Here is a 72089-nt window from a genome sequence, read left to right on the forward strand (position 1 = left end):
GGGAAGGCGGCTCACCCCTCTTTATTGGAGTGACCGGGGCATCTCCCATGTCTACCGCCAGGTAATTAACCACCATGAGGGCAACCTCTGGGAAGGACGCTGGGTGGTGTTGTTCCTCCCACTATTCCCACCTCTCCCCATCTCGATGCCACAGCGTGTTGATAACTATGGGGAGATTGTGGACGAGGTCTGCCTCAGGGTGCATCAACCAGTCCCAGATCTCCTGGGATGGCGGTGAAGGTGGTGTTGCTGGAGGTAGTGGGGTCGCCCCTGATGCTCGGGGTGAACTCGACACCTCTTCCTGGGCCTGGTTGTAGGGGCATCCTGCCCAGTTGTGGCCGTCCTCCTCACACCGGCCACACCAGATTGCCAGTGGCACGTCTGGGCAGGACCGCCAACGATGGTCCTCCTTCCCGTACCAGGAACACCAGGGGAAGAGGCTGGCCGGGTCCTCCAGCAGTGGCTGCAGCAGCTTACATTTCTTCAGCTGCTGCTGCTTTTCCTGCCTTTGCTGCTGTCTGCTCTTCTTTCCCATTTTTTTTTTCCCCCCCAAAAAAAATTATCCCAAAAATTCCACAAAAAAAAAAAAAAAAAAAAACTGCTCTGAGCCTCTAGGTGGCGCTATCCCACGTCTAACACCAAATGTGGCAGGCTGGTGAGTGGATAGAGGCCCCGAGACAGACTGCAGTTCAAAAAAATATACTTTTATTATAAATAGATACAAAAATAAAAAGGCACAAGGGCCAAAACAAAGGGATTGAAACACAAAAAGAAAGACAAAAAGCAAAATGTACAAAATAAAAGTTTCCAGGCTGAGCAATGCCTTCACTGGATTTATAAAATTGAAAAATCACAACCAACAAAACACCAACCTGCTTCCTCAGGTCCCTCTTCCCAAATGAGAAGCAGAGACCTCCTTTTATGTCAGGTGGCTGGGCGCTGATTGATCGTTAATTAACCTAATCAACTAATCAACCCCAGCCACCTGAACATAATAAACCCAGGCAGGTAGGGGAAATTAACCCTATCCCTGCCAATTTAAAAAGGGCAGAGCTTTGCTCTGCCACAAACACATACACATGAAACAACAACCCGGCACACCAAAGATTAAACGTGTAGCTCAATTAATCAGGGATAAGTATTTGCTATCTTGTCTATTCAATAAATGGAGTACTGTCTCAGGTCTTGTTGGACACAAGGGCTCAGGCGTGCATTGTAGGAAATAAATGGATAAAGAAGAACTTGCTGTCGGTATGCACTCAACCAATGGAAAGTTTGTTAGGAGCTAAGAATCGGCTTAATGTGACTGCAGCCAATGGTTCACCTATACCATTTGAGGGGTGGATAGAAATTGTTGTGGAAATCCACAGTGTTATCCACAGTTGGTTATCTATTCAGGTGCCTACGCTAGTGAGCTGTAGTTGTATGGACTGTCCGCTGTTAGGGTTCAACGTCATTGAAGAAATCATTAGGGTGCATTGTGAGCAATCTCATCCTGATGGTATTGATTTGAGTGTATTGCTAAGTGAGGTCATGAATGTAAGGAAGGACACCATTGAAACTATTGTATCCACTGTAAACTCATTGGTCAGAGAAGTTTGTTGTGTTGTTAAAACAGGCAAGAAAGGTGTGACAATCTCAAGAGGTCGAATTAGTGAGGTAAAGTGTCGTATTCAATGTTGGCCTTAAGGGGACAATGCTATTTGAGCCAGCCATTGAGGGTCATTGTCCAGATGGCCTTGAATTGTTTCCAGCTCTTGTAATGGTACCACCTGGGTCAGCAAAGGTCATTCGAATTCAGTACAAAACTCTTCCCAACATGATATTTACAGTCACCTCCAAAATTATTGGCATCCTTGATAAAGATGAGCAAAAAAGGCTGTATAAAATAAACACCACAGGTAATGAGCTATATTTTATGCTCAAAAATATGCAAAAACTATATTCTTTTATACAAATACAATTGTTTGAGAAAAAGTTTATTTTTAACAAGTAATCATTTTTTTTTTCTCAAAGATAGGTGTCAAAATTATTGGCACCCTGAAAGATTCTTATAAATAAAATCAAACAAAATTAAATCTAAATTAACATTCTATTTTTTTTAAGTACATCTCAGTCTTAAGGAACTGTATTGTGGCCTTCCATGGCTTCTTGTTTCACTGGGGTATAAAAATGAGGTAACATGCATGTAAAATCCATTTGTCATCTATCACCATAGGAAAAGGCAAAGAACTCACAAATGAAAGCAAATGTTTGTTGACCTTCATAAATAAGGCAATGGGTACAAAAAATAGGTAAAAACCTAAATATACCACTTACCACTATTAGGGCAATAATTAAGAAGTTCAAAACCAGTGGAACAGTGGTAAATCTGCCTGGTAGAGGACACAAGTGCATCTTGTCCCCACGGACAGTGAGGAAAATGGTTTGGGAAGCAAAGAAGAATCCAAGGGCCACAGCTGGAGAATTACAGTTGTATCTTGGGGTCACCAAGTCTCCAAATCTACAATTATACGCCACCTCCATGCCAATAGCCTATTTGGAAGAGTTGCCAGAAAAAAGTATTTATTGAGAGCAACCAACAAATGTAAACACCTGGAGTGTGCTAAACAGCATTGGCACTTGGATTGGAACAGGGCGCTATAGTCAGATGAGACGAAAATAGAGCTCTTTGGCCACACACACCAGCGGTGGGTTTGGTGTCGAAAGAAGGATGTGTATGCAGAAAAGAACCTCATACCTACTGTAAAATATGGTGATGGATCTTTGATATTATGGTGCTGTTTTGCTTCCACTGGTCCTGGGGCCCTTGTTAAGGTCAATGGCATTATCTACCATGTACCAGGACATTTTAGCCAAAAACCTGGTTGCCTCTGCTAGGAAGCTGAAACTTGGCTACAAGTGAATCTTCCAGCAAGACAATGACCCCAAGCACACATCAAAATCCACAAAGAAATGGTTAATTGATCACAAAATCAACATTTTGCAATGGCTAGCTCAGTCTCCGGACTTGAATCCCATCAAAAACATGTGGTTTGAATTGAAGAGGGCAGTCCATAAATGCAGACCGAAGGATATCAAGGATCTGGAATGGAGGAATGCTCTAAGATCCCTTCTAATACAAAATGATAGAAAAAGGCTCAGTGTTGTTATCTTTGCAAGGGGAGGGTGCACAAAGTACTGAAAACAAGGGTGCCAATAACTGTGACACTTAATTTTTTTTGGAAATTAATTTATAATTTAAAAAATGTGTAATTTTGGTTGATTCCCTTGAATCATCAATAAAGTATAATACATTCCACATGTTGGAAAATTACAATATAGCTTATTACCCGTGTTGTTTATTTTATAGAGCCTTTTTTGCTCATCTTTATCAAGGGTGCCAATAATTTTGGAGGTGACTGTATCTTCTACAAAGAACAGTTTTGGAAAGTATTGAGCAAATAGCTGGAGTATCTCCTCTGGTTACTAATACTGCAGGGAAAACAAATGACCACAGTGGGGAAGGTGTTACACTATATGCAAATCCATTGACAGAAAATGAGAATAAGCAGACTAGGGTGAAGGGTAATACTGCTATCGAAGCAAATGAAAAGTGGAATCCTCTTGTGGAGTTGCAGAACCTTAATGTAAAAGAACATAAGAACATAAGAACTTAAGAAAGTTTACAAACGAGAGGAAGCCAATAGGCCCATCTTGCTCGTTTGGTTGTTAGTAGCTTATTGATCCCAAAATCTCATCAAGCAGCTTCTTGAAGGATCCCAGGGTGTCAGCTTCAACAACATTACTGGGGAGTTGATTCCAGACCCTCACAATTCTCTGTGTAAAAAAGTGCCTCCTATTTTCTGTTCTGAATGACCCTTTGTCTAATCTCCATTTGTGAACCCTGGTCCTTGTTTCTTTTTTCAGGCTGAAAAAGTCCCTTGGGTCGACATTATCAATACCTTTTAGAATTTTGAATGCTTGAATTAGGTCACCGCGTAGTCTTCTTTGTTCAAGACTGAACAGATTCAATTCTTTTAGCCTGTCTGCATATGACATGCCTTTTAAGCCTGGAATAATTCTGGTCACTCTTCTTTGTACTCTTTCTAGAGCAGCAATATCTTTTTTATAGCGAGGTGACCAGAACTGAACACAATATTCAAGATGAGGTCTTACTAGTGCATTGTACAGTTTTAACATTACTTCCCTTGATTTAAATTCAACACTTTTCACAATGTATCCGAGCATCTTGTTAGCCTTTTTTATAGCTTCCCCATATTGTCTAGATGAAGACATTTCTGAGTCAACAAAAACTCCTAGGTCTTTTTCATAGATTCCTTCTTCAATTTCAGTATCTCCCATATGATATTTATAATGTACATTTTTATTTCCTGCATGCAGTACCTTACACTTTTCTCTATTAAATGTCATTTGCCATGTGTCTGCCCAGTTTTGAATCTTGTCTAGATCATTTTGAATGACCTTTGCTGCTGCAACAGTGTTTGCCACTCCTCCTATTTTTGTGTCATCTGCAAATTTAACAAGTTTGCTTACTATACCAGAATCTAAATCATTAATGTAGATTAGGAATAGCAGAGGACCTAATACTGATCCCTGTGGTGCACCACTGGTTACCACACTCCATTCTGAGGTTTTTCCTCTAATCAGTACTTTCTGTTTTCTACATGTTAACCACTCCCTAATCCATGTACATACGTTTCCTTGAATCTCAACTGCGTTCAGTTTGAGAATTAACCTTTTGTGCGGGACTTTGTCAAAAGCTTTCTGGAAATCTAAATAAACCATGTCATATGCTTTGCAATTATCCATTATCGATGTTGCATCCTCAAAAGAATAATTAGTTAGACACGATCTCCCTTTCCTAAAACCATGTTGACAGTCTCCCAGGACCCTGTTACCATATAGGTAATTTTCCATTTCAGATCTTATTATAGTTTCCATAAGTTTGCATATAATAGAAGTCAGGCTTACTGGTCTGTAGTTACCTGGTTCAGTTTTGTTTCCCTTTTTGTGGATCGGTATTACGTTTGCAATTTTCCAGTCTGTCACACATTTCTAATGTCATTGTATAACAGATTATTTTGCTCACCGTCTCAATCTGGCGGTCTATAGCATGCTCCTATTATTATGCCCTTTGAATTTTTGTCCGTTATTCTGACCCATATTGATTCGGCTTTATTTTCTTTGTCCAGGTTTAACCCCTGGGCTTCAAGACTGTTTCTTATGTATAGCACTACCCCTCCTCCTCTTCTGTCCTGCCTGTCTTTCCTATACAGTGTATACCCACAAATATTATTTTCGTCCCCATCACTCTCAGACAACCAAGTTTCAGTAACACCTATCAAATCATATTTACTTGTTAGTGCAGTAGCTTCAAGTTCTAGAATTTTGTTTCTGATACTTCTACAGGAGGTAGTTAGGCGTATGCTTTATGAAGATTCTAATGTCTTTGCAATCTTTGCAAGAGAAGGGGATATAGGTTTACATTCCAACTTTAAGTTTGAGAATCAATTTGAAAGATGACACACCTGTTCAGAAGTCTAATAACTCCATTCCAAAACCTCTCTATAGGGAAGTAAAGGAATATGTACAAAACTTACTGGAACGAGGCTGGATAAAGCAGTCCAAATCCTCCTATTCATCCCTGGTGGTTTGTGTTCGTAAGAAAGACGGTAGTCTCCGGTTGTGTGTTAACTTTAGAGAGTTGGATAGGAAGACTATTCCAGACCGGCATCCACTTCCTCTGATCCAAGACTTGCTGGATCATTTAGGGGGCTAGAGATGGTTTTCTATCTTGACCAAGGCTGTGTGTACCATGAAGGTTTTATGGCAGAAGAATCGAGACACCTTACTGCATTTAGCATACCATGGGGGCTATATGAGTGGGTACATATTCCATTTGGCTTGATGAATGCCCCAGCTGTCTTTCAGAGGTGCATAGAGGGTGTTTTAGAGGGAATGCGAGATTGAATGCTGTTCTCCCTACTTAGATGATGTACTTTGTTACTCTAAAACCTTTCAGGAATATATTGATCTCAATAGAGTCCTGTGTCAAACACAAGAGCATGGCATAAAGTTAAGACCAAAGACCAAGTGGGATATGTGGGCTGTTTAGTGTCTGTAATGGAATACGGATTGACCCAAAGGACCTAGAGGCAGTGCTGTTGTGAAAAGAGAAGGAGCTGCATACTGTAGGGGAAGTCAGGAAACTGTTAGGCTTTCTGAGTTATTACTGGTCATTTATACAGGATTTTTCCAGACTTGCAAAACCCCTGTATGACCAGAGTGGAAGCAAGTGAAACAATTGTAGTAACAAATCCATCTAAGTCTAGAGGTCAGGGCCACCAGTAACGTGAACATCTGACCATAAAGCAGTTGTGGTCAAGCTGGTAGACCTGTTAAACCAACCACCTGTGCTTGCATACCCTGATTTCATCGTACCATTTGTACTGCACACAGATGCATCCAATGAAGGACTGGGGGCAGTGCTTTATCAGAGCCAGGAGGGAAAACTGCGAGTACTAAGCTATGGATCTAGAATGTTATCCCCAGCTGAAAAAAACTATCACTTGCACTCTGGCAAGCTTGAATTTTTGGTGCTGGAGTGGGCAATTTGTGATAAATTTGTGCACCCACTTTCACCTTGTATCTGGATAACAATCCACTTACATATGTATTGAGCATAGCAAGATTGAATGCCATTGGACATCATTGGGTTGGCTTGCTGATTTTCATTTTGAGATAAAGTACTGGCCCAGTAAATCTAATATGGATGTCGATACCTTGTCCAGAATTCCTTTGAATCTTCAACATCATGTTCCAGGCTACACTGAAACATTATCACCAGATGTTATATCTGCTGTGTGGCAAGGGAACAGAGCAGTGGTAGCTCAAAATTATCAGTTTCTCTGATTTTACTATTTATAGGTATGTGTTTGGGTAAAATGAACATTTTTGTTTTATTCTATAAACTACGGACAACATTTCTCCCAAATTCCAAATAAAAATATTGTCATTTGAGCATTTATTTGCAGAAAATGACAACTGGTCAAAATAACAAAAAAAGATGCATTGTTGTCAGACCTCGAATAATGCAAAGAAAATAAGTTCAGATTCATTTTTAAACAACACAATACTAATGTTTTAACTTAGGAAGAGTTCAGAAATCAATATTTGGTGGAATAACCCTGATTTTCAATCACAGCTTTCATGCGTCTTGGCATGCTCTCCACCAGTCTTTCACATTGATGTTGGGTGACTTTATACCACTCCTGGCGCAAAAATTCAAGCAGCTCGGCTTTGTTTGATGGCTTGTGACCATCCATCTTCCTCTTGATTACATTCCAGAGGTTTTCAATGGGGTTCAGGTCTGGAGATTGGGCTGGCCATGACAGGGTCTTGATCTGGTGGTCCTCCATCCACACCTTGATTGATGTGGCTGTGTGGCATGGAGCATTGTCCTGCTGGAAAAACCAATCCTCAGAGTTGGGGAACACTGTCAGAGCAGAAGGAAGCAAGTTTTCTTCCAGGACAATCTTGTACTTGGCTTGATTCATGCGTCCTTCACAAAGACAAATCTGCCCGATTCCAGCCTTGCTGAAGCACCCCCAGATCATCACCAATCCTCCACCACATTTCACAGTGGGTGCGAGACACTGTGGCTTGTAGGCCTCCGTCTAACCATTAGACAACCAGGTGTTGGGCAAAGCTGAAAATTGGGCTCATCAGAGAAGATGACCTTACTCCAGTCCTCTACGGTCCAATCCTTATGGTCTTTTGCAAACCTCAGCCTGGCTCTTCTTTGTTTCTCATTGATGAAGGACTTCAGCCTGTTTCGAACCGTCCTCACTGTGCACTTCACCCCAGCTGCCGTTTGCCATTCTTTTTGTAGGTCACTTGATGTCATCCTACAGTTGCTGAGTGACATTCGAATGAGTTGGCGGTCATCCCGGTCAGTGGAGAGTCATTTTCGCCCTCTGCCGGTCTGTAGCTTTGTTGTCCCCAATGTGTGCTGCTTGACCTTGTTCTTATGAACCGCCGTCTTTGAAATTTTAAGGATGGAAGCAACCCGACGCTCACTGTATCCCTCTGCCAGTAAAGCCAGAATTGAACCCTTCTTTTCCTCACTCAAAACTTTCCTTTTCAACTCTTTGGGCATGGTCAATAGTTATTTTTTTATTCCAATTACTTTTGAGGTACTACTAGCACTGTTTTGCCATCCAGCTGGTCCTATTACAAGAGGATAGTGATGACCGCAGGAGTGGTTTTTATACTTTTTCTCGTTAAATAAGATTTGGTTCAGGTGATCCCCTAATCAGTACCTCATTCAATAGAATGAGGTGTTCCTGTGTTGGAATTCAACAGACACTGGAATGGAATGGCTGTCATACGTGTAGAGAGTCTCTTAATTTTTTCCAGAGCTGTGTAATATATATATATATATATATATATATATAATATATATATATATATACTATATATATATATATATATATATATATTATGTTTTTGGTTTGTTTGTTAAATTTTTTTATATATATTAAAGTAACACACACTGTGTGTGTGAAAACTGAACATCTGACTTGTAGCTGGAGAGATTTCAGAACTCTTGAGTAAGTTTTTTTTTATTTTATTTTATTTTATTTATTTATTTATAATGATTAATGTATTTGTTATCCATAAATTTTATTAAGTAAAGCGATTTGTCATAGTTAAATAATTGAGGTATTTGAGGTCAATTTGGTCTCACTCAAAGGGAACAAACATTTAATTAAGGTTCACAATTACCGTATATGAATTTCTAATTTAGCTAAAAGCAAATAGACTACGCGCTTTGACTGCCATTCGTAGCTAGCTACGAATGTACAGTAGCAATGCTACCTAGCTATAACTGTACTGAATGTCAGTGTGACTATGCTAGTTAAATTAAGTTATTTGTCATTCATTTACTGTTGTAATATAATCTCGTATTTTTGTAATAATGTCTCTCCTCAGCACACTAACTTAATTTAGCTATCGGTGTGTGAGAAGGATTTAGATAATGAGATATTAAAACTGTTTTTTTTTTTTTTTTTTTTTTTTTTTACCTAACTTTTATCTATCTTAAGAGAAATTATGGTCCTTCAACACGAATGAGGTATTACTGATAAATGACATATCGTTATTTTCGTTATTATTTTGAATACTGAATCGTGTCTGGGTAATATGAAAAAAAAATAACAAAAAAAAACAACAACAAAAAAAACTCTGTTGGCTGTTACTTCAGAAACTTTGGAAGTCCATCAGACCTGCTGAGACTTGTGAAAAATAAAGTCTCAATTTTAATTTAAATAATTTCATAACTTTAAAAGTACTTGCTGAAAAGCAAAGCATATTTTCATGAAAAACTGAAAGCAACTATTATTAATTTATTTTTAAACTAAATTTAATCTGGATACAGATATTAGCTACAAATGTATTTTAAAACATTTAAGTTGACATTTTTTTACCAATCAGAATAAACTAACACAGGAGAGGATCACTCAGTATGAAGCGTAGGTCTCTGACATTTGTGAACCATCGTTTAGTCTGTCACAATGGAAAAGTTTACAAAAGTTTGAATAAATAAACAAATATAATAGAAAATATGTGAGGAGACTAAGCAGGACAGTTCAGAAATATAATAGATGATGTGGCAAAGTGCCCTTCCCTGTGTGTATTGTGTGTTATATGTTGGTGTATAACCATTGGTACACAGGATAAACGGGTCTGTGTAACATGAGTGTTTAAAATGTATATTTGTATTTAGGCACTTGGATTGCACAGCACTTCACGTGCAAGTAAAAAGTAATAATATGTGAGCACGGGGAATTGCACTTTATTAATTCATGTGCAGTTGTACCGCGACTCCAATTGAATGATTGATTAGCAATCGAGTCTCGGTACAGCAGCATAAAAGCTTCATGTTTTCACTCACTCGGGGTTGTGTGTTCGGTGAGTGGAGAATGGGATTGAAGAAGACGAAGAAGAAGATGACGATCTGCTCACCATACTTTGTTTAGTGTTAGTCTGGTTATTTTGGCCTGCTCAGCTCCAAACTCCACCTCTCTTTGTTTATTTCCTGGTTCCTGTTTCTGGTCTGATGTCACCCGCTCCAGCCATCTTTGAAAATGAAAACTGCACATTAGGACAACTTTGTATGCTTTTTGATCCAATGCAAAATTTGCAGAAAGCAAATGAACAGCAGCAAATGACAAACATTTGTAACACAACCTAAATTGTTTATCTTTCAGGAATATATTACCAGCTAAATAAAAGATTATGTATGTACACAGCAACCAATACTTATGTCACATGTATAACCTTCAAAACTAAGTTAGTATAGTCAAAGACTTGTAATCCAATAATTTACACATAGACTTGATATTTGTTTTTAGATGAATATTACCCCAAAAGGAAAGAAGCCAACCTACCCTGAATACACTATAGAGGGGTTGTGGCAAAGTGGTTGGTAAGGGGAACAGATGTCGCGGTGATGCGGTGCAGGAGTGATGAACAGACAACAGTGATTCAGTGAATAAGTGTGGTTTATTGCTCTTTTCCAGGTCTGGCGACCGTCAAAAATAATAAATCCCCGGCAATACACAACAATGTGTAAAGCACGGGGATAATGAAAACAAGGGCACAGTCCCGAACAAAAAACAATGGTACGGTCACCAGTCCTGGGTGATCGAAAACGTGCAGGTGCTCAGTGCAGTGGTGCTCCGGATAGTGTTCTCCTTTCGACAGCTCCGGAGATGTGCGTTAACTGTCTAGTGCTGACTACAAAAACAGACAGTTACACGGACAGACACAACAATACAAAACACGAACACAATCCACTCTGAGAGCTCCTCTCTCAGTCCTTCTTTCCTAACGTTAACCCAAACGAAGGAGAAGATCAGCATTACCCTGGCCCCTATATGTAATCCCGCATGATATCGAGATAAACGGTTGCAGCTGCCTTATTACTTGCAGCTACCACTCGTTTACCTTTCAAATCAATACGGTCTAACAACAGAGTCGCGCTTCCCTCCAGGCTGACCCACTTCCCTGACCCGGAAACGAACTGTCAGGCCAGCCCTTCCAGATACTTCTCCTCCCGTTCTTTAGCGCCCTCACAGGTCGGGAGGAAGATTCATCACCAGAACTCATCTTTCCGTCACAGGGGTGTAAATGAAAGTAAGCATTTTACTTATCATTACAACATAAGCAGATCTAGCTGGCAGGCCTTACAGCTGCGAAAAATTGTTAGTACTTAATAGGCAACATCCACACTCTCTTCCCTGGCCTCACTGGGACTGCTCTTTTCTTGATATTATTAATATCGAATATTCTACTGCATGGATCCTTGTGATCAGGGAGGAGACTAAGCAGGCCTCGAAGACAGCTACAGATTCTATGAAAGTATTGATCTGATTCGTTTGTTTTGCTTTGTAATATTGTTTGGATTTGTTCTCATGGTCCTTCTTCGGGCAGGGGGAGGGGTGTTTACCATCGGAGAGGGAGGGAGAAGCCTTTGTATTGTTAATTTATGTGTACTAATAAATATGTATATGGCTTATGTATTTCATTACCTTATGTAAGTATTGTAATTTATGAAGTTATGCATTTAGATAATTAATAAATCAGTCTTTTCAATTATTTATGTTGTACGTTTTGCCTGCAGCACCTGGACGCATAAGTCTCGCATTTTGTTTGGTCCATGTCTGTCACATGAATGTGTCATCATGAGTGGAAAAGCTTGCAGGCATTTTTAACATTGCTATCAGAGAGAGAAAGAGAGCGAGAGATCTGCTTTCCACAACCTTTCCATTAAAATATAACATGGTATTTTGCTGTACTAACATAAACTATGGGTTATTACTTTACATGAATTATCATGTTATACACAAATGTAAGAATTGTTTTTTCTGTAGTGGTGTACGTTTTTCTTTCAAATAGCATATATCTATAATAGTTTGCGCAATGTATTTTAAAATAAAATATTTTGCAGTTTTGTTATAGGCTACATTAGTTTATCTCATATGTAATTACAGTTTTAAATATAGACTGCCCATGTTTTCATTTATGTCCCAAATTCTGGGCCACTTTGCTTAATGTCCCAAATTCTGGGCCGCTTTGGTTTTTAGATTTATGTCCCAAATTGTAACATGAAAGAATTTGTAGCAATTCTTTTCAAAAAATATTTTCAGGGTGTTCAACCTCATTCATGTCTATGGCAGGGTTGAAAAACACATTTTCAACATTTTCATATCTCTTGAACCCGAGCACGTAGAACCACCATTGAAAGTGATATAGACGCAATAGTTCACCCAAAAACTCGAGTCGTGATGAAAAAAAACATTTGCCGAGCCGTCCTAGCACTTAAAACCGTGAAAACTGTGACTCCTTGTGCGGGGGCCTAACCTCCACAGAACCAGATACAACCTGTCAAAAATGTCCTAAAACGACCCTTCTTGGGGTCATATCTCAATGAAACTCACATCTCAAAAACTCATTTTCTGAGACCAAGATAGAGCTTTTTAGCCAAAACTCAAAGCGCTATGTGTGTCGCAAATCTAACACTGCCCATGCCTCAAGACACACCATCCCTACAGTGAAGTATGGTGGTGGCAGCATCATGCTGTGGGGATGCTTCTCATCAGCAGGGACTGGGCATCTTGTTACAATTGAAGGAAGAATGGATGGAGCAAAATACAGGAAAATACTGCAAGAGAATCTGCTTCAGTCTGCTAAAAAACTAAAGCTTGGGAGGAAATTTACACACTTTCAACATTTTCATATCTCTTGAACCCGAGCACGTAGAACCACCATTGAAAGTGATATAGACGCAATAGTTCACCCAAAAACTCGAGTCGTGATGAAAAAAAACATTTGCCGAGCCGTCCTAGCACTTAAAACCGTGAAAACTGTGACTCCTTGTGCGGGGGCCTAACCTCCACAGAACCAGATACAACCTGTCAAAAATGTCCTAAAACGACCCTTCTTGGGGTCATATCTCAATGAAACTCACATCTCAAAAACTCATTTTCTGAGACCAAGATAGAGCTTTTTAGCCAAAACTCAAAGCGCTATGTGTGTCGCAAATCTAACACTGCCCATGCCTCAAGACACACCATCCCTACAGTGAAGTATGGTGGTGGCAGCATCATGCTGTGGGGATGCTTCTCATCAGCAGGGACTGGGCATCTTGTTACAATTGAAGGAAGAATGGATGGAGCAAAATACAGGAAAATACTGCAAGAGAATCTGCTTCAGTCTGCTAAAAAACTAAAGCTTGGGAGGAAATTTACACATTTTCAACATTTTCATATCTCTTGAACCCGAGCACGTAGAACCACCATTGAAAGTGATATAGACGCAATAGTTCACCCAAAAACTCGAGTCGTGATGAAAAAAAACATTTGCCGAGCCGTCCTAGCACTTAAAACCGTGAAAACTGTGACTCCTTGTGCGGGGGCCTAACCTCCACAGAACCAGATACAACCTGTCAAAAATGTCCTAAAACGACCCTTCTTGGGGTCATATCTCAATGACCCCAGAGCCTAGAACCCGGGTTGAACTTCCTAGGGTCATGTCTGAGGCCCCTTTTTAACAGGGAGCCACCCATTTTCAAATGCGACATTTTCAACAAATTTTCACATTTTCAGCATGATGGCATGTCAAGGTTGGATTTCCAATAGATTTTGAGTTCCAGGTTGGCAAAAGTCTAAATTGGGGTCCTTTCCAGCTGGGGACACGTTGCTTGGAGAGATTGACAGGGGCCCCGAGGTGGACTCACGTATCAATTTTCAAGTCTTGGGGGACCCCCGAAACCCAAGATATAGCACTCTGAAAAATGTCTATGGGAAATCATTATGAAACACCTTTGGGGCAACGCCCACCATCTGGCGGCATGGTGGCGTACGAACCTGTGGCTGGCGATTTTCTTTGAGTCATGTGCACATTAAGAGAGTGCTCCCTAGTTCCTTGCCCCAGGGGTCATGGAGATATGAGGTACGATGAGACCACCCCCTCCCTATGGCAAATCCCATTATATAAAAAGAAAATAAAAATAGGCCCAGAATTTGGTAAATTATCTACAAACCAAATCGGCCCAGAACTTGGGACGTAAATAAAAACGGGCAGCCTATATGTAAAGATAACCTAATGTATACAAAACTGCAATAGTGTATATACAGTGCCTTGCAAAAGTATTCAGACCCCTGACCAATTCTCTCATATTACTGAATTACAAATGGTACATTGAAATTTCGTTCTGTTTGATATTTTGTTTTTAAACACTGAAACTCAGAATCAATAATTGTAAGGTGACACTGGTTTTATGTTGGGAAATATTTTTAAGAAAAATAAAAAAACTGAAATATCTTGCTTGCATAAGTATTCAACCCCTGTGCTGTGGAAGCTCCCAGTTTGCACCGATGAAAAAAATTGCCCTAACGAGTACACATTTACCTTACCATTGGCCTCCACCTGTGAACCATTAAAGTTGCTGTCACATTTTCTGGATAAAGACCCCACTGTTGAAGGCTGTGAATGAATGAAGACCAAAGAGCATTCTACAGAACTAAGAGATAAAGTAATACAAATGCATAGATTAGGGAAAGGGTACAAAATAATATCCAAGTGTTTGGATATCCCAGTGAGCACAGTTGGATCAATAATCAGGAAGTGGAAGCTGCATCACACCACACAGGCACTGCCAAGAAAAGGCTGTCCCTCAAAACTCAGCGCTCAAACAAAAAGGAGACTTGTGAGAGAAGCTACAGAGAGGCCAACAATCACTTTGAAGGAGCTACAGAGTTCAATGACTGGGAGTGAAGTAATGGTGCCCCAGTCAACCATAGCCAGAGCCTGTATGGGAGGGTGGCAAGAAAGAAGCTGTTACTCAAATAGTACCATCTGAAAGCACGTCTGGAGTTTGCCAGAAAGCATGAGAGTGACCCAGCTGCGATGTGGGAAAAGGTTTTGTGGTCAGATGAGACCAAGATAGAGCTTTTTAGCCAAAACTCAAAGCGCTATGTGTGTCGCAAATCTAACACTGCCCATGCCTCAAGACACACCATCCCTACAGTGAAGTATGGTGGTGGCAGCATCATGCTGTGGGGATGCTTCTCATCAGCAAGGACTGGGCATCTTGTTACAATTGAAGGAAGAATGGATGGAGCAAAATACAGGAAAATACTGCAAGAGAATCTGCTTCAGTCTGCTAAAAAACTGAAGCTTGGGAGGAAATTATCTTTCAGCAGGACAATGATCCCAAGCACAAGGCCACAGCAACATTGGAGTGGCTCAAGAACAAAAAAGATTCATAAACATTTCATACTGCACATTTCTTCTGTTCCATTGTTATTTTGATGGTTAGGACTGCTGCCATCATTAAATCAAAGTTAATGTGCCATCTAAGTATACAATTAAATATAAAAAAGTGCAAGCTGAAAAGTTTAAGCCAAGTTTATAGTTTGTCGTTTAACTTCAATCTCTGTTTTTAGTAGATGTCATGTGGCCATTGCTACACTGAGTAGACCCATGTGAGTAAAGCTGACTCCATTTCCTGTTGTACAACCAGGGAAAAGATCCATTTAATTGGTTTGTGGCCAATAAACATGCAACCAGCATATAGCACAATTGTATTAAGAGAATAAAACAGAACCACACAAAATATTTATGATGAACCTTTTAATCTTAATGAATATCAACAAATAGTGTAAAACTAACATGGAACTCCTAGCAGCATCTTTTGATTGGAATAAACCGATTAAAGGTAAAGATGCTGATCGACTGAAAAGTATTTTCTTAATATGTAATTTAATAAGTAATTGGTTACCAAACATGTGATCACTGTTAAGTGGACTTCACTGTAGACTGTCATACCAGTGTATAATATATGAAATCTTCCAATAATACAGGTACTTAGGGTATCAGTTTGTACTTATAATAAGGATACATGAATGTTATATGTCTGCCTTATAATAAGGATACATATACAGACTGTAACTTAGGGAGACACTTTGATTATGTCTTTACCCTTTTAAAATTTAATGTATCTTAATTCAAAAACTGAAAACAGGCATTTTATAAACTTCGAAAATTCTATTAACATTATATTAGACATGTTATTTTGAAGTATACACAACTGTCTCCTTTAGGTCTATATTTCACTCTCTGTCTCCATAATGAAGGTTACAGCATCTATAAGGTTACAGCATCTATCTATCTATCTATCTATCTATCTATCTATCTATCTATCTATCTATCTATCTATCTATCTATCTATCTATCTATCTATCTATCTATCAACAAACAGCTTTGTCTGTTATATGATTATAACATTCTTTATTTTCACACGGCTGGTGAAAACAGCATTTATTTTTCAATCTACATGAATCAACATTGTACGATATACTTTGCGTCTAAAAAAAAAAAAAATAATGGGATTCCGGTTTAAAAGGCATTTTATTGCACTGTAATGGTATGTGGAGTTACATAGACATTACATTATGTGAATGCACTGGAATTACAATAAACAACCAATATTACCCTTCCTGTACCATGCATTGTAACTGCTTAAATCAATAATTACTGTTATTCCAGTGCAATTCCAGTGCAGTTGGAGACACACAGTGTAAAGTTCTCCCTAACAGATATACGCCATAAATCATTGTTGAGCGTGTTTATTATTCCCAGTTCCAATTTGCAGCACTGAGTTAATGTTCCGGTCCCTGAGTAATTCTACTTCCATCTGTTCACTCTCCACAGCTGTATGTAGGAAAACACCATGCAGAAACATGATATAGAGATGAGGGCCACTTCGTTCTGCCAGAAAGCCCAGGGGCTGTAGTCGATGCCTTGCTGATCCATGTATGCCTCTCCCGTAATCCTGGACCAGCAAGGGCAACCACAAGAAAAACAGATATCAGTAACACTTTCAAATAATGGCATCAAATTTCCAGGAATTACACAGGATGGCATAGGAGGAACATCAGAATAACAAACTCTTTGTTCATAATTTGTAAGGATTTTCCTAGTCCTGAATTATTTATTTATTTATTTATTTATTTATTTATTTTTTAATAGCCACAAATGTAGAATGAATTTAAGTGGAACACCACAGGAATAGCATCTAATGTATTGGAGTTTGTAGGAATTTCCAGTGTAAATTTTAATATATAACCCAGATTTCAGTGGCTTGCTTTACTAATGCTGATGAGGGAAAGAAATCTCAGCCATGCAGCAATTCTTGGCAGACACCCAATGAATCGTGGAAAGATCCTAGGCCTCCCGCCACAGGTCATCAAGGGCAGCACCAAGTTCAGTCGTTGTTTCCACCGGCACCCTAAAACCAGTCTGAAAAAACTAAATCTCTCAACCCCAATAGCAAACAGCCTACTGCCAATTCCATCTAAAAAAGAGCCAAGCCTGGGTGTCGGTTGCTGTGATGTTGGAACATAACTAAAAATTCAAAATTTGAGGGAAAACAGGTAAAGAAATTAAAGAAGATGACTGTCCTCAAAGATGACCCTGTAATAATAATAAGTATTCTCAGTTAAAAACCTCAATCACACTGCAGTGTCCTCAGTTAAGAACCTCAATCATACTGCTGTGTTCAGTTAAGAAGTCCCTCAATCACACTGCTGTGTTCTCAGTAATCAAACTTCAATGTTACAAAAAAAGAGAAGATAGAGGAAACTTTGCATGGTGCAAACGGAACGGAAATGGGACCTACAACATTATGATTTGAAATACAAGAAAAGGACTTACGTTGAGGTATTGCTGTAGAACAACTGTCCTTTCATCTCGTTGATGGTGAGTGCCTGATGGATAATACAGAGATACAGCAGGTACACTATCAGGAGAGCTACTGGTAATGTAACAAACTTGGCACAGTATCTACAACTCATCAATAAGATATTACTATTAACACAATCAACACACAGGTACTACTGAATCTGCTAAAATATATTAACATGTTTAATGATGCTGGTGGATCTGAATAATAAGGACATGGAAAATAAAAATGTCAAGATGCCAGTAGAAATGATTGTGTTTCAAAACATACAGTGTCTCAAAAGTATTCACCCCCTCTTGGACTTTTCCACATTTTACTGTGTTACAACATGGAATCAAAATGGATTTAATTAGGTAAATCGACAAATTGTTCTAAATTAATTACAAATATAAAACAGAAAATAACTGATTGCATAAGTATTCACCCCCTTTGCTATGACAAACCTAAATAAGCTCTGGTGCAACCAACTGTCTTTAGAAGTCACATAATTAGTTGACTGGAGTCCACCTGGGTGCAATTAAGGTGTTTCACATGATTTCAGGTTAAATACACCTGTCTCTGGGAGGTCCCACAGTTGGTTACTACATTTCCTAACAAAAACTACATCATGAAGATGAAGGAACATTCAAAGCAAATCCGGAATAAGGTTCTTCAAAAGCACTAATCAGGGGTAGGATATAAGGACATTTCCAAGGCATTGAATATCCCCCGGAGCACAGTAAATTCCATTATTAAGAAATGGAGAGAATATGGCACAACTGTGAATCTGTCTAGAACAGGCCGTCCTCAAAAACTGGGCGAGAAGGGCACCAGTCAGGGAGGCCACCAAGAGGCCTATGGCAACTCTAAAGGAGTTACAGTCTTCCACGGCTGAGCTGGGAGACACTGCACACGGCAACAATAGCCCGGGTGCTTCACAAAACTCACCTTTATAGGACTGTGGCAAAAATAAAGTTTTGTTGAAAAAAACTCACATCAAATCTTGGCTAGAGTTTGCCAGAAGGCATGTGCGAGACCAAGTGGAAGAAGATTCTATGGTCTGATGAGAACAAAATAGAGCTTTTTGGCCTCAATGCTAAGTGCTATGTTTGGCGTAAGCCTAAGACCGCACATGATCCTGAGAACCCTGTCCCTACCATAAAGCATGGTGGTAGCAGCATCATGCTATGGAGATGCTTCTCTGCGTCAGAGTCTGGAAAGCTCGTGAAGATAGAGGGCAAAATGGATGCAGCAAAGTACAGAGAAATCCTGGAGGAAAACCTGCTGAAGTCTACAAGAGACCTGGGACTTGGGAGAAGATTCATCTTCCAGCAGGACAATGACCCCAAACATACAGCCAAAGCCACACTGGAGTGGCTTAAAAACAAAAAGGTCAATGTCCTGGAGTGGCCCAGTCAAAGCCCGGACCTCAATCCAATTGAGAATATGTGGAAAGAGTTGAAAATTGCTGTTCACCAAAGGTCCCCATCCAACTTGACGGAGCTTAAGCAATTTTGCAAAGAAGAAAGGGCAAAAATTGCAGTGTCCAGATGTGCAAAGCTGGTAGAGACTTGCCCAAATAGACTCATGGCTGTAATTGCTGCCAAATGTGCCTCTACCAAATATTGACTCAAGGGGTGAATACTTATGCAATCAATTATTTTCTGTTTTGTATTTGTAATTAATTTAGAACAATTTGTAGATTTTATTTTTCACTTTGACATTATGGACTTTTTTGTGTTGATCAGTGGCAAAAACTCTTAATTAAATCAATTTTGATTCCATGTTGTAACACAATAAAATGTGAAAAAGTCCAAGGAGGGTGAATACTTTTGAGAGTCACCGTATGTGGGTATTTAAAAAAATCTAAATCCTATAATTAGGATCTCACAACATACACTGTTAGATGTTTGATTTTTGTCACACAAAAGTGTGACCTGATTTTATTCAGTATTGGTAAAGATCTCTGCCACTGTTTAAACTGGATTCAATCCAAACACACAGCACTGCATTATAACCTGCACTATTCAATCAACCAACACCAAAAACTTGTGTCACTATGTAACAGATCTATTCTTTTAAAGAGAACAATATAATGAGTATAGACAGTTAACAAGCTTTACAGCAGTAATAACTCACATTCAGTCCATAGCGGAAAATACTGATCCATTTGAGCCAAGACAACCAGTTCAGCATGGCATTGAGATTCACCAGGAACCCACCGAAAACCTGCATACAAACATTTTAAATACTGGTTTTCACTCCTTCAACCAACACTTGTACAGTAGTGGTCCCTTATAAAAGCTACCAAGGTAAGCTTACCATTTCCCTGTGTTATACTATGGTTTGCCATGTTTAATATGCTTTACCATACATCTCTGTGCGCTAAACAAGAAAGCTCCATTACTGGAAACATTTGTCTGTATAAGCAGCCTCCTTTTCAAAAAGATAAACTAAAGATAAACGTTGTCGATTCTCACCATCATGAAGACGTAGGGCAAGGCTATGAGCACATTAGCCACCGCAAAGGTTCTGACACTGGCGCTAACCAGAAACGCCAGGCTGGCCGCGGCCATGCTCACCAGACTCAGGGTGAAGGCATACAGGAAGAAGGCTTCAACTTCATTTTTCATTCCTGCACATAAATGGGAAGCAAAACAGTACAGGGGCTACTCAATGAAAACCAACATCACAGTTCATGGAAATATCTTTCATCTGTAAGAGTATGAAACTGGGAGTTCCTGGACTGATTTCAGATAACTCCAAACTGAACCTACCCATCATAAAGTACAGTGTTCAGGTAACCTGATACTGAACCTACCCATCATATAGTACTGAGTTCTGGTGACCCTATGCTGAACCTACCCATCATAAAGTAGGATACTGCAGAAAACAGAAGTACAGGAAAAATCCGATTGGGAATGAGATCAGCAAACACCTTGGACAAAAAGTAGGTGGACGTCCGATAATAACCGCTGGTGTTTTCATGGCTGGAATGAGTAGAAATAGGATTAGCAACAGATTCAACTGGTCCAAACTTTAAACCTCCGTGTAACTGATAGCCCTATTAAACATTGTAAGCTATGTTACAAATGTAATTATATATGAACTACACTTGGTGGCATAATTTACAAAGCTGAATCAAACAACTAAGAAGTCAGCAATAACCCAGGACAGGGTATGCAGTAGGACATATCTTACACCCGCTTGGGTGCGTTGTGAGGCACGAGACTGTGTGGCCGAGTACCCTGTCCTGTGAGAATTTTGGGCAAAGGAATTTGACCTTGAATTAAGAACCCATCAATGAATGAAGTGTACATACAACCATACATTGATAATGACAAACCAATTTTATTTGCATGTTGTACAATGACTGTTGTGGGTCTGCAGGTTTTAATGTTAATTTGCAGGTCAACTTGGGCGGTCTGCATTACCTGTGCTCTATCCTGTGTTGTCTGTATAGCAGAAATATATTTTTAAATATATTCTTTAAATTATGGAAAAGAGAATGTGTCATACAAAAATCACAGTCTATCCAGATCATGCTCACTCTTGCAACAATGCTTGTTTTCTATTCCTACAAAACAGTACTCGTTTCAAAACAGAGCACCAGCTCTCATTGATCTCTCTGCACTTATATGAAAAGCTCTCTCTTTGATCTCTGTACTCACATGAAAAGCATTCTCTCTTTGATCTATCTGACTCAAATGAAAAGCATTCTCTAGTTCATCTCTCTGCACTCACATGAAAAGCATTCTCTCGTTGATCTCTCTGCACTCACATGAAAAGCATTCTCTCGTTCATCTCTCTGCACTCACATGAAAAGCATTCTCTCGTTGATCTCTCTGCACTCACATGAAAAGCATCTCTCGTTGATCTCTCTGCACTCACATGAAAAGCACTCTTGTTGATCTCTGCACTCACATGAAAAGCACTCTTGTTGATCTCTGCACTCACAAGAAAAGCATTCTCTCGTTGATCTCTCTGCACTCACATGAAAAGCATTCTCTCGTTGATCTCTCTGCACTCACATGAAAAGCATTCTCTCGTTGATCTCTCTGCACTCACATGAAAAGCATCTCTCGTTGATCTCTCTGCACTCACATGAAAAGCATCTCTCGTTGATATCTCTGCACTCACATGAAAAGCTCTCGTTGATCTATGTACACTCACATGAAAGCTCTCGTTGACCTCTCTGCACTCACATGAAAAGCATTCTCTCGTTGAGCTCTGCACTCACATGAAAAGTATTATCTCGCTGAGCTCTGTACTCACATGAAAAGCATTCTCTCGTTGATCTTGCTGCACTCACAGGAAAAGCATTCTCTCATTGATCTATTTGCACTCACATGAAAAGCACTCTCGTTGATCTCTGCACTCACATGAAAAGCCCTCTCGTTGATCTCTCTACACTCACAAGAAAAGCATTCTCTCGTTGATCTCTCTGACTCACATGAAAAGCATTCTCTCGTTCATCTCTCTGCACTCACATGAAAAGCTCTCTTGTTGATCTCTCTGCACTCACAAGAAAAGCATTCATTCGTTGAACTCTCTGCACTCACATCAAAGGCATTCTCTTGTTGATCTCTGTACTCACATGAAAAGCATTCTCTCGTTGAGCTGTGCACTCACATGAAAAGTATTCTCTCGCTGAGCTCTGTACTCACATGAAAAGCATTCTCTCGTTGATCTCTCTGCACTCACATGAAAAGCATACTCTCGTTGATCTTGCTGCACTCACAGGAAAAGCATTCTCTCATTGATCTATTTGCACTCACATGAAAAGCTCTCTTGTTGATCTCTCTGCACTCACAAGAAAAGCATTCATTCGTTGAACTCTCTGCACTCACATCAAAGGCATTCTCTTGTTGATCTCTGTACTCACATGAAAAGCATTCTCTCGTTGAGCTGTGCACTCACATGAAAAGTATTCTCTCGCTGAGCTCTGTACTCACATGAAAAGCATTCTCTCGTTGATCTCTCTGCACTCACATGAAAAGCATACTCTCGTTGATCTTGCTGCACTCACAGGAAAAGCATTCTCTCATTGATCTATTTGCACTCACATGAAAAGCACTCTCGTTGATCTCTGCACTCACATGAAAAGCCCTCTCATTGATCTCTTTGCACTCACATGAAAAGCATTATTTCGTTGATCTCTCTGCACTCACATGAAAAGCATTCTTTCGTTGATCTCTCTGCACTCACATGAAAAGCTCTCTCGTTGATCTCTGCACTCACATGAAAAGCTCTCTCGTTGATCTCTGCACTCACATGAAAAGCATTCTTTCATTGATCTCTCTGCACTCACATGAAAAGCATTGTCTCGTTGATCTCTCTGCACTCAATTGAAAAGGTCTCTCGTTGATCTCTCTGCACTCACAGGAAATGCATTCTCTCGTTGATCTCTCTGCATTCACATCAAAGGCATTCTCTTGTTGATCTCTGCACTCACATGAAAAGTATTCTGTCTCTGAGCTCTGTACTCACATGAAAACATTCTCTCATTGATCTCTCTGCACTCACATGAAAAGCATACTCTCGTTGATCTCTCTGCACTCACAGGAAAAGCATTCTCTCATTGATCTATTTGCACTCACATGAAAAGCACTCTCGTTAATCTCTGCACTCACATGAAAAGCACTCTCGTTGATCTCTGCACTCACATGAAAAGCTCTCTTCTTGATCTCTATGCACTCACATGAAAAGCTCTCTCGTTAATCTCCCTGCACTCATATGAAAAGCATTCTTTCATTGATCTCTCTGCACTCACATGAAAAGCTCTCTCGTTAATCTCTCTGCACTCAAATGAAAAGCATTCTCTCGTTGATCTCTCTGCACTCACACGAAAAGCTCTCGTTGATCTATTTGCACTCATATGAAAAGCTCTCGTTGACCTCTCTGCACTCACATCAAAAGCATTCTCTTGTTGATCTCTGCACTCACATGAAAAGCATTCTCTCGCTGAGCTCTGCACTCACATTAAAAGTATTCTCTCGCTGAGCTCTGCACTCACATGAAAAGCTCTCTTGTTGATCTCTCTGCACTCACATGAAAAGCACTCTCGTTAATCTCTACACTCACATGAAAAGCACTCTCGTTAATCTCTGCACTCACATGAAAAGCACTCTCGTTGATCTCTCTGCACTCACAAGAAAATTATTCTTTCATTGAACTCTCTGCACTCACATGAAAAGCTCTCTCTCTGATCTCGCTGCACTCACAGGAAAAGCATTCTCTCATTGATCTATTTGCACTCACATGAAAAGCACTCTCGTTAATCTCTGCACTCATATGAAAAGCACTCTCATTGATTTCTCTGCACTCACATGAAAATCATTCTTTCGTTGATCTCTGCACTCACATGAAAAGCTCTCTCGTTGATATCTTTGCACTCACATGAAAAGCATTCTCTCAATCTTTTTGCACTCACATGAAAAGCTCTCTCGTTAGTCTCTCTGCACTCACATGAAAAGCACTCTCGTTGATCTCTCTGCACTCACATGAAAAGCTCTCGTTGATCTCTCTGCACTCACATGAAAAGCTCTCTCGTTAATCTCTCTGCACTCACATAAAAAGCATTCTCTCGTTGATCTCTCTGCACTCACATGAAAAGCTCTCTCGTTGATCTCTCTGCACTCACATGAAAAGCATTCTCTCGTTGATCTCTCTGCACTCACATGAAAAGTATTCTCTCGCTGAGCTCTGCACTCACATGAGAAGCTCTCTCGTTGATCTCTCTGCACTCACATGAAAAGCATTCTTTCATTGAATGCTCTGCACTCACATGAACAGCTCTCTCGTTAATCTCCCTGCACTCATATGAAAAGCATTCTTTCATTGATCTCTCTGCACTCACATGAAAAGCTATCTCGTTGATCTCTCTGCACTCACATGAAAAGCATTCTTTCATTGATCTCTCTGTACTCACATGAAAAGCTCTCTCGTTAATCTCTCTGCACTCATATGAAAAGCACTCTCGTTGATCTCTCTGCACTCAAATGAAAAGCATTCTCTCGTTGATCTCTCTGCACTCACACGAAAAGCTCTCTCGTTGATCTATCTGCACTCATATGAAAAGCTCTCGTTGATCTATTTGCACTCATATGAAAAGCTCTCGTTGACCTCTCTGCACTCACATCAAAAGCATTCTCTTGTTGATCTCTGCACTCACATGAAAAGCATTCTCTCGCTGAGCTCTGCACTCACATTAAAAGTATTCTCTCGCTGAGCTCTGCACTCACATGAAAAGCTCTCTTGTTGATCTCTCTGCACTCACAGGAAAAGCATTCTCTCGTTGAGCTATTTGCACTCACATGAAAAGCACTCTCGTTAATCTCTGCACTCACATGAAAAGCACTCTCGTTAATCTCTGCACTCACATGAAAAGCACTCTCGTTGATCTCTCTGCACTCACAAGAAAATCATTCTCTCATTGATCTCTCTGCACTCACATGAAAAGCTCTCTCTCTGATCTCGCTGCACTCACAGGAAAAGCATTCTCTCGTTGATCTATTTGCACTCACATGAAAAGCACTCTCATTAATCTCTGCACTCACATGAAAAGCACTCTCGTTGATCTCTCTGCACTCACATGAAAATCATTCTTTCGTTGATCTCTGCACTCACATGAAAAGCTCTCTCGTTGATATCTTTGCACTCACATGAAAAGCATTCTCTCAATCTTTTTGCACTCACATGAAAAGCTCTCTCGTTAGTCTCTCTGCACTCATATGAAAAGCACTCTCGTTGATCTCTCTGCACTCACATGAAAAGCTCTCGTTGATCTATTTGCACTCACATGAAAAGCTCTCTCGTTAATCTCTCTTCACTCATATGAAAAGCACTCTCGTTGATGTCTCTGCACTCACATGAAAAGCTCTCTCGTTAATCTCTCTGCACTCATATAAAAAGCACTCTCGTTGATCTCTCTGCACTCACATGAAAAGCATTCTTTCATTGATCTCTCTGCACTCACATGAAAAGCATTCTTTCATTGATCTCTCCGCACTCACATGAAAAGCTCTCTCTCTCGTTGATCTCTGTACTCACATAAAAAGCACTCTCTCGTTGATGAAAAGTTCCACAGCCGATAAGTTTCCAAAAACCATATTTATAACCAAGAAAAAGAACGCTCCGACCCTGTTGCAAATGAAGACAAAGACAACTTTAATATCTGCCGCTTTTTTACATTTTTTTGCTGCAGTGTAATGTAATAGTAATGTAATTAATTTGTGCTACTATGTTTTGGTGTGATCGTGGCTTGGTCATGGGATAGGAGGAAGCCCATTGAATCTTCAGGTCTCCTGAGCAATGTGGAGAATTGCAGCGGTGAGGAGAAAAGTGATTGGGCATTCCAAATTGGGAGAAAATAAGGGTGGAAATTATAACTGGACCCACTAAATTAATTTAAAAAATCAGTGGTGATCCAGCTGTGGTTTACAGGTTGATCAAATTGCATGGGCATTGCCATATGACAACTATAAACAAATAATGACTTTAATACTCAACAATGATCATTCCATAAGGATAAGTAAACAATATACATTTTTACTCACTGTATAATTGAGTTTGAAGTAATTAGTAAGTAGTTACTATGTAATGCTACAATAATACCTTCAGTTACAATAGTTAACGTATGGCTGCATTGTTGATTCCTAGTGCACCATGTTCTCTGCAACCCTGTACATTACTGAAATGTACAAAGGGCTCCTAACCTAGGGTGTGCCATACGTATCACTAAAGGGGATTGGTTAGAACTGTGGGAAGGATTATTATAATCAAAAGATTATTATAAATCATGTATGAGAAAACAACCAATTGCTGTAATGATCTGCCAGAATTCCAGTACATCACATTCAGTGCATAGATGTCATCCTGTGCACAGAACATACCTCTAAAGTTAAAAAACAATACTGATTTGTGTTTAATGTAGTGATAATAATTTAACACATTGTATCAGTTAGTCTTGAATTGTATTAAAAATGACCATGTTCATATTTGTCACATAATAGAATTTCTAAATAAATATATCACAACAATGTCATATAATATCATGCAATAAAAAATATTAAAATAACAGAAGGTTTCTCTGCTCTCCAATAGGTAATCTGAGAGGATAGCCTTGTTCGTTCCAGCATTAACTGCCCAGTTTAAGCAGACAGAACCGCTCAGTTCCACTTTGAGGTCCTCTTGCCCAAACTGCATGATGGCATGTGTTACAACAGGAGAAACCCTTCACACAATGTATGTACTGTAACAGCTTGCTTTTCAAAACTGTACACACAACGTATGAGCTTATAAACTGTAACACTGCAAAGCTTTCTTTAGAAACCCTTCACACAACGAATGAGCTTATATACTGTAACACTACAAAGCTTGCTTTGTCAGTCTCTCTGTTTCTTTTATTGCTTGCTAATTCACTGCTGTCCCAAAAAAAAAAAAAAAAAACCCAAAACAAAACAAAACAAAACAAAAAAAACCTAAGTGACTTTCTCTTTTAGTTAAGTTCAGGATAAGGATAAAGATCATTGACCCTCAAGTTACAGGCATCTCGCAAGAGGCACACCATGTGACATCATGCAATAAAAGCCTTCTCAATGCTATTGTTGCCATGTTGTGCAAATTAAACAACCTTTTCCTTATGTGACCTGTAATGTGTGGTTAATGATTATTCTTAATTGAACAGTAGAAATTATCCCTGATAAGAGACTGTTCTTTACCAATCCACTTGTCCTGCACTTGTTTCTTTCACAACATGCTGGGATAATAAATAGTAATACAGTACAAGTTTCAAGTCCCATACTAACCAATACAGCTGTCATAAAATGTGGAATATGCCTGAATGTGACCTGGCTTATTTTAATATTTTTCATTTCAGCAAATGTGCGATGCATACAGTATTCATCACATACATTATTTAACCTTTCCAGGGGAACGATCTTACATTTTACAGCTGCAAAAGAACAAGTGTCACAGGAAATAAAGCAGTATTCACAAGTACGCTAAAGAGACACATCGCGCTCTAAAAAAAGACAATACTGCAGAAGTTGGCTGTATTGTAGAACCTGTACTGACTGTGTGCAGTGACACAGCTTTTGATATTTGCCAGTAGTTCTGTTGCTCAGATGCTTTTTCGCGATAGTTGGAACTATAACATGACTCCCCGTGGTGTCCTTTTAGTTTGAACCCTCACTGAACCCACTTTGTGGAGCCTCTGCAGTTTTTTTTCTCTGTATTTGAGTAATACTAAGACAACTCAATGTAATTATCGTTATCCAATCTCATTTAAGTTCTGGCAACTTTGATAAATTGCTGGGCTTTCCAAAGTACCTACCCAAGTTAATTAAAAAAAAAAAAAAAAAAAAAAAAAAAAAATCAATGAAGCGCAGTATTTTTTAAAGACATTTGCAAACATCATAAAAAGAAGAGAAAGTAAAAAACTCCTAAAATTAGTTTTGAAGCTAGTTGTTCATAAAGCTGGGGGAAGGAGGATGAGCCATCCGCACTGTCTGAACAGTGCTGGGATGTGGGGACAGTGGCTGGAGTACCTGGTCCTGGGGGTCAGGGGGTGAGCCATGCACACAGTCTGAACAGTGCTGGGATGCAAGGACAGTGTTTGGAGTACCTGGGGGCTCAGGGGGTGAGCTGTGCACACTGTCTGAACAGTGCTGGGGTGTGAGGACAGTGTCTGGAGTACCTGGGTGCTCAGGGGGTGAGCTGTGCACACTGTCTGAACAGTGCTGGGATGCAAGGACAGTGTCTGGAGTACCTGGGGGCTCAGGGGGTGAGCCGTGCACACTGTCTGAACAGTGCTGGGATGTGGGGACAGTGTCTGGAGTACCTGGAGGTTCAGGGGGTGAGCCGTGCACACTGTCTGAACGGTGCTGGGATGTGAGGACAGTGTCTGGAGTACCTGGGGGCTCAGGGGGTGAGCCGTGCACACTGTCTGAACAGTGCTGGGATGTGGGGATAGTGTCTGGAGTACCTGGGGGCTCAGGGGTGAGCTGTGCACACTGTTTGACAGGCTGCAGTACCTGTTCTGAATGGCCTCGGGGAGACTGTTGGGTATCTGGTAATAAATAAGCCCAACCAGAACCCCGAAGAAGATGTTGAGTATGAGTTGGGCATACGAGGTCTGTGGGTTTCTCAGGATATTCTTCACTGTGCGCAAACTCACAATCAGCAGCTGCAAAGAAAAACACAAGCAGCCATGAAACAACAGGGGAGAAACACAAGACCATTCGGAATCTCTTTGCCTTCTCGTTATTTTCTGCTGGATTTTGCCCAGAAACAAATTTGGTTCATATAACCTGCCACCTTCATTTCCCTGCAATTCATTTTATGCTACAAAAATATTTTCTTGGTGTTAATTTAAGTAAAATGTCTGTCCAAAGTATAACATGCAAACATATGTTTTATTTTTTATTGACACCCACAATAAAATATACTATAAACAGAAAGAAAACAAATGAAGATGTTCTTTCCAGTTATGGATGCATCACACCATGAAATGGAAATCTGACACAAACAAACAGGTTCCTTCACAATTTAAAAGCTGTCAGTTTAAATAAATTTTTGTTTTAATTTATGTCATCTGTCTTTATGATAAAAAGGTTGTTCTGTTTGTAAAGAATAAAATAAAATGCTGTGTTTGTTACACTAGACAGACTAGACAGAAGCAAGGAATGTCCCATATGTAAAACCTCTGTGAATCTGATGGAGAGCAACACCAATATAAACCCTTTGTGCGTGACACCAATGATACCACACACCCAGGAGGGTCTGACTACAGTGCTTTCAATACCTGGTAGAAGAAAGGGGTGGCGTAGACAGCCTTGTCCCTGAAGCCATGCTGCTTGGACACACTGCTGCATGTGATCTGTCTCAGGTTCTCTTCCACCTGGCTGTAGAACTCAGACTGCCGGTAATAAAAGGCAAGCTGGTTCTTGTCCTCACAGGACACTAATGCATTAGTCTGAAGACCTAGGGAAGAAAGGCAACAAGATAACAGAAACTAAAGTGAGACTTGTACAGTTTGCAACTGTCTTAACAGAAATCTTTTTTAGCACTGTGCAGCTATTCTGAAAATCTGACTAATCCCCTTTAACATACTTGAAGTTGTTAAGTATTAATTAAATTGAGTACAATGTGTTAATTAGACAAGACTGAGGCAGAATCATAGCTTTGAAACTGTCTATGATGCAGCATGCAAAAGTGAGATGGATTTACATTGGGAGGTGGTACATTGTAAAAAGCAGACAACATTGGACAATTTCTTATTTTAAAATTCTGTTTCTTTAGAATACTCATTGTAAGGACAATTGTAGTACATCATTGTGCAGTACTATTTAAGTCTATTCCTTTTTCTTTAGTTTTTTTCTGTTTTACACAGGTGTGAAGTAAACAGTTGTTTGGGTAGTTCGTGTTTCTCATGTAAATTTTTTAACACTGTAACATTTAAAACACATGTATTTCAGTGCCATACTTGTACAACTACAGTCTATATCGTTCCATATAAATGCACTTCAAAACAGGGCTTTTTCGCTTATTGGCAACTTTTGGTTAATGACACCTTTTTGCTGGGAATCAAGAGGTTGTTAATATCTACTGTATATAATCTCAGTTTCATGACACCGTGAAAGTCATTGGTTATTTTTATTGTAATTTGTGAATTTCTTTTTAAAATATAGTGAATTTTCTGGGACCCTATATGACCTTTGCCATAGTGCTCTTTCCTATCAGCTGCTTTCTGACTTTTTATTTGCGACCAAATAAGACCAGTTTGAAATCAGTCTTATTTGTGGACCTGGCCAGCACTGCTGTTCTGCCGCTTCATAAATCTAATTTTAATATCACTTGTACATTTCATTTAAAAGTGAGTCTCATCTACAATTTGCACATGCATATAATTAAGGCTTTACACGCCTTAAAATGCATGGCTATTGAGCGACGGAGCACATTTTGGCAATGCTAAAATGCCCTTAACTTGCCAAAAGTGTCATGATACATAACATGCAATTTTATAGCCAGCATAAACTCGGCGCTATGGCCTTCATGCTGTCACAAACACTTGATACATGTCACCCCAAGTGTTCCCTGCCCTCTGATAGTGTTATATAATATTGAGCTAATTGTGATGAAACTAAAAGCCCTCATTTTCTCTGTGATTATTTACCTCAGTATGGTCTTGCGTCTGCTTTTGACTGTGCCTGTCACAGTAGCGTCAAGGGAGAGAAGCTTTTCTTACCTCAACATGAAATGAATAAAAAACTGTTTACTTTCTACACTGTCACAGGAACATTTGACTGGAATAGGGCAGATATCGATCATACACCAGATTTGCCAAAACCTGGATTATTCAGCTATAATTGCAGATTGCTGCTGTGAAAGCTCGAAAGGTTAATTTCTAAGTGTCTGTGAGTGTGTGTGTTGTTTTTTTTTTTTTTTTTTTTTTTTTTTTTGCAATTGTTGTAGTAAAATGCAATACATTTAATAACGTTGTTGTTGCCCTGTTTGAAAGTCATGGTAGGGTAGGGTAGTATTACTGGTAAGAACAGGGGCCCTGAATTTGAGCTTTGCATGGGGCCACCGCGGGACAAACACTGCCACTGCGGCCAGCAGGATTAGCTGTTAAGGGAAGGTCGCAGCCCTAATCGGCATTGAAAGTGTATAATTACAACCAGCTGATACTGGGTGACTGTCTGTCTAATCAAGAACAGTGTCTGGTTATCACATAGCCAGTATGAGCAACACAAACCAATGGCAAGTGCTTCAGCTGGCCAACTGCGTAAAGTGAAAGTACCTCTTTACATTTTTACTATTAAAGGATATTCATCAATTACATATGTTTTGCTATAATAATTCATCTTGTTTGAAAGCAAGTCTTACAAAGAAAATACATAATATAAAAAATGGAAAAATCATCAAAACAGAAATAAACATCAACAATGTGTGTGTTCTGGTTTATCCGGTTTAAGTATATTTCAGTGTAACTACAGGAACACAGTATGCACATATAGAAGACATTCAGACAGACAGATATCTTCCTATACCCCCTGAGACTCTGATACTCTCAGAAACCTGGACACTGCTAACCTGGGGTGGGAGTGTCCAGTGTTGGAGGGATCTCTCCGTTGATAATATCCAGGAAGAAATCAGCCGGATTGTTAAATGCATCACATTTATACCCTGTCAGGAATGACAAAAATGAACTGTGACCACAAATGACACAGTTTCATAGGAAACCATTGTGTACGTCAACATCCTCAGAATTCTATATGAAGTCAGACAGACAGCATCAACTGGGGTACAAGCAGCCCTTGGCGGTTTTACTTCCCCAACCTGTGGGAGCATCAGGGTCGATAAAATGCCCTCATCATATCCCCAGCCAAGATGAACTCGGCACAGCAAGGGTGCAAACCTGTGCTCCCCTAACAGTATGATTCACAATATGGGCTGTGCCTGTACCATGTGATCCACTCAAAGTGCTTTTTTTCATCAAAGGAATAACCATTTAACACAGCCTCATTTCTCCTATTTCTCACCAGCCTTTTCAAAGTATCCCAGAGCTTTATCTGCAGCGCCTGCAAAGATAATTTCCCCCTTATTCATCAACGTCATGTGGTCGAACTGCTGGAAGATAGAGTAGCGGGGCTGGTGGATGGAGAAGATCACAGTCTTTCCTTTTCTGGAGATCCTGGGAAGGGAGATGAGGGTTATTATCCAGGGGTCTGTGTGCGGAGACCTGCTGCTCAGATGAGGGGGGCTCTTACGTGTGCAGCAGGCGCATCAGGGAGTTTGCAGTGTTGGCGTCTAGCCCAGTGGTCGGCTCATCGAGGAAGATGAGGGAGGGGGAGGTGATGAGCTCCATCCCAATGCTGCAACGCTTCATCTCTCCTCCAGAGACCCCGCGGATGAAGTCCGTCCCAATATGTTTTGAAAATAGAGAAAAAACACACATACAGTAATCCGTCACCTATCGGACTGCGGTGGGACCAGAGTAAGGATGGATATATAAAAAGACAGATAAATGAATCCTGTTTTAAATACCATTATGCACAGATGTAACAATTACTATATTCACACAATTATAGTTTTGAGATTCAGCTTTTATTAGGGAGCTCCCCTAAACCCCTTGTTTAGAAAGATACAGGGTATTAATGCTTGTGACAGAGAGAGTAGCCAACAGGCAGAAGATTGAGACGGGGGTTGAAGTTGAGCCCAGGTGAACAGGATTTACTTACATATCAACACACTGAACAGCTCACGTGACATTACCAGCAATAGCAGTTCATGGAGCACATACAACACAGCGTACAAAAACATTGGTAGGATCTACAATCTCTGAATAATCTTTGTTGTTCAATAATAAATGAATGGTGCTGAAGAGGTTGACCATTACTATATATCTTGGTCTTGTGGAAGTTCAGAATATTGGTTTGAAACAGCCAATACAAGTAGCCAGTACAGAAACACTCCCCTACTGATTGTCATCAGAAGCAAAAAGCACGAAAGAACCAGCAAGTCTGACACTCTAGTTGAGGCTTTCATAAAGCAAAGGAAAATGTACAAACCAGAAAGGGCCATTAGATCCATTAGTGCTCTTCCAGTTCAGAACATGGCTGGGTAACTATTCCATACCCTCACCACTCTGTGTAAAGAACTGTCTCCTATACTCTGTCCTAGTCCTAAGCCTATCTCCACTTATTTTTTAACTATGTCGTCTGGTCCTGGTTTCTGCTCCACAATGCACTTAAAAGTGTTGGTTAGGGCTAATTTTGTCAATTTGTTTTAAGATTTTGAAGACTTCAATAAAGCTTCCCTAATTCTTATTTGTTGAAGGCTAAATAAGTTCAGTTTCCTCAATGAACTTTCCTAACCCTAGCTCATTGGTTTCATCCAGTGCTGTCTTTCAGACTCTTTCATACATTGTGTGACATGCAGCAGGGGTAGAGCCTGCCCTTTCCGTTACCTTGGTGTCTGCGCAGTCCTGTAAGCTCAGCTCTCTGATTACTGCATTGACCTTCAGCTTCTTGTCCTCCACACTGAACTCCCTCCGTGACAGTCGCAGATTTGCAGAGAACTCGAGATTCTCCCTGACCGTGAGCGTCCCCATCAAGATGTCGTCCTGTTTGAAAAACACCTAGAACTTCAATGCACTCAAACAGAAGAGACTGAGAGAAACTAAAAGACATCAAGGCCTTGTTCTGTCATGTCGTTGGGACTGACGTGAATGTAGTTTGATTTACATTGGGGGTCTGTGCTTTACCATGATTTCATTATACTTTACTACAATTTACTATGCTATTAGCATGGTATACCACAGCAATAAGGGATTGGCAGCAGGCCTCCCCAGGTGGATATTAGAATACTGAGTTTTACACTGATTCACTGTCGAGTTGGAAATGTGGTTTTGGTTTCTCTGAGTTTTTGTCATTGTTAGAAAGATATGTGGAATGGAACTTTCCCTGGTGGTGTTAAATCTGCAGTCTTTCTAAAACTAAAATTTAAAACAAAGCTTTCCACTTCTCCTGCTTTCCGAAGGGTCTCTGTTTGTTACAGTGCACTGTTTCTGATTACTGTTGCTGTCCTGTGCAGCTTATCCTCTTATCATCCTTATCATCTTTTCTTTTTTTTTAATAAAATGAAACCAAAGGTAATGCAATAAAATATACCTGTTAACAGATTAATCTAAATAGGGGCAATTCACTAGCTTCTGTAATCAACCATCCTGTTAATCAGTGAGCCACATGTGACCTCTAAGTCAGAGCAGGCACAAGTAGGAGGGAGGGGGAGGGGGGATTTGTAATTTTTCTTTTTTTTTTTTCACAGAATGTGCAACATGTATGTGTTTTTTTTTTTTTTTCTTACCCATAGCATTCTGAGGTCATCAATAATCCATTGTAATGGGATAACATTTTCAAAAATATTGAATATTTAAACAAAAGTAGGGTTTTTTGTATTATTAGCATTACAAAAACATGGATTCTTAATGTGATTTCAAACATGATTTTCAGCTTTAACATGACACATTAACATTGACAGTGAGAAAAACAGGATCATAAATAACAGTTAGAGCCTATTTCATCAGTTTTATTATTTTCTGATTTCAGTTTTTAACGTTTTTAATAAATGTAATTCAGTTGACCTAACTGAACTTATGAACATCGCATGCGCAGCAACACCACAAAACGATAGGTTGTGGATGCAACCCCGGTTCCCTGAAAGAGAAAATAACCATCAAGGTATGGAATATTGCCGTCAGGCAGTAGCGATTGGCTGAGCTTTATAGCAAAGCTGCAGATAGACCTCTGCGAGAGCTGATGTGTAAGCCCGCCCCCCCCTGGGAGCTTACTATACGCAGCACGTGGAGACTCTCTTCCTCTTTTGCTCTTCAGGCCATGAAGGCTTCCAGAGCAACCTCGTGGCTTGATGGTTATTTTCTCTTTCAGGGAACCAGGGTTGCATCCGCAACCTATCATTCCCTTTCGATTCGAAAATAACCATCAAGGTATGGGAACAGTGTAACCAAGCCGTCGCAAGGGAGGATTCTCGGCAGTAGGACAGACTTATGTCATAACGCAACTGCGTAGGCAATACATCTAGGCATATGCGGAGATGCGCCTCAGTGTCTATGCTCGCAATGACATCTGTCCTAAGGTGGGGTAGTAAACACTATATTGGCATCCTGAGGTGCCATAGAGTGTAGTACAGATGCTCCAAATAATGGAGCAGAGGAATCCAGCACGTTTAATCTGTAAAACCTCATAAAAGTATGCAGTGTAGCCCAACTGGCTACCGCGCAAATGTCAGACACTGGCACCCCTCTAAAGAGGGCCCAGGATATTGCCATACCCCTAGTGGAATGCGCCTTCAACTGCCCTGGTGGTGGAAGGCCTGCAGTGGGAAAGGCATTGTTTTGACAACGGCTGACCCAAGGTCTTAGAACCATGGCATATGAACAGTTGTTCTGTTTGCCTCAAAGTCGTTGTGCAGTCAATATAACACCTCAATGTCCGCACGGGGCAGAGCATGTGTAACCGTTCTTCCTCTGGAGAGGAAAAGGGAGGAGGATGGAACGCCATCAACTCGACCGACTGGTTCATGTGGAACAGGGATATGACCTTTGGTAAAAAGGCTGGATTTTGGCACATGGAGACCTTAGAACTGTCTCCTGCGAAGCGAATACATGATGGATGCACTGACAGTGCATGTAACTCGCTGACACGTTTGGCTGACACTACTGACAGCAAAAACGCAGCCTTCATGACATGAGCTTCATATCCACAGTATGGAGAGGCTCGAACGGTGCATGGTAAGGGCTTCTAGCACCACGTCAAGGGTCCATGATGGTAAGCTGGTCATTGTCGGAGGTCGCAAGTGTCTTGTGCCTTTAAGGAACTGCGATGCCAGAAAATGGCAACCTGGTGATAACCCGTCAATGCGTACATCGCAAGCTGATATGGCGGCTAAATACACTTTAAGTGTAGAGGGAGATTTCTGTAGAAACTGTAATATCATTGCCATAGGACAAGAGATTGGGTCATGGCCCCCCGCCAGACACCAATCCTGGAACAGCTGCCAATTTTACGCATCCTGCGACCTAGTAGAGGGTGCCCTAACACTCTGAATGGTCGAAATCACCGCCATCGAAAGCCCTAAGGCTGACAGGTGCTCCCGTTCAGGGGCCAAGCCCATAGCTGCATGAGCTTGAGGTTCGGGTGCCAAAGCCATCCTTCGGCCTGGGATAATAGGTCTGCTTGCAGGGGCAGCTCCCGCGGCCGACCCTGTAGCAACTGCATCAAGCTCGAAAACCATATCCTCCGAGGCCACCGAGGAGCGACCAGTATCGCTGTCGCTTGCTCTACCCTGACCTTCTCTAAGAAGGTGGGGAGCATTGGAAGCGGTGGAAAAGCATATAGGAGTCTGGCAGCCATTGGTGAGCCAGTGCATCGACTCCTAGGGGGCTGTCAAGGTCCCTCACCGAGAACCATAGGGGGCAATGCATGGTCTCTAGCGAAGCGAAGAGATCCACTTGTGCCCTGCCGAACCATTCCCAGATGAGTTCTACCACCTGAGGGTGGAGACGCCATTCCCCTGCAAGAGGGCCTCCACTGGATAGGAGATTTGCTGCATAATTGACTCTGCCCGGTAGGTGAACCGCGCACAGAGAGGTCAAACGCGGCTGTGCCCATAGCAACAGCCGTGCTATCATCAGGTGAGGGCGAGGGGACCGTAGGCCGCCCTGGTGGTTGATTTACGTCACAACCATGGTGTCTGACTGCACCAGCACGTGCTTGCCTAGAAGTACTGGCAAGAAGTATCGAAGGGCAAGATCCACTACTCTGAGCTCCAGAGCGTTGATGTGGGCAGATCTCCAGGGTCCTGACCACACTCTGCGGGTCTCTGAGCCATTCCAGACTGGTCCCCAACCTTGGTTGCAGGTGGTTACGACCGACGCCCTGACGGATGTTCGACGGAACTTTCCACCAGCGTAGTGCTTCCCAGCAGGTCTGGGATACTGTCAACCTGCGGTGTTTGTCTCTCTGCGGATGTAACGCGAAGGCATTGAACCAGGCCTGTAGAGGTCTCTGGTGTAATAAAACCAAAGGAAGGCGGCAGCCATCAACCCCAGCATGCGTTGGTACAGCTCCATGCTGACTGTTTCTCTCAACCTGAATAGGGAGAGACACCTCTCCAGAGAGGCAACTCTTTGTGTCGACAGGGTCGCTTCCATGAGCACTGAGTCCAGATGTAGACCCAAAAACACGGTCTGTTGGCTTGGCACGAGGCGGCTCTTTTCTGAATTGATCTTCAGACCTAGCCGCTGAAGATGGTTTGTAACCATCACTGTGTGCTGTGCCAACTGCTCCTTTGACTGCGCGCAGACGAGCCAGTCGTGTAGATAGCTCAGCAGTCAGATGCCTTGGGCCCGCAAAGGAGCCAGAATAGTGTCCATACACTTCGAAAAGGTTCGAGGAGCCAGTGACAGGCCGAATGGGAGGACACAAAACTCGTACACCCTGCTCTGAAATGAGAAGCGCAGATACTTCTTGTGACCTGGGCAGATGGGGACGTGAAAGTACGCATCTGTCAGGCCCACGCTGGTAAACCAGTCGCCGAGTCGGACAGACTGGATGACGTGCCTGTGCGTAAGCATCCTGAACGATAACACCTGCAGGTATTTGTTCAGTACTCGCAGATCTAAAATAGGGCGGAACCCGCCGTCCTTCTTGGGCACTAGGAAGTATTTAGAATAGAACCGCTGGTCAAACAGAGCAGGGTATACTTGTTGTGGCACGCTTCCTGAGCAATGCCTGTATTTCCACATTCAGAGCTGAGGACTGAACCGAGTCCTTCACTGCAGTTACGACCACCCCCCTAAAGGGGGAGGTTTTAACCAGAACTGAAGGGTGTACCCGGTGGATATAGTCTTGCGCACCCAGATGTTGCTGGTGCATTGTTGCCAGAACTGGAGCTGTGGGACAGTGTAGGGGTGGGTTAATGGCTGCCTGAAGATTTCAGGGCTGTTTTGGCTGCGTTCATTCGTGAGGAGGCTGGCCAGAATCATGGGGACATGGTATGCCACCTCCCTTAGGGCGCCACCATCCGCTCTGCGGTCCTGTAAATGGAGGCTGACCGCGCACTGCTGCAGCTGAAGGAGGTGTCTTAGCACCCCACGGCCGCGGTAGGTGCTGAGGTGGCGTTCTACGCTTAGGCTGGAAGGGCTTATGCGGCCACATCTTCGCCATCTGCTGAGATGCCTCCTGGGCTTTAGTAGAGCGCTGTAGCATCTCCTCCACCGCTGGCCCAAACATGTGCCCCGGTGTGATGGGAGCGTCTAGTAACGGGGCCTTGTCAGGCTCTTGGACTCTCGCCTGCGAGAGCCAGAGCTGCCTTCTGGCAACAACTAGGGATGCAATACTCCTGCCCTGGGCCCGAGCGTTTAGCTGGGCTATCTTGACGAGGAATTGAGCGACCAACGCCAATTCCGCCCTCAGAGATGCCGAAAGGTGCTCTGGAAGATCCTTCACCAGTGACGCCTGGTAGACTGAAAGGAGGCTGGCCACGTTGGACAATCTGACTGCCTCTGTAGCCGCTGCATAGCCCTTCTTTAAATGAACCTCCGTAGTCCTGCACTGTCTATTAGGACATGCAGGGTCCTTAGTTAGGCCCGAGAGAGTCGGTGTCTTGACTAGGGCCGCGAAGGCGACATCGATTGGTGGGAAGGATGCCAGTCCTGCCTCACTCGCTGCCTGCATGGCAAAAGTGGAAGCTTTCCGCTAAGTTGCCGGTGAAGAAACTGGGGCCCCCCAGGTGGATTGCATCTCCTTCATAAAGTCCGGGAAGGCTGGGAGCATCCTGTGTTGTGGAGACCGCACAGACGGCGACTCAACAGTGACCTTCAAGGTAAATCTATGGCTGGCCACTCAATCCTTAGGTGGCGAGTTGCTCGCTCCACCAGTGACCACAAGGGGTCATTGGTGTCCAACACCTCCAATTCGGTGTCTTGCTTTGAGTTGTGAGAGGTTAGTTTGGTTTCCAGACTATCCTCCGCAACGAGATGCTCACCTTCTGACGCATCTTTGGAGATGGCACCTACGTCCCAAACCCCTTGGGGTTGTTGGGCAACTGGGGTGGGCAGAGACGGCTGGACGGCTGTCGGCTCGACCTGTGCGTCGGTGGTCTGTGGTGCCATGTTAGTCAGTGACATGAGTAACGATTGCTGACCCATCATCACGTCCATAAACTGGGACATCTTAGACGTGAGCTCTGCCACGCCTGACCTGTCCCTATAGCGTCTGTCCCGACGAGGGGAACGAGAACGTCCCCTATGACGGGGTGAGATGAAGCGAGACCGTGACCGGCGAGGGTGTTCCCTGCGAGGGGAGGGGCCTCGGGGTCGGATAGGTGGGCTACGAGAGAGTTCCCGAGCACGTCTACGCTCTGGGGATCTCTGGCCGGCTGTAAGCTGGGAGGGGCTCCTGGATAGCTGCAATTTTACAGGCGGAGTCACTGTAGACGACGGAGGAGCAGACACCGTACAAGACGACCCAGAGGAAGGGGAGTGGCTCCCCACTGCTTTCCTCGCCCTCTGGCGAAGAGTGCGCTGCTGAAAGTTAGCACACAGTGTACAAAACGATCTGTCTGCCAATGCAGACGTGCCGTGCTCTGGTCCCGGGCACGCCATACAGTCTTCATGTGGGTCGCTTGCAGGCACTTTTGCCTGGCAGGTGACGTAACAGTGAAACCCAGACATATTAATGATGGGATGCGTCGTGAACGTCAAGATGTGTGCCCTGATCAATGCACCGAGCGTCGAGGTACGTGTACCCAGCGGCGAGGCATTGATGCACCGAGCGTCGAACGCCGAATCGTCGAGGTGCGTGTGCTGTGTGTGTGGAGCGTCGAGGCGCCGAGCGTCGAGTTGCGTGCACCGAGCATCGAAGTGTTGATGCACCGAGCGCCGAGCGCAGAAGCGTCGAGCGTGGAGGTGCGTGCACCGATCGTCGAAGAGCCGAGCGTCGAGGTGCAAAAGCGTTGATGTATTAAAGCACCGAGTGTCGAGCGCGGAAGTGTCGAGCGTCGAGGTGCGTGCGCCGAGCGTCAAGGTGCGTGCACTGGGCGTCGAGATATTAATGCACCGAGCATCGATCGCAGGAGCTTCAAGTGTCGAGGTGCGTGCACCGAGCGTCGATCGCGGGAGCGTCGAGCGTCGAGGTGCGAGCGTCGAGTGTCGAAGCGCCGAGCGTTGAGTGCCAAAGCGCCGAGGTGTGTGAGTCGAGCGTCGAGGCGTCGAAATGCCAAGCGTCAATGCACCGAGCATCGAGCGCCGAAGCGCCGAGCGTCGAGGTGCGTGCACCAAGCCCCAAGTGCCGAGGCACTAAGCACAAAGCTCCAAAGCGCTACTCCGAAGCACTGAGGTGGTGACACTGGAAACGCCGAAGCGCATGTACTGAGCGTAAAGACGCTATGCACTAGACGCCAAAGCGTCAGCTGACCCGCAGGGTGGAGACGCTAAGTGCTAGTACAGTGTCTTAGTCTTAAAAGACAATGGAGTTGTGCTATACTTACCTGTTGGTAAGGGGCAACTGAAAGTGTTGTTGGCGGTAGTCTTCCTTATGTATTGTATGGGAAAAAAGTTTTTTTTTTTTTTATGGTTTTGGGAGTAACAGGTCATGACCCCCCAAAATTAAACAGCTTATAAGTTCTTCTGGGACAAAATAGGTTCATAGTTATTATTGAACACGTTCTCAACATTAGTTCTCTATAAGATCAACGTTTTTTTTTTTTCTTTTTTCTGTTGACCTATGACCTTCCTAGACCAAAATAATGGACATCTGGCTAATTTAAAAAATGACCACTAAAACTGGACAGCTCATAACTCCTGAAAGAGGGCAGATAGGCCCATAGTTTGTATTGAACACTTATAGGAACCATTGTATGCTCTATAATAACATGTCCTTGCCCGTGACCTATGACCTTTCTAGAGCCAGATATAGAATTTGGGCATTTTGCCAAAAAAAGTAAACACATTTTTGAAAGCTCATAGCTCCTTACAGAGTGCTTTTTCGGTACTGGTTACTACTGAACACTAAAAGGAAACTGCCAATGGTCTGTTTAAAAATGCTGTATAATTTGATCTTTCGTTACTGGACAAACTGGACAAGTAAACACTATAATAGCTTAAATACTGCAGATAGACTCATATTTACTATTGAACACGTATAGGAAACCAATTAAGAGCTTTCTAAAAATGTCTTGGACTTTGACGTTTGACCTCTGGGCAGTCGGCGAGGGCAGTGGCTACAGAATTAAACACTTCTTTGAACTTCTCTTTTTCACGCAGTTCACCAATCCTTGCAATTCTTGACTGAATTTGCGAACTGCAGTAGTTTACAGACAGCCTTTTTCTGAAGAACATCGTAGAGAATGCCAGTGATGCTAAAGATGGCTTGTAGCCAGGATTCCATGTCCCGACCTCATTGTTCATCTCCTGAAACACTTCACATTGTTTCTCTCTTAGAGACAATTGCATGTAGAACTCTAGAAAAGTGGAGAAGCCGTGCAATGTTGAAAAAAGCAATGTGTTTCTTTAATGCACTGTGCTCCTTGCTGGAGAACTAGATTCAGTCTGTGAGCAAAACAGTGCACAAACAGAGCCTGGTGTGCCTAAGGGCTTGAAGACCTCCCAGCAAATAAATCATAATACAAAACACAAAATAACATGGGCAGAGGGGGAGACCCCATTCTAAAAATAAACAAACAATACATTTAAAACAGCAGGGCTTTACTACTGCCTGGCTACACTTCCTGAAATTGCCCTGCTTGTTATAATCCTCTGTCTCATGGTTGCCACAGAATGCAAGCTCTTGACGAGACAGAACAACTGATTAGCTCTTCAAAATCTCCTATTCTTCCTCATGTTTTCGTTGCGCTTGATGACAGCAAGGCTCCTCTGCTCGCTGAGCAACACATCTATGATAGTGCTTTCCTGTTCTAAGTGTTTCAGGGAAACTTCATTTCTTATGTGCTCCTGTAACAAGCTGTGCAAAGTCACACTTCGTGACAGATTTTTCCAGTCGCAGTAACCATCACTTGCAGCAAACATGGCCAGCAGTATAATTTGTTACTCACAGTGCTGCCGGTCAGCCATTTACATCCTCCATACCAAGACACCTGAAACTACTGTGTTCTTTTCCCGTCTTTCTTTAAAAACCTCCAACACAGGTTTTATTCTCCCCTCCTTCACAATGACACGTCTCTCTTCATCTGATCTTTAAGAAAATCCATGTTGCTTTAACTCACTTACTATGTCACGTAAATAGCTGTAAAGAAGCTATTTTTAAATAGAAAAAATACAGTAAACCCAAAGATACCGGTATTCAAAACCACAACACTGTCACATTCAAGTTCAATTCTGTCTGTACTTCCATCACCCTCCATGTAGAGTACTTTCCCCTGATTGGCTGCTAGTGGTATACCTCAAGGTCTGGTGAAAGTTGAAAATATTTTATCTCCTGAACATCGCTTCCCTTCAGTGCTGCAGACCCCAGTCAGTTTGACCGCCTTCCTTGAAAAATTATTTTTTGCTGCAAGGCATCACCGCACCACGATCAAGACGGTGCCTCACCAACCTTCCGTTACTGTAGCAACGCCGTCACACAGGACTGCTGAGCGTGTTCCTTTGCCATGGTAACACCACGACTTTGCGAAGCACAGTGCAGTGGTACGTTCAACTAGGAGAATGTTTGCGAACCATTTTAAAGTTTTGTCTGTTGGTGGTCTGTTCACCTCAAACGTTTGCTAACTGAGACAAACACTCTGAACAGGTACTTTGTGTAAAACAATAATGGCAACAGGCTGAGATGGACAAGTTTTGTCAATTTGTATAACAAAAAAATAAATAAAATAAGCTGAAAGAGTTACTTCAGGTATGTTGAATATTATAATGTGACTTATTTATAAAATATTGGTATTTTTCAATAAAATTGATCAAATATGTATGCAATGATGATGATGATGATGATGATGATGATGATGATGATGATGATGATGATGATAAGGGTCTGTTTAAAAACAAAAAAAATATAAGAATTCCAGTTTTAAAATACCTAATCTGCCATTTTGCTTTTGGATTTCAGGATCTGTTGCATATTTTAAATGTTTGTGGAATGTTCCGTGAACCATTCAACTAGTCTTGTTCAAAGCTAACAATTTATTAGTTGAACGCACCTCAGCTCTGGCGGGCGCATCCATCTTGTCTTTCAGTTCTCCCCCATCTCACACTATTTCTGCTAATCTCCTGCCTTTTGGCGTTTAGTTCAGACACCCATCTGTGACTTTGAGTCGTGTTAGGCTATGCAAAACTGCACATAGCTGGTTTTGCCAATGGGAAATTAAAGAACTCAAAACTTACACAATACTGTATAGAAGCATATTAAAGCAACTGAATTAGTAAGCACATTAAAACGACTATAAAAACACATTCACACACTATTGAAACATAAGGATTAAAAAGAACTTAACTATAAAAGACACACATGCACATAATGTAAAACTTACAATTAATAACATCATGCAGAAAGCCATCGCTACAGTAGCGACGGTACTGCAATCCTTGCGGGAGGCTGGGCTCACTGCTAACCCAAAGAAATGTGCCATTGGGAAGAGTGAGTCAAGGTATTAGGGTATCGAGTAGGGAGCGGCCAGATCAGACCGCTGATTACTAAGGTGAAAGCCTTGGCTCACTGGCCGGTCTCTACGACCAAAACCCAGGTGTGCTTTTTCTTGGGACTAGCTGGCTATTATCAGAAATTCATCCCGAGCTTCGCCACGCTGGCTAGTCCCTTGACAGACCTCACCTGGAAGGCTACCTCAAATACAGTTCGATTGACGGAGCCGTGCCAGAGAGTGTCTGAGACAGGTCTCGGGGCAGTGTTGTCTCAGGAGATGTGGGGAAGTGAGCACCGAGTCCTGTATATCAGGAAGCTCCTTACCCGTGAGAAAAACTACAGTACCATTGGAAGGAGTGTCTCACAGTAAAATGGGCAGTCCTAGGGCAGTCCTAGGGCAGTCCTAGGGCAGTCCTAGGGCAACACTTCACCCTGGTTACAGATCATGCCCCCTTAGTATGGCTTCACCGGATGAAGGATAACAATGCCAGGATCACGCGGTGGAACCTGGCCCTGCGGCCCTATGCCTTCAGGGTAGTCCACCGAGCAGGAAAGCTGCATCAAAATGCAAATTTTTTCTTGGGAAGGCATGGGGATGTAGGTTTTTTGAATGGACCGGTGGTGCCATTCTGAGGGGGAGGATATGTAACAGGAGAGAGATCTGTGCTGACTCTACTGGCGTGTTCAGGGTGCTGCAGGAAGAGGGCAGCAGCCTTACCATGTCCACCTGTCAGTCATGGCAGTGACACGGAGAGGTGGGAGAGAGGGTGTATGGCTTTCCCTCTCTGAGTGGCTGAGAGGCAGGCCTTGGGGGAATGCTGGCCCTATAAAGTCTACACTCTGTGTTCCCTCGGGCTGCCATATAAGACGTAAACAAGCCAGCGGTAGCTGGGCGGCTAGATGGAGAAACACCGGGAGACCATCCAGGAACAAAATAAAGAGAAACCCAATAAGAAAATAAATATAGCAGTAGTGGGGAGACTTTGGGCAGAACCCGAAAGTATATTTTTTTAAACTACGCAGCTGATGGAACTGTAGAGCATAGGTCGGAGTCTCGGGCCCTGCGGGTAGCGTCCGTCGGAGAAACAATGCAGAGTGCAGCACCTTTATTTTGTAATTTCGTTAACAGTCTTTTATTTTCTCTTTTTCTGTTGTTTAGCATTGCAAACTTCTGTCTCCCATGTCAGTGAATTGCCCACCACCCTTCCAAAAATGCTATACAATTTCTCTTAATTTTTTCTTTTGAAAAGTTGAGGAGGCTCTGCCTCACTTGCCTCCACTGCTGTAAACTTGGGTGTCTGTAACATGCCAAAATATCCTTGCATTAAGCAGCACTAAAGTTATATTATCCATATAGAGCATTCACATAAAGACATATAAGTAACTGAACTACCAACCAGTCTAATGTGTTGCTCATCCATTGTGCAGTGTGACTAGGTGCAGTTCAAGTCACCTTAGCACAGCTGTTATTTCACCAGAATGCAGTTCCACAATTTACCACCAGGATGAAAACCTGAAGCACTTCTAAGCATAGCAAAAGTTGCTCTGAAATTCACTTACATACGATGTAGGTGTTTTATATTGTCAAGAAAACCTACAATTACAGTAGGATTGAAATTAGACAAAGTCATTTTAAATGCTTTTACTGTTTTTATTTTTAAACCTTAACCCAAGACTCAAATCTAAGCAATTATGAACAGTTATTACTGAATAACAGAGACAGATACTGACATTTTAATATAATAAATTGACACCACTCGAAGGAGGTGATCCACAACTGAAACAGTATGGTCATGGCAGCTCAGATACTTCCTGGGATATGCTTTCGTAATCTATATCCCATGATTTACTTTACAGATACAGACCTGGGTAGACAGAACACCGTACCTGCACCACATACGCAGATCGCATCCTCATATCAGCGTTCACAATCTCACTGTCGACCAGAACATGTCCAGACCTCAGTCCCTTTGGATCCTTGCGACCCGCTATAACATCCAGAAGCCTGACAAACAAATATAACATCAGGAGCACAGCTAGAGAGAGAATTCACATTTTAAACTCATTTATCTGTGACCCACCAGTGTTTAAAGCATGGATTATAAAATATCATAAGCAATCAATCACGTTAAAAATGGCGCAAGTACACCTGCAGGCATGTCCAGAATATACTGTAAAGGGTTAAACAACATTATAAATCAATAGGAGGAATATAATATGTTTCTTATCCCTGATTTCCTCTCCCTTCATTACAATACTGTGCACTTCCATTTCAAATTTAAAAGAAACATGTTTAGAAAACATTGACTTTCATTTGAAAACATATCTAGAATTAATATCTTGTAGTGTTACCTGATGCAATATTGTTTATAGCAATAAGAAAAGGGATCACCTTTTTAGTTTACATGAATACACAATTGTATTTACTGTAAACCATCTGAAAAGACTTGTAATGTTTTTAAATAACTTGAGTGAATAGGACAGATGTGGTCTCGGAACTATGCATATATATTTAAAATTTCTTTTCAATTAGTGCGCTAACATGCACAAAAAAATAATTCTGGAAAGCTCCTATAAGCTCAACTTTCAGTTCTAGTAATATTCTTGTTTTCTGAAAATAGCACTTTAGAAATTGTGATGTCATGTACACAAAATAAATGAGTTTTGTTCTCCAATTTATTTTCCTTAGACTGTACTTCTCCAGTCTTACTTACGATGTTTTGCCACTTCCCGTGGGCCCCAGGATAGCATTCATTCCAGGCTTCATGATCCCACTTTAAAAAAAAAACAAAAAACAAAAACAAATTCAATAAATAGACTTATAATGAATCTTAGCCTATTGGACTAAATGGAGAGGTGTAGCATCTGAGAGGGTCATAATATCATCCTGTGTGTGAAAGTAACAGGATTGAAATATACAGAGGGAATTCTTAAACCATTCTCTGTATCTTCTTGGTTTCTGATCACAAACTCCCCCCACTAGCAAAGAATGCTTTTAAAAAGACTCATAAACTAACTGCTGAACAAATGGCTTATCTTCACGATTGCTGAATGACAATTTCTGGAGTTTGCCCATGAGAGAGCTGGAGTTTGCCCATGAGAGAGCTGGAATTTGCCCCATAGTAGGAACATCACTCCAGGCAAGAGAAAGAAGTGAGCGCCACCTGTTAGAAGTGGCTTGGAGTTCAGAGGAACAAAATGGAAGCTAAACTTCAGTTCCTGAAGTCTAGGGAGCATAAGTGCTCAAATTCACAGAAGGCAAGGAAGAACCAATGTTCTGAAGACTGGCTAAAATCAGCTTTGAAGAGAGCCATAGCTCTTTGCCCTATGGAAGACTGAAACAGTAAATGGAAGCATAGCCAGGCTGTGTGGTCCAGTCGTTAAAGAAACAGGCTTGTCACTGATTCATTGTGTGACCATGAGCAAGTCACTTAACTTCCTTGTGCTCCGTCTGTTGGGTGAAACGTTGTTGTAAGTGACTCTGCAGCTGATGCATAGTTCACACATCCTAGTCTCGTACCTTGTAAAGCGCTTTGTGATGGTTGTCCACTATGAAAGGCACTAAATAAAAATAAAGATGATTTATTTGTTTATTTATGTACCTCTTCATAGTTATGAATACTGATAAATCCTCTCCTGATCAATTGTTTTATCACCAAACTCCTCACTAATGCTATGCAAATCATTATTTTATTACAATAGCATCTCAAAAAGCTCGGACTGGAAAGAGAAAATTGTAAAGTCGGACCGGTCCAACATAGGACTGCAAAGGGTTAAAGTTGCAGAAGGTGTATGTACGTTCGTACTGCTCAAGGGGTTTATCCCACACCTGTACACTGCAGGGATCCTTCTTATCCTCTATCTCCCTGTGATGGAAAGATGAGTTCTGGTGATAAATCTTCCTCACGACCTGTGAGGGCGCTAAAGAACGAGAGGAGAAGTATCTGGAAGGGCTGGCCTGACAGTTCGTTTCCGGGTCAGGGAAGTGGGTCAGCCTGGAAAGAAGCGAGACTCTGTTGTAAGACCGTATTGATTTGAAAGGTAAACGAGAGGCAGCTGCAAGTAATAAGGCAGCTGCAACCGTTTACCTCGATATCATGTGGGATTACATATAGGGGCCAGGGTAACGCTGATCTTTTCCTTCGTTTGGGTAAAAAGCTGGAGAGACAGAAGGATCGAGAGAGGAGCTCTCAGTAAAAGAAAAAGAAAAGAAAGAGTGTTGTGTGTTGTTTGTGTTGTGTAAATAACTGTCTGTGTTTTCACCACTAGACAGCTAAACACAAAAATCCGGAGCTGTCGCGAGGGTCAGCACGAACCGGATCACCACTGCACCAACCGTCACCAACCGACACGCACGTCTGCACTCACCCAGGACTTGTTTTGTTCGGGACTGTGCCCTGTTATTTCTATCCCCAGGCTTTACACATTGTGTATAGCCGGGGATTTATTATTTGACGGTCATCAGACCTGGATTACAAATAAAAGCACTTTTTTTCACTGAATCACTGTTGTCTGTTCATCACTCCTGCACCGCATCACCGTGACATCTGTTCCCCTTACCAACCACTTTGCCACACCCCCCCACTCCCATGTCAGCTGACTTCCTACTACCCTCTGAATTCTGGGAACTGGAGTTTTGTAGTCTTGACGGTCACTATAGCCACTGTTTTGTCTGTTTGTATGAGGAGAAAGTACCAGTATCCTAATGCTCCTGATACCTCCTGCTCATTTTAAAAGCTGACCATCCTTTACATATGCTCTCTCCCGGCTTAAAACTACCAGGTCGAGCGACCTTCCTACTCTAACAATGTACCCTTGATAATCCATCTGCGTCTGCATTTTTTGAACCACTTCTATGTTTTATTGTGAATTTGTACTGTTGTAGGTCCAAGAAACCCAGCCGTGTGACTGGCAGCAGCTACACGCCGGTCCCAAGCCCGGAAAAATGGGGAGGGGTGGGGAAAGCAATGGCAAACTACCCCACTATTTCTGCCGAAATACTTTATGGATCACAACGAAACGTCTTCAAACATGGTGCTGGAAGGTGGGCCCCCTGGGCCGGAAGGCACCCAACAAGCGACCAGGGAAGGACAAGGACGAAGTTCGAATAGCTCAGGCAATTATGACGCGGACAGGACAAATCCACCAGGACACCGGTCGGCTGATGCAGACCCATGTGAAAGAACTCGTCTGCGTCTCACGAAGGTTCACAACATCGGAACTTAGAATGTCCGTGGCATGAATACGGGCAAATTGGACATCATAAAAACCGAAATGGAACGACTCAACATCGACATACTTGGTATCAACGAGCTCCACTGGACAGGAAGCGGCTATTTCAACAGCGATGATTATACGGTATACTACTCCGGGAATGACAACATCAGACGCAATGGAGTAGCCATCATTGCAAACAAGAAAATTGCAAAGACCGTTCAATGTTTCAACGCTGTCAACGACAGAATCATGACCGCCCGCTTTCACAGGAAGCCTCGCTCGCTCACAATCCTGCAGGTCTACGCGCCGACCACCGACGCGAAAGAAGAGGATATCGAAAAATTTTATTCGGATCTCCAACAAGCAATCGATCAAGTCCCGGCCAAAGACATCATCCTTATTGGCGGGGATTTCAATGCAAAAGTCGGCGCTGGAGGAGAACCACCAGTCGTAGGCAAATTCGGACTAGGTGAACAAAACGAGGCTGGCGACCGTTTGGTTCAGTGCTGCCAAGAAAATCGATTACTGATCGCGAACACATGGTTTGAGCAGCCTAAACGCCGCGCATACACGTGGATAGCACCGAATGGACAATATCGCAACCAGATCGACTACCTCCTCTGCCAACAACACTGGAAGAGCTCAGTGCAAGCAATCAAAACGCTACCCGGTGCAGATTGTGGATCCGACCATCAGCTGTTGGTCACGAAAGTCAAACTCCGCTTCAACACCATCAAAAGGCAACCAGCACAGCTACGTTTTGATACCTGCAACATCCCAGCAAAATATGCGGTTGAGGTACACAACAGATTTGAGGCATTCAGCACAACTGAAAAAGCCCCGGATGAATTGTGAGAAGAAATGAAATCGATCATAATGGACACAGCGGAACAACTGATCCCGCACAAAAAGCCAGTGAAAGGACCACAATGGCTCTCGGATGCGACGATCGAAATCGCCAACAAAAGACGAACAGCCAAAGCCACTGGCAAGAGGCTCGAATTCAGTTTGCTAAATGCGGAATTTCAGAGAGAAGCGAGGAGAGATAAGGAGCGTTACTGGAACGAACGGTGCGCAAAACTGGAAGCTGCAAGCAAACAAGGACATACCCGTGAGCTTTTTGCCCATGTGAAGCAGGCACAGGCACCTTTCGCACCCCGAAAAGCAACGACCATCAAAGATCAGAATGGCAAAGTACTACAGAATGAAGACCAAATTAAGAGGAGGTGGCAAGAGTACACAGCGGAATTATATGCAGGAAACGGACCGAGTCCATCAGCCAGTCAGGAAGATTCGATCGAGCAAGAACCAGATATTCTGAAGGAGGAGGTAGCCTGGGCACTGAAAGAACTCCCAAGCAGGAAAGCCCCGGGCATCGACTGCATACCAGCCGAACTATTCAAGCCAATACCGATCCCGATACTCACAGCGCTTTGCCAACTGATCTGGAAGACCAAATCGTGGCCCAAAGAGTGGAAAAGATCAGTCCATGTCCCGCTTCCAAAAAAGGGCGACACGCAAGAATGCTGCAACTATCGGACCATCGCACTTATACCGCACGTAAGCAAAATCCTGCTAAAGATTATTCGATTGCGTTGACCATGGCAAGTTATGGAAATGTCTGAAGCAAATGGGCGTCCCAGAACATCTAGAACAACTGATAAGATCACTCTACAAGAATCAAGAAGCCACGGTCAGGACAGCATTCGGCAACACGGACTGGTTTGAGATCGGAAAAGGCGTTAGACAAGGCTGCATTCTATCACCGGCCCTGTTCAACCTATATGCCGAAACGATCATGAGACGATGTAATCTGGAAGAATCACCGATCAGAGTGAAAATTGGAGGGAGGAACATCAACAATCTTCGATACGCCGACGACACAACTTTGCTCGCAGAGAGTGAAAAAGACCTAGAATATCTGGTCCGAAAGGTCAAAGAAGAAAGCGAGCGCATGGATTTGTACCTCAACATCAAGAAAACAAAGGTAATGACAACATCAGGCAATGGTACACTCCACTTGACATTTGACAATGAAGAAATCGAATCAGTCCAAGATTTCCTCTTCCTTGGATCCAAGATCGACCGAGGTGGCGAATCAGGACCAGAAATCAAACGCAGAATCGCACTTGGGCGCAGCGCAATGCAGGGAATGGCAAAAATATGGAAGAGCAATGACATCAGCATAGCAACAAAGACTCGCATAATCAATGCAATCGTTTTTCCGATTTCCACATACGCATGTGAAAGCTGGACGCTCAAGAAGGCCGACAGAAGGAGGATCGATGCTTTTGAACTTTGGTGTTGGAGACGATTGCTGCGAACACCAAAAACGATCCTTGAACGTGTCAAACCACAAACATCGTTAGAGGGAAAAATTACGAAACAGCGGCTCTCATATTTTGGACACATCATGCGAGCTAATTCCCTAGAAACAGCATTAATGCTCGGCACAGTCAGTGGGTCAAGAAGAAGAGGGCGTCAGAGAACCCGCTGGCTGGACACAATCAAGGCTGACACAAACATGCACATGAAAGATCTGAACGAAGCGGTCAAAGACAGAAATGCGTGGAGAATGATGACCCATAAAGTGACCGAAAGTCGGCCTCGACTAAACGGATTTTAATAATAATAGGTCCAAGAACCACCTGGTCACTTTTACGTTCTTTTCCTTATTCTCCTCATCCATTTTAATGGAGATCAGATAGTATTTTAGTATTTCCACCACCCATTTTATGGCTAAACATTTTTTTCTACATCCGCGTATCTAGATTCTCTTTTCAATAACTTTCGACTGAAGTACATTACTGGGTTTTCTTCACACTCGAATATTTGGGAGAGGACCTACCCCATGCCTACTTTTGAGGCATCTATCTGTACAGTAAAACTTTTTGAGAAATCAGGTAGTCTCAACATGGGATCTTTACACAGGATCTCTATTACTTTTAAAGACCCCTGTTGGCCGATTCCGACCATCTCACTTTATTTGGTGCTGCTTTCCTTGTCAGGTCAGTGAGAGGGGCTGCTACCTTCAAGAACTCAGGCACTAATCGGCAATAAAATCTTCGATTTTGCTCGATTTTGCTTAGTTGAGGTTTTATCACTCCCCCACCTACTGTATATCCCAGTACTTAGCCTCCATCAGGCCGATGTAACACTTCTCTGGGTTTGCTGTGTGTCCTACCTTTCTATGTGCCTGTAATACCTGACTAACCTCCCCTCAGAGAAGATCACAATGTAATCAATATAAGCTGATGCAGACCCACTGTGGGCTCTTAGCACTCTATCCATGAGCCTTTGGAATGACGCGGGGGCTCCATACAGTCCAAAGGGCATCACTTTATATTGGAAGAGCCCTTGTGGGGTTTGAAAAGGCTGTTTTTTCTTTGGAGCTTGGAGTAAGGGGAATTTGCCAATACCCTTTCGTGAGGTCTAGGGTAGTTAAGAACTTCGCCTTCCCTAGCCGTTCGATCAACTTCTATCCGTCTATCCTAGCCATCGGATACGAGTCAAATTTGGAGACCAAATTAAGCTGACAAAAATTATTGCAAAACCTCGAGATCCTGTTTGGTTTGGCTACCATAACAATGGGACTGTTCCAGGGGCTGGATGATTCCTCAGTAACATTAAGTTTTAACATTGTTTCCAACTCATGGATGACATCCACCTTTGCCTCAGGTAGATGACATGGTTGTACTCTATAAGTGACTCTGCAGCAGCAGTTGTTATGCATAGTTCAGCCTCTAGTCTCTGTAAGTCACTTTGGATAAAAGCATGACTAATATTAATAATAATAATAATAATAATAATAATGAATCACAATATAATGCATTAGAATCTCAATGATTCTGCATCAACAACATAGAAATCCCACACCCTCATTAATCTTTGTCTTAAGTCTGTCTGCACTAATTTACAAGTGTATCCTCTGGTCTTGGTTTTTTGTGCTGCGCTTAAAGTATTGGTTAGGGTTAACTTTGTTAACTTTAATAAAGTCTCGTAATTCTTATTTAACCCTGGGTTCAGTCTGGTTCCTCTGCACCGAACTCTCTTCAAGGACACAATGTTCTCCGTTGAGGTGGAGCTGCTTTGTTTAGGAGGAGCTGAACTTCCATGCTGTACTTGCCCCATGATATCACTTATACAAAGGTCAGCCTTGCTGAAACTTGCAGTTGCAGTATCCCTTTACCATACAGTCCCAGCGTGGAACTCCTGACTATTTCCTGAAGTAGAACTGATTAACGATTCCAGCTTCTTTACTGTTGTCAAGGAAACCTCATACACAGTGAGTGGCCACAGAAGTCTTGGCAGTAGATCAAACTGAAAGCACCAAAGTTTCAATTTGCCCAGTAAGGCTCTGCTGTCTATGCTCTTCAACCCTTCCACTGCTTGTTGTCTAACTTCTCCTACACAAACTGTCCTTTAGATCCCCATCATACCATTCATTGGCTTCTGAGACACTGTTGGTATTGCCTCATCGTTATCGTAGAATTCTCTTATCCACTACTTTACCTGTAACTCTTTGTGTTCCATTTATTCAGTGCCTGTCAGGTGTATCAGGTCCAATTTAATTTCACATGGACTGTTTATTTTTCACAGTAAAACAGGTTTAAAAGGCGCTGCATATCAACAGGACACTCAGTACTGCATCTCAAGCCAAGCCCCACCCCTTGTTCACTGTTTTTATCACCTACCTCTTAATAGTCATGCATACTGATAAATCATCTCCTGATCACTCGTTTTAACTCCTCAATAATGCTATACAAGTCATTATTTTATTACAATAATGTGTCAAAAAGCTCTGCAAATGTCTACGATATTCTTTGAGCATTGCATGCAGAAGCAGCCATCTTGTTTGTTTATGTCTGTGTTATCTCTGTGGTGCATTGCTCAGATCCGCCCCTTTTTCTTTTGGCTTCTCTCAGCTCCTATTGGTCCCATGACTACAGACCTGTGCTTGATGTCTTGATGCTCCTTTTTGCAACGTTTCCTTAGGTGCTCAGCTCTGCACAATGTTGCAAGCTTATCTTTTATGACCCTTTGTAATAGATTGAGTGCCTCCTTCTGACTTTGTTCTGCTCTCCGCCATTGCTTCCTCAGCTGCCTCCTTTGTCTAACTAAGCGCTCAATCTCCTGCTGCTGTCTAGACTTTACAGGAATAGTTTGTACTTTCCCCTTTCCTTTTTCAACTGCAAACCTCTCGCTTCCATATGTGTAGATGGTTTATCCAACTTCTTTTCGACTATTCCACATAACCTCTAATGCAAAACAGAGATCCAAGTTTACTGTGTCCCATGCTTTTTTCTCAGAAGCTCTTGGCCATTTAACTCCAGGATTGTGCCCGTTGAGGTTCTTTTCTCTCTTACACTGGTTCATCTGACCGGGTTCACAAGGTTCTTTAGGTTCATCACCCTGAAAGAGAAGATGGCTACCAAAAGCTATGTGATATATGCCTGCCTATTGGTGGGTGTCACTGAGCTCTTACCAGCAAAGCTGCCAATAGGCCCCCCTTCCCTCGATGATCTCCTCGTCCCGCCTACTGAGGGAATAAAATTATCACGCAGGGAAGGATCGACCTCTTTTTGTGACGAAACCGTGATGACAACCGACACGACCACTGTGATACACCAGTCGCCCGGCCGGACAGACTGGAGTATGTGAAGATGAGTCAGCATTTGGAACCTCCTCTGTTTCAAAAACTGGTTGAGGAACTGCAGGTCCAGGATGGGGCGAAAGCCGCTGTCCTTCTTCGGCACCAGAAGGTCTTAAGTAGAACTTGCATGCCCAGTAAGGCTGCCACTTTGGTCTGGAGCACAGAGGCCTGCACGTCCTCCACGTTGCGGGAGAACCCTGTCTCTTGCCTGTGCTGATGCCTGTAAACAACGCCTAAGGTCACCCAACCAGGCAATGGGGACTGGCACCATCCTGGTGACCGTCTGCGTTGGAGGCGTGTACCAGCAGATCGACCTACCCCATGCCGGAGCGGGGGGAGGGAGCAATGCAGCCACCTGTGGCCACCTGTATCTTAACTGTAATACAGCTTTAAATCCTGCTAACAAGTCTCCATCCTGATTCAAATCTTGTTTTAAATCTCGCAAGCAGGGTCTCCAATAGAAATGTAGGAATGTGCTGTCACTCAATAGTTGGGGCAGGTTCAAAGCATTTAGAACGAATCAATGATAGATACAAGTCAGGAAGGTCGAAATTGCCCGGCAACACTGGGAAATGTGTTTATTATTGCTTTTGTAGTAGGTTTTATTGCTATTACTGACAAAAGGGTAAAGTCAAAATGACTAGATTAACCATTTCCATAGTTTTTCTGATGTTATCCAGTGTTTATTAGCTATCCACGGATGAAATTTTTTTTGCATCAGGGGTGTTTTACCAGGTTTTATTGGTTAAAACCGAAAATCAGAAGCCTTAATTATAAATCAAAAATCTGTCAACTGTGGCAGTTGATTTTGGACTGAAACATTTCATGATCGGAGCAGGGGAGGATAAAAATGTTTTCTGTGTATGATTTATAACCAGTTAATCCGTCTTGTGTAGGGTGTCCTTTATTATAAAAGACATAATCTCACACACTTTGAGCAGCCAGAACGCCTCTGCTTTGCTTCATGGTCCTCTTGCCCAAATGAGATGACTTCTCTTCTACAGTAACAGACACTGCACAACATATTAACTTATAGCAATGTTGTAACTACTGACACATGCTCCATGTTCCTTGGCTGAGGTTTCTTGCTGAATCATTGGAACTCCAACCAGTATGAGAATCATTACATGTTGCTAGATTACAGCAAATCAGAACCTCTAATAAACCAAATGAAATAAGATATGCAGGCATAATCCTGCTGGTACAAGCAGCATATGTAACTGGGATTTGATGTACACTTGTGGCAGGTTATGTCAAACAATTAATTCATACCATTTTCCTGAGTGTAATTAACGTTATGTAATGTTTTAAACAGGATAACATTTCAAGACAGCAGTTGGTGTTCATACTTCATCGCACATAGGTGTACAATACATATATCCTTTTTATACCACTCATGTGGCTACATTTCCATGATTGTTTATGTTATGTCATCAAAGGTTGATGTCTGGATCTTTTTTTTTTTATTGTGACATTCTGCAGTGCAAATATATTCTATTGCTAAGCATTCTGCATATCATTTAAAACAAACTCGACTTACCAAATGCGACAAATCGGTGAAATATTTTAAGATAGAAGTGAACTTTTTACTCGGATGATGAAGCACATTTGTCTATTTAGCTCACCTGTCGGAAGAGATGAGCTCCATGTTGGATTACTGTACCTTCAAATGACTAAGGGTAGCTACAGTATTCTTATCTATATCTATACAGTGTAAACATTTGTGGCATAAAGAAGACATGTCATCCATGACATATAGTATTAGTAGTATGGGCAGTGTCACCCAAAAGCTTGTCTGTTGACATGACAGATATTTTATGTCATGGTTTTTCGTGACATATCCTCTACATAATGAAGCTGAATAAGAGCAATATATACCCTTTGAAAGGGTAGGGGAGCAATGTGTAATGATTACTGTGTTGGGAGTTTGAATTAGGGCACAGCCTGTGTGTGTGTTTGAGTAAAGAAACTCAAAACAAAAGTTAAGTTCTGACCTGACATCTTTCAGTATCTCCTTCTCCTCTGCCTTCCTATGCAGGAACTTTCTCTTCAAGTTCACGAAGTAGCGGATGTTCTGAAAAGTCAGCGTAGGACCGGGCATCTGAAAGTGGATAGTCGACTCTTCTGCCTCCATGACTGTATCCCACCAGTATAATGACTGCAGAGAACCAAGTTACGTCCACAGGATCACGGGAAAACACAACAGGTGCACCCTCTTCTGAATTGGAAAAAGAGCTACCTCCAAAAGGCTCAATGACCTGCAAGAAGAAAATAACACTGCAGGTAAGAGCTCAATTTACTGAAAACCATACAAGCCTTCCTGGAAAACTTTCAATTTCTACAGGTGGAGTGGGGGGGTAGCAGGAAGTTTGGTACGATACCTTCAGAGTCACTGTGTGTCACGGCTCCAGTTAGAAAGCAAATGTGACTTTTATATTAAGGACCTTAATTATGAGAACAAAGGTGAATCCTGTTTGGTAACTATTGACCCACGGTTGTAAACTGAGTCTCCCAATCAGATGGGAGGGCTGATGTAACAAGACAGCTGTGGGGTTAGATTATTGCTGAAGCTTGTGAATGGGCTTTTGTAACATTTGTTTTAAATGTTTTTCTCCTGGTCAACAATTGGAGGCAAATGTTGCATTGGTTTAAACATAAATATGCTAAAAGCTTCAGTATACCTCACAATACAAGCTACTGACCCACCAATCGGAACGCTCCACTAGCAGACACAACTTCTGGAACACTCTGAAATTATTCATAAAGGTCTAATATGATATATGTATTTTTCACTCACACAACAATGTATCACGTTAATTTTTTTGTTGAGGGTTTGAATGCATAGAAGTGAGCAATCACTTCTCTACTGTATATAATCTGATCATCACAAACTCCAAATCACTACTGTGATAAAGCTGTCATGTTTCAAGAAAGTTACTATGAGGAGTTGCCTTGGTAACAAACATACTCATTCTTGGATTTCAGTTGTATGTCAAACAGCTGCCTTACAGAGTGTTATATAATGACTTTATGTAATGATTTTATGACAGAATTGCATGTGACTATTTAAAGAGGAAGTTGGATCAAAGTACAAATGTTTGTGTCTAGTAAAAAGCGCAAATAGGAGAATGAAATGCTTTGAAATTATACCCCATAAACACAAAATCTAAATTGTTTGGCAAAAAAATCTAAAACCCAAACTAACACTGAATTTGGAACCCTATGGTCAATGCACACAGCACAGACAGTTCAGGGTCAGTAGAAATGAAGAGCTGAGATACACCAAGGATAGGGAGCTGTAGCGCTCTCAGTATGTCCTTACCCTGGCTGCAAACAGGATTCCCGTGTCAAAGAGTGCAACCTAGTGGGCAGTCATGGAAATGTCAGCAAAGTCAAAGTGACATCTTTCTGTCAATGAAGTAACTAACTATCCATAAAAATAAATTAATACATCACAATAGCTATTGTGGAAAGCTTACTGCTACATTTACTACAGACTGAGAAGGTTTGAGACTGTACCACATCCTCCATCCTGAAACACCCTGACCTTTTTATTATGCAGACAAAAGTATGTTACATACTTCGTTCAAAAGCAAAAGTAAAACAGATTTTTGCCTAAAAACTGTAGGAGAGACAGGTACAGTATTATATTCAAGAATACAGAATCATCTGGCAAACATAAGAAATGAAAAAGTCAATGAAGCAATAGTTTACTGTAACACTTTACAGAAAAATGAACATAACATGAATGATGTATAATTTGTAGTTTTAGCAGAAATACAGTTAGAAGAATAAAGGAAAATAAATGAATACATGAACTCAATGCAATGATGACTGAAGGGTTGAACAGAAAGGAATAGTAGATTGTTACACCATTAACTATGCAGTAAATGGCATCACAAACACATTAACAGATTTAAATAGAAGTGAGTGTGGTTACCATGGCATCAAATCCTAAGGGTGTGTCAAGTAAGTGAGCCGCTCAGAGCAGCTTAGTGAAATGGCATGTTCAGTTCTGCTCCTCCTGAGCATCTCAGAGTGCTAATGACAGAGCCTTGGGAGACGCCTATAGAAAGAGAGTAAGAGGCAGAGGGTGAGCCATGGCAAGGAGAACCAGGCAAGAGCAGTGCCGGAGAGGCCCAGGTCAGCGAGGGAAGACAGGAGAATAGAGTGGTCGACTGTGTCAAAGGCAGCAGAGAGGTTGAGGAGAATTAGGACAGAGAAGAGGGAGGCAGCACAAGCCGATAGTAGAAAGTTAGTGATGGAGAGAAGAGCAGTTTCAGTGGAGTGTGTTGGGTGAAAACCGGATTGGAGGGGGTCACGAAGAGAATGTTTTGTGAGGAAAGCAGAGAGCTGGAGATGTACCGCTCACTCGAAGGTTTTTGAGAGGATGATAGTTCTGGAGGGATGAGGGATCAAGGGAGGGTTTTTTAAGATGGGGTGATGCAGGCTTGTTTGAAAGCAGAGGGGAAGGAGACAGATTAGAGAGGTATTGAGAAAAGAAGAAATGAAAGGTAGTAGAGCAGGGGCTGCAGCCTGCAAAAAGATGAGTGGAGAGGGGGTCTAGAGCACACATGGTGGGTTTATGGCTCTGGAGCAGGGAGCATAGATCAGAGTCTGAGAGGTGTGAGAAGGAGGGTAGATTAGTAGGGATTGCAGAGAGTGATGGGGAGTGAAGGAGCAGACAGGGGGTAGATGGGGAAGGCGGCAAGGTATTGAAGAGTTTGTGGATGTCAGTGATTTTGGAGGAGAAGAAGGAAGCAAAGTCATCAGCTGAGCTAGAGGAAGATGCAAGATGGGGGGCTGATGAGAGAAGAGAAGATGGAGAAGAGTTTACAGGGATTGTTAGAAGACTGAATGATAGAGTGGAAGTAGAAGTGTTTGGCAGAGTGTAGAGGAGAAGGAAGAGAGCAGCAAGCAATGGAGATCCAAGGCAGCAATTGTTTTTCTTCCATTTCTTTTCAGCACAGTTCAGTATGAGCCGAGTGGAGCACGGAGGAGAGCCAGGGCTGGGGCAGGGAGGGACGGGAAGGTCAAGGGGTGAGTGGACAAAGGGAATTGAGGCAGGAGGTGAGGGAGGAGAAGAAGGTGAAGGTAGCCAAATCAAATCAACGCACCCTATAAGTACCTCCACTCTTTGTTTTCAAACACACTTTCCCTTAGGTATGTTAAACATATAAACATATTATAACTATCTAGGTTCCTGCAGGCAGGGGTTTCTCACGGACAGAGGTGGGATGCACACCTCCTGCACTGAAGCATAGTGCCGATATCTTTGTACGAAAGAGCTGGCTTCCTTGCAGGAGCTGGTATCAGGCTTATATCTTCATATTTGATTGTGTCACCTACCGATCCCTAACCCCATGTGCTACACTATATATAGTATGTCCGAATACTTTTTGGTTAGTAGAGTATTAAATCTAATGAATTATTAGTGATACTAAAACCAATAGGTGAAGCATCCATATCAAGTGGGAGGTCGTGGGGGAGAGTGGACCACATCCTAATCTCTTTCTGAGCTTCAGCTGTAATATTAATGTGAAAGATTAGATTTTTAGATATTGAGATAGTGAGAAAATGACAAATAAATGTCCTACCTTGAGGAATGAGGTGAATTGCAAACTGAAATGTCCCAGGAGAGAAAGAAGGTCACGTTTAGAAATGGAATGGTTAATCTCAAGGATTGAATGAGAGAGTGAAAACTGGATCGATCGTTTTCTCCTCTGTGATGGGGACGCCGACTGCTGAGACCTCAGTTCTAAGAGTGCTTCAGCTGGAGGGGCTGATGAAGGAGATATAAGGAGAAAGTCGTCCAAGAAGTGCAGCAGAAAGAGGATGCGATTAATATTGAGTAAAATCCAGAAGAGGGCTTTGGAGAGGGAAATAAAGATCTTTGGGCTGCTCCTTCCAACAGATACCAAAAGATGATAGAGAGAAGGGAGTATAGGCATGACTTTGAATTGGCATGAAATGTCTGCTTTAGCTAACCAGGAACCCTGTCCAGATATATTGATGGTATGGTTGCATCAGATATGGTGATTTAATGAAGAGAAAACTGATCTGCGGTAATGAGAGATTTAATGCTGCTGATAAAAGAGCTACGAGGGGCATAGAGGTCAATGTGGAAGCACTTCTTTTCTGACATTTCTTGTAGCCACTCCAATAGGATTGACACAGAATTGAGGGAAGGGAGGGGCTGGAAATCTCTGAATTGAAATGAAAATGTTGATGATTTCTGGTTCCTTTATTCCAGATTATTTATGAACAAAAGAGGAAGGGATGGATTTTAAAACCAGTGAAAACCATTAGTAAGGCCAGAAATTAGATAATTAACTGTTACAGAGAAAGAAGGAATCTTGGTTATAAATCTCCCTCCTCAGCTGTGAGGGCGCTGTGTTAAGGAAACAGAGTGCTCTGGATTGGATGGTGTGGAAGGGTGGTGGGTAATTCACTGACACAGGAGACAGACAGGTGAATTTGGCAACACCACACAGGTGCCCAGTTTTATTTCGGGTTGCTATTTTTTCTTTTGTCCCGCAGATGGTAAACAGAACCACAGGCATACCAAGCGATGGTCCACAATACCCGTGCCCTTGCAGGTGCTTCGAAACAATAATTCAAAACAGAAGGCACAAAGAAACAGGGAAAATCAAACAGTAACAAAACTACAAAGAAAAGGTGCTGCACTTGACAGCTGTATCCCAGTCGTCGCTACCTGTGAGACCCGGATCACCGTCCTACACTGCCGGCTAACTAGCCTGCTCTTTTACAGTGCTTCGGGGTCTGCCCAAGGGTTCCCTGCTCTCACTGTCGAACTGTGAGACTCTTTCTTTTTCGCACTCTCGACACGTTTAACAGGGCAGACCTGAGGAAACAACAGAGCGTTAACTTATAGGGCTAACAATCTCCCCAAGACCCACCTCTCAGCCATTCAGAGAGGGAGAAAGTCCACACACCCACTTTCCCACCTCCCCGTGTCACTGCCATGACTCACAGGCAGTTGTTGTCCTCTTCCTGCAGTATCGTGAACACACCAGCAGAGTCAGCACAGATCTCCCCTGCTACATATCCTTCCCCTCAGAATGACACCACCGGTTCATTTGAAAATCCTACACCCCCATGCCTTCCCGAGAGAAGAAGTCTGCGTTTTGATGCAGCTTTCCTGCTTGGTGGACTACCCTGAAGGCATAGGGCTGCAAGGCCAAGTACCACCGTGTGATTCTGGCGTTGCTATCTTTCATCCGGTGAAGTCATGCTAAGGGGGCATGATCTGTAACCAGGGTGAAGTGTCGCCCCAGGAGGTAGTACCGGAGTGACTCGACTGCCCATTTTACTGCGAGACACTCCTTCTCGATGGTGCTATAAATTTTCTCGTGGGGAAGGAGCTTCCTGCTGATGTACAGGACTGGATGCTCGCTTCCCCACACCTCCTGAGACAACACTGCCCCGAGACCTGTCTCTGACGCATCCGTCTGCAGGGTGAACCTCTTACCAAAATCCGGGCTGCATAGCACTGGCTTACTACACAGCCTCCGCTCCAAGGCGAGAAAAGCCCTCTGGCACGACTCCGTCCACTGAACCGTATTTGGGGCAGCCTTCCGGGTTAGGTCTGTCAAGGGAGCAGCGAGCGTAGCGAAGCTCGGGATGAACTTTCTATAATAGCCTGCTAGTCCCAAGAAAGAGTGCACCTGGGTTTTGATTGTAGGAACCGGCCAGTCAGCCAAGGCTTTCACCTTAGCAACTAGCGGTCTGTACCCCCCCTACTTGATACCCCAAATACTCTGAATCACTCTTCCAGTGAGCCCCGCCTCCCGCAAGGATTGCAGCACCACCGCCACCTTACACAGATGACTCAGCCAATCCTCACTGTGGATAACCACGTCATCTATGTAAGCAGCGGCGTACTGCTGATGGGGCCGCAAGATGCGATCCATCATCCACTGGAAAGTGGCTGGTGCTCCGTGCAACCCAAAGGGCATGGTCCTAAATAGGTACAATCCGAAGGGAGTCGAAAATGCCGTCCTCTCTCTAGATTCCGGAGTCAGGGGTATCTGCCAGTACCCCTTCGTTAAATCCAGTGTCGTCATAAAATGAGCTGTGCCTAGACGCTCCAGCAACTCATCTATCCGGGGCATCGGATAAGCGTCAAATTTCGATTTCTCATTGATTCATCTAAAATCAATGCAAAATCGAGTTGACCCATCTGGCTTATCGACTAAAACGATTGGACTGTTCCAGTCATTTTGGGACTCTTCTATTACCCCAGTCTCAGCATTTCATCAATTTCCGTTTTTATTACCTGTCTTTTACGTTCAGGTACACGGTACAGCCTCTGGCAAACTAGCGCCCCCAGCTCAATATCAATGTGATGATGGGCTACTCGAGTCCGCACCGGGACGGAAGAGAACATGTCAGGACCATGAGCCTGACATTTCTGCATTGGTGTCAGATTCTCAGCAATCTGTACCAATCCTTTTCTTGCCAACACAGAAAGATCAGGTCCCAGGTCCGTGATGTCATCTGCATGCGCCACTAACAACACCTCTGGTTGCAACCAAGGCTTTAAGAGGTTGATATGATAAATATGTTTCTCTCTCCATCGCTCCGGCTGGCAGATCTCATAGTCCACCTTCCCAACCTGGCGTGTAACCTCAAAGGGTCCTTGCCACTTAGCCAAGAGTTTTGACTCAGAACTGGGTAATAAGAGAAGTACCTTATCCCCCGACTGAAATGTGCACAACCGGGCTCCTCGTTATATTGTGTCTCCTGTCTGTGCTGTTCCTGCTGCAAATTGTCATGCGCCCATTTCCCAACAGATTCAAGACGCTTGCGCAGGTCGAACACATACCGGACGGTATTGGTTGAATTGTCCTGCTGCTCCTCCCACATCTCTCTGACCAGATCGAGCACGCCCCGGGGTCTCCGCCCATACAACAGTTTGAATGGTGAAAACCCCGTGGAAGCCTGGGGAACCTCTCTGATCGCAAAGAGAAGGGGAGGAATCAGCTGGTCCCAGTAACGCACATCACTACGAGGTCCTAATGGTCTTAATTCCTGAAAGCTTCATGTTCCGCGGATTAGCTGGGACATAAAAATGGTGCCTTGATCGGTTAGTATCTCCTTGGGAATCCCCACCCGGGAACAGACTTAGCAGACATAGATCAGAGGGGAATAACCTCTGGATAACGTGTAGTGTAATCCAGAATGACAAATAGGTGGGTGTATCCTGCTGCGCTCCTCTCTAATGGCCCAACTATGTCCATCCCAATACACTCAAACGGAGCTTCCACTAGGGGCAAAGGCACCAGTGGGGCTCGTGGAACGGCTCTAGGGCTGGCCTTTTGACATTCCTCACACCGTTCACAAAACCGTTTGACATCGCCATCCAGCCCCAGCCAGAAGAACTGTGACACAAGCCTTGCTTTAGTTGTATCCCTTCCCAAATGACCAGACAGGGGAATAGCATGAGCCAGCTGCAACAAATCCTCCTTAAAGGGCTGAGGAATGAACAACCAATGACGCACTTCACCGGTCTGGGGTAATTTATCAACATGGTACAACAGGTCTCGATCAATTTCAAAGTGGGGGTACGTGGCGGCGCGTCTGGGCTCGACCACTCGACCATTAACCACCGCTGCTTGGTCAAAGAGCCTGCCCAGGACATCGTCACGCCCTTGCTCGAGTCAGAAGTCACGGGAGCGAGCTAAGAAATCAGCTCCCATGGCTTCCAACTCGGGGTCAGATCGACCCGAGCAGAGGCAGCCGAGCCAGACCCCTGCGCTGGCTCCGCGACCTCCCCCCCAGTCTCTTCACCAACTGCCCCCACCTGAAACTTCTCCAATCCCCTCCATTGCCAGCCCTCATTCTTAGCGATCCGGCGCTCCCGTTTAGTTTTACGGGGTTTAAATTTATGGCAAAACCATTCTGGATCGCGAAAGGGAAAAATCTCTCCAATTCCCCTTTCTTCGCCAATAAAGAGGACAGGGCTGTCAGGGCAGCCACCCAATCTTTAAACTGCTCATAGTCCCGTCCCAGAACTACTGGTACCGGCAATCGAGGACATAATCCTACCTGCACCTGTGTCACCTGCTGGCCAATAGTCATACACACATTGATCTTGGGATAAGAGAGGACATCCCCATGAGTACATTTAATATGCACCCGTCCCAATATACGTTTATGCCCCGGTGAGACTAGGCTCTCCTGTACTAGAGACTTACCACACACTGAATCCAGAAGAGCCTGGGTTTTTGTACCATCCACTGTCACAGGAATAACAAAACCCGTCTGCTGAAGTGACTGAGGTAATTGAACGCGCCTACCTGGTCGGCTAAGGTCACAATCCATCACGGGGCAGTCCCGGGCGAGGTGGCCCACCTCCCTGTACGTCCAACACCTCGGTGGGCTGGTTTCTCTTCTGAAGTTTTGGAAAGAGGAGGAAACACTGGAGCCATAAAAGGGTCTCGCCGATAAGACGTCCGCGTGAGACCCGGTCCGACACTGCAGCAGCCCGTGGGTATCCCCACCCTGCCCCAGTTCCCGAGCGGGAGCTCCCGCCGACACCCCCCGACCAACCCCTGCACTACTCCTTCCCCTCAGTCCCATCGCCCTCTCTGGGGCCAGTTGAGGGGACGATCCAGTAGCCGCACTCCTCCCTGGCAGTTTCACAAGCGTTGGCTCTGCTGCCTGGTACTGCTCGGCTAGTTCGACCGCCCGATCCAGAGTATCTGGTGCCTGTCGATGGACCCATAGCCGAGGTCCCGGGGCCAAACACTTCAGAAACCGATTCACCACGATCAGCTCCACGAACCTGGCTTTGGTGACCGCATCCGGGTTCAGCCAGCCCATGGCATAATCTTTTAGCCGGTGGTCAATAGCTCGGGGGTGCTCCCCTGCAGCAAACTGCTCCTCCCGGAATTTCTTCCGATAGCCCTCCGGTGTCGCCCCCACGCGATTTAGGATGGCTGCCTTCTATTATGCACTGCTTGGAGCAATGCCAGTGAATCCCACTGCTAACACCAAGTGTGGAAGGGTGGTGGGTAATTCACTGACACAGGAGACAGAAAGGTGAATTTGGCAACACCACACAGGTGCCCAGTTTTATTTCGGGTTGCTATTTTTTCTTTTGTCCCGCAGATGGCGCTGTGGGTCCGTGGTCTGATTTATCAACAATGGTAAACAGAATCACGGGGATACCAAGTGATGGTACACAATACCGATGCCCTTGCAGGTGCTTTGAAACAATAATTCAAAACTGAAGGCACAAAGAAACAGGGAAAATAAAACAGTAACAAAACTACAAAGAAAAGGTGCTGCACTTGACAGCTATATCCAAGTTGCCACTACCCGTGCGACCTGGATCACCATCCTACACTGCCAGCTAACTAGCCTGCTCTTTTACAATGCTTCGGGATCTGCCCAAGGGTTCCCCGCTCTCACTGTCTCGCTGTGAGACTCTTTCTTTTTCTCCTGGCTGATTCCCAGTCCTGGACCAGAGCTTCCGTACTCTCGGCGCATCTCGGCGCATTTAACAGGGCAGACCTGAGGAAACAACAGAGCGTTAACTTATAGGGCTAACAATCTCCCCAAGACCCACCTCTCAGCCATTCAGAGAGGGAGAAAGTCCACACACCCACTTTCCCACCTCCCCGTGTCACTGCCATGACTCACAGGCGGTTGTTGGACGACTGCCGCCCTCTTCCTGCAGCATCGTGAACATGCCAGCAGAGTCAGCACAGATCTCCCCTGCTACAGATGGTCTGACAATTAATTCCCAGGATTAGGTGGAAGTTGGCAATATAGAAAGTGGGCAGAGCTACAGTACACCAAGTCATTGCCACAGAAGGGAAGCGATGTGGCAACCTTGGATTGGAGTAATAACGGTTGCACTTGTTAACCCTTTGCTGCCGACATGCTGTAATTTCGTAACTTTTGTTACAACAACAAAACAAGTCATATCTCAGCCGTCCAACCAGCAAACTTGTTTTTTTTTTAAGGGTGCCCCATAGCCATGATGGTTTAGGGCTAGGGTGGGCGGGGCATTTAATATTTTAATTACAAGGACGAGTCTCTGCCAGCGCCATTATGACTGAGTGCACAGTAGATTGGAAGTTCTATATCTCTGGTTTGACAGTTCCGAGAGTGCTAATCTACATATCATCTAAACAGTAAGTACTCGGGCGAATTAGCTATGTTGTTGTTTTTTTTTGTTGAGTACATCATACAGTGTCATGTTGGTTAGTGATAACTTTTATGACTGTGGACTACAGTACCAACATCACATTTATAGAAAAAAAACAAAAAACAAAAACAAAAAAAAACCTCTTATTGTTAGATTCACTCTACGTTTTCATTTTAGATTTGTTTTTCCATTTTATGAACTTGTTTCTCCCTAGGAGAGAAGACAAAACTAAATGGGTCAATTGCAACGAACTTGCAGAGTTAGTATGGAGCTGCGTACTAAGTTGCTTACCAGCTAGTACGGTACTATCTCAGGATCATCCCCAGCTGCATACTAACTTAATACCAATTGCAACGAAAAAAGAATCAGAACAAAGTTGGGGACTAGCTGTTCTCCAGCGTTAGTATGGTACTAAGGATTGTGATTTGTTCTGGTGTGTTTCCAAACAGGAACTGAAGAGGGGTGGGGCTCAAAATCTGAGCAATTGGTACAAAGTATATTTTAAAAGTATGGTTTTTCGTATTTTATTGTTTTTTTAATTATTTTATTTATATTTTAATTTATTCATGCTTAAGTTTTAAACCTGAAAGGGTATATTTACACACAAGAAATACTGAATTGCCCCTTGTGTTTCTTTTTTTTTTTTTATCAAATATTTGGTGTGACCACCCTTTGCCTTCAAAACGGCATCGAAGCACAAAGAAACAGGCAACGTTGAGGACCGTAGACGCAGTGGTAGACCATGGAAACTTACTGCAGCAGATGAAAGACACATCATGCTTACTTCCCTTCGCAATCGGAAGATGTCCAGCAATGCCATCACCTCAGAATTGGCAGAAAACAGTGGCACCCTGGAACACCCATCTACTGTCCAGAGAAGTCTGGTCAGAAGTGGCCTTCATGGAAGACTTGCGGACAAAAAGCCATACCTCCGACGTGAAAACAAGGCCAAGTGACTCAACTGTGCACGTAAACACAGGAACGGGGGTGCAGAAAAATGGCAGCAGATGCTCTGGACTGATGAGTCAAAATTTGAAATATTTGGCTGTAGCAGAAGGCAGTTTGTTTTCTGAAGGGCTGGAGAGCTGTACACGAATGAGTGTCTGCAGGCAACAGTGAAGCATGGTGGAGGTTCTTTGCAAGTTTGGGGCTGCATTTCTGCAAATGGAGTTGGGGATTTGGTCAAAACCAGTGGTCTTCTCAATGCTGAGAAGTACAGACAGATACTTATCCATCATGCAATACCATCAGGGAAGCATCTGATTTGCCCCAAATTTATTCTGCAGCATGACAACGACCCCAAACTTACAGCGAAAGTCATTAAGAACTATCTTCAGCGTAAAGAAGAACAAGGAGTCCTGGAAGTGATGGTATGGCCCCCACAGAGCCCTGATCTCTGGGATTACATGAAGAGAGAGAAGCAACTGAGTCTGCCTAAATCCACAGAAGAACTGTGGTTAGTTCTCCAAGATGTTTGGGCCAACCTACCTGCCGAGTTCCTGTGCAAGTGTACCTAGAAGAATTGATGCTGTTTTGAAGGCAAAGGGTGGTCACTCCAAATATTGATTTGATGTAGATTTTTCTTCTGTTCACTCACTTTGCATTTTAATCATTGATAAATATAAACTATTAACATGTCTATTTTTGAAAGCATTCTTACTTTACAACATTTTTTCACACCTGCCTAAAACTTTTGCACAGTATTGTGTGTGTGTGTGTATATATATATATATATATTATATATATATATATATATATATATATATATATATATATATATATATATATATATATATATATATATATAAGTAAATATGTCTTTTATATGTAAAATATAGGTACATGGATTTGTGATTATGAATTGTTCAGTTACAAAAGTTGTCAATACATTTTGGGATTTTTCACATTTGTTTCACTTAGTACGGTACTATAAATCGTTAGTCTAGAAAGGGTTAGACTAACCTAGTCTCGTACTTAGTATCCTCTAGAGGGCAGCAGCAGTTATTTTTGGGTTTGTTGCAATTGAGATCTTTTTATAGTACGCGGCTGGGGACTAACTTCAGCTGCCAAGTTCTTTGCAATTGGTATTTAACTTGAGTACTAGTTTAGTAGGGAGCCGCATATTAACCACGGCATCATCCCCAGTTAGTATGCTGCTTTAAGTTCATTGCAGTTGACCCAATAGGTCTATCGCATGTCCAGGACTCTGCCTAATTACGGAATCAAGATGGGACCTGAAGCGACCCAAGACAAAGAAGCAAGCTGCAAGCGAGTCAACTACCACAAGCAACGAGACTGAGGCCCGGCTAGAAGACTGCTGTAAAACTTATAGAGACTGTTATCAGATAAACCAGTCTGGTTCTGCTGTACACCTAAAACCACAGTATCCAAAAGAAACTGTGCCCTTCTACCTGCGTAGCTAAAAAATTAAATGAAGAGGACAGAATGGACAGGCGCTGTTCTGGATCCTATACCGAGGTCTGAAGACTTTGTTGCAGCTGTTTGTTGATTCTATTGAGAATTGAAAGCTTTGTTGCCGAGTTTGATCCAAAGTGGGATTGAACACTCCGTTGCAGATAGGAGAGTTTTGTACTGGACACTTCAACAGATTGAGTTTCCAAACCAGCGGACCAAAAATCTAAGTTTCAAGGAACCGCTGAGTATAATTCCAGTTGCATTTTTCTTTTTTTTATTTCTTTAAAAGTAAACTTTCCATATACTTAATCTATATGCCATTAATAAGCTTAATGTGATATAGTCTTAAGATTGTCTGGCAATAGTGCAGTGAGAGGTTTTTGAATTGTGTTTTGTGCTAGAGACTAAGAGATTTACTTTTTAACTTTTCTGATTTCTGTTTATTTGTGTACTTAATAAAATACTGCTATTGATTAACCATTCCTTGTGTCTGCGCATGAATGTGTGTTCATAGTAAATCCTCATTCTTTAGAACACGTCAATTTAAATGTTGTTAGTAGAGAACTAATCAACCCAGATAACCATTAAATGATCAATTACTGAGTTGTTCCTACATCATTATTATTTAACTATGTACTGTATTTTATTATACGTTTACTTTTCTGTTTGTGAGAATCTTTTTATTATTATTATTATTATTATTATTATTATTATTATTAACTGGCATTTATTTTAATGTTTTCTGTTGGTGTGTGTAAGCCAGAAAATGGATGGAGACAATTCGTTCTAGCATCTGGTTCAGTCACTGAAGAGGAGATCGAGAGCATGGATTCCATGGAGGAGGACCTCCCTGATGAAGAGCTGCTGCAGGAGGATGTGGATGAGTAGGAGGAGCCCTAGCCCAGCACTTCAACTTTTGAAAATAAACAAATACAGCACAATTAGGGAGGTTTTATTTTGTCTACCACCCTCCCAAATAAAATTCTTAATAGCAAAGTTTTATTTGTAATATGCATTAAAAATAATAAAAACAATTACATTGTAATTATTTTTTATACTGAAATATAACAGTATCTCAACCAGGGCAATAATCTTTCCAATCTCACTTTTTGGCAAGTCTTAGCCCTGGTCTGCCTATTCCATTTCGGGGGTTGATTTTTGTAAAACACTGTGCAATTTAAAACCTTATCTATTTCTGCAATTGTACAAGGTATTTCAATTCTGATTTCAGAATTGGAATCCGTGACAAATTGTGAAGCTACATTATACTGTAAGTTTTTTTATTTTTTTTATTAAACTTGTAAAGAGGTTGAAATTGGCAATTTTTAAAATTATTTTTTGTAAAACTTTGCATTGTAAAAGTTAGCTCTGCAACTTTTTGAGATATTTCAATTCTGATTTCATATTTGAAATCCTTGGAAAATTGTGTAGTTACAGTAAACGCTAAGGTTTTTTTTATATAATACTTGGAAAGAGGTTGAAATTGGCAAATTTTAAAAATATTTGTTATTATTTTTCATATTTTGAAAAAAAATTGGGCAGTATAGCTTTAAGGAAAAAAAAATTACCACACAACAACATAAATTACATCACTGGAAAGATCTACTTAATGCCTTTCTGTAGGTGTATTGGGTTTTAATTTCTGGTTTAAGGTTCCAAAACTACAAGCCCTTAAACACAAAGTGTTCATATTTATGACCAAATATGGTCATTCCACCTAAGGCAGTGTAGGGTTAACCAAGGGGGTGTGACTGACGGTATATAAGGGGACGTAGCAAGGTGATCTGATCCTTTGTTTATGGTTACGCTGAACCGGAAGGAGTACTGTGAATTACTGTGAGTGTTTTGTTTGTTTTGTCGTGTCTAAAAATATACTTATTTGTTAGTATTAGGCGGCTAACACTATCCGACGCTGTCGCTTAGGCCAGCACTAAACCCGGACAACACTACACCATTTTACATGGATAAATTGTATTACACCACAAGCACTATAGCACTCACTCTTGACTTATGAACGTGTGTGTCATTGTGAGATTTCTACTGTGTTTATTATTTACAAATTGTGTCTTATTATTTTGGGACTGTAACCTGTTGTTTTGGAACAGTGCAATACACATTGCTGTGTATTGCCTGGGATTATTTTTAGTGGTCACTAGACCAGGGTTATAAAAATAAAATCTGTTTGGATTGTGAACTTTGTTGTCTATCTTCTGTTTCATGATCACATCACCACTACACCTGCACACTGCAAACCACTTTGCCACATTAACAACAACAACAACAAAAAAAATTATCCGGGTGATACTGAAGAGCATCTGATAGAGCCGGGATGTTGATCAGGTAGATACAATTAGTAATGATGAATGTCTTTTAGATTAAAGAGGGCAGATGGAACGTGAATGAGCATCGCCACACAAACTGCACATATGTAAAAAGTGGTACCCTTTGGAACTGCTGAATGAGGAATTCAAACTATTGCACAGCTGTCTGGCACCAGAATATGTGATGGGTCTGTGGCAGTGTGCCTCACCCCTGTGCATATTTTGTGTTATATGTTGTGTGTGGTGTGTTAATGTTAGTGTATATGTATTGCCCCCTAGTTAACTAAACCCAATTAAAGGGGTAATTACTGTCAGCTGTTTGAACACTTTGGTT

The 72089-nt window shown here is 42.5% G+C and overlaps 1 pseudogene; it reads right to left on the minus strand.

The window, feature by feature from the left end:
- Positions 1 to 16475: 16475 nt before the first annotated feature.
- On the minus strand, positions 16476 to 56972 carry LOC121326094 (annotated as a pseudogene).
- Between the last annotated feature and the right edge of the window lie 15117 nt (positions 56973 to 72089).

The sequence above is a fragment of the Polyodon spathula genome, chromosome 13 (assembly GCF_017654505.1).
Source record: "Polyodon spathula isolate WHYD16114869_AA chromosome 13, ASM1765450v1, whole genome shotgun sequence".
In the NCBI taxonomy this organism is placed as follows: Eukaryota; Metazoa; Chordata; class Actinopteri; order Acipenseriformes; family Polyodontidae; genus Polyodon; species Polyodon spathula.